This window comes from Mustela nigripes, chromosome 7 (assembly GCF_022355385.1).
Source record: "Mustela nigripes isolate SB6536 chromosome 7, MUSNIG.SB6536, whole genome shotgun sequence".
NCBI lineage: Eukaryota > Metazoa > Chordata > Mammalia > Carnivora > Mustelidae > Mustela > Mustela nigripes.
This window is the reverse complement of record NC_081563.1, coordinates 93726369-93789232: the sequence shown is the minus strand read 5'-3', so window position 1 is coordinate 93789232 and position 62864 is coordinate 93726369. Positions and strand designations below refer to the sequence as shown.

General features: G+C 40.8%; 1 pseudogene; it reads left to right on the top strand.

Annotated features, from left to right (window-relative positions):
* The first annotated feature begins 22566 nt into the window (after nucleotides 1-22566).
* Nucleotides 22567-24098, top strand: LOC132022398 (importin subunit alpha-1-like; annotated as a pseudogene).
* Nucleotides 24099-62864: the final 38766 nt, after the last annotated feature.

The following is a 62864-nucleotide window of genomic DNA, read 5'->3' as shown; positions in this document are numbered from 1 at the left end:
CAAATCAAAACCACAATGAGATATCACCTCACACCAATCAGAATGGCTAAAATTCACAAGTCAGGAAATGACAGATGCTGGCAAGGATGTGAAGAAAGGGGAATCCTCCTACACTGTTGGTGGGAATGCAAGCTGGTGCAACCACTCTGGAAAACAGCATGGAGGTTCCTCAAAATGTTGAAAATAGAACTACCCTATGACCCAGCAGTTGCACTACTGGGTATTTACCCTAAAGATACAAACGTAGTTTATTATATTATTGTATAAATTTATTTTTAAAATGTATTTTTTTAATCTTTTTTTTTTAAAGATTTTATTTATTTATTTAACAGACAGAGACCACAAGTAGGCAGAGAGGCAGGCAGAGAGAGAGAATGGAGGAAGCAGGTTCCCTGCTGAGCAGAGAGCCTGATGCGGGGCTTGATCTCAGGACCCTGGGATCATGACCTGAGTGGAAGGCTGAGGATTTAACCCACTGAGCCACCCAGGTGCCCTGATTTTTAATTGTATTTAAAACAGTATTTCTTTTTAAATCACCAGGTACTAGGTTAGAAGTGGGACTCAAGGGGCAGGTAACCAGAATTAGTGACTAATGAGTACAGGGAAGCCTACAGAATTATCAGAGTCAGAGGTGGGGGGAGGAGGGAAGAAGGACACTCCCTAGCAAAAAAAAAAAGCATGGGCAGAGGCCCAGAGGCTAGAAATAAATAGCTAAGAGAAAAGTTGGGGAACAGATCATGAAGATAATGAAAGGTAAAGTTGAGGGACTCAATCTTAGAGAAAAACAAGGCTCTGGTTATTTTTAGGGCACTTGATTTTTTTCAAATATTATGTAGAAAGGCTTTGCTGTGTTGTGTACATTCCTGCCTGCTGTATGAATGCTTTTTTTTTTTTTTTAAATCCTCCACCCTGAAAATTGAAATGCATTTTACAATTCTGGTCAGCCTGGCAGTAGTAAGAGCTTGTAGAATAAACGTATGAATGTCTTCAGCTTGGAAGAAGATATTGAAGGCAATAGTTGAACATCCTTTTAAGAAAGGCTGTGTCTTCAACGTTCTCAATGGTATTGGGGATGATATTATGTGGAAAACAAACAAACAAAACCCATAAGAACATCAAAGTCTCCAGGTTGAAAAGTGATCAAAAACTCAAATGAGCAAGTCTTAGAAAAACATTATCTTATTTATTTAACTGATGTTGCCTACTTTCTATACATTAAAGAATGATATACAATAAAAAAACTATGTGTAAAAAGTCTTTCAATAAAAATCTACGTGTAAAAAGTCTTTAAAATCTCATTAAATTAAATTAAACATAATTAAAATTAAAATACCAAGGAATAAGAAATACTTGTATCAAATTTAATTGATAATATTTTCCTTTGATGGAACATAAAATTACATTACTAATAATTATAGCATTTTATAGTCAATGAAATTATATATATACATACACACACGCATATTTTTTTCTTCTTTGTTAAAGTAGAATTATCTCTTTCCAAACTTGCATTTTTTTTTTATACTAAGTACTTGTTTGACTGAATCAAATTAACAACAGTTGTTCAAACAGAAGCAAAATGTTCCTGGCTAAATTCACTCGCAAGAATGCTCTTCTCTCCAGGACACTTTATTCCCTCATCCTCCACTTTCTCTATTGTGAGTTACTGTAAACCCTTCTCAAGTGGGGAGTCAGAGGAAAATTGACAAAACGGGTGTCTGAAGAATCTCATTACCTGTTAGCGCCTAGGAGTGTGTAGTGGGGGGTGAATATCCTATCCCAGCTTTCTGTGTGTGAAGTGATCCTGGGACTTTGCTCTCCTTCTACTTGCTTCCCAAACCAAACAAACCCCAAATAGCAGCCACTCCTGCTGGCTTAGTAGTAGACTGAGCATTCAGAGCTACTCCCTCCAGCAAGGGGAACATGAGGTTTGCCCTCAGAGCATGGGAACTTGCTGGAGGAATTCCCCACAGGTGGGGGCTTGTTAAAGCCCTAAGTACATCAACTGCCTGAGGCACATTAGGAAAATAAATGATTTTGGCGTCTTGGCTTTGAAATGTCACCCCCCCCCCATATCTGTTTTTGAAAGGCAGAGGGTTGCAGTAAAGCCAAGTGGGTAGGAACACTGGGCCCAGACTTCAAGTGTGTCTGCCCTTTTCACTTATGGACTATATGAGTTAGAGAGCTCAACTTCATTTTCTCTGAGACTCAGTTTCCCCATTCAGAGACAATAATGCCTCTTTTGCAGGATAAGATTGAAGAGTAAATGAGGTTCTGCACATGGGACACACACCGTAGTTCTCTGTGTGCACAGTGGCCCCCAAGTGGCTCCTGCTGTTTATCATCAGAAGGAGGGAAGCAAGGAAGCTGAGTAGCGATAGTAAAGGATTAATAATGAAGCATTATTGGGGTGCCTGGGTGGCTCAGTGGGTTAAGCCTTTGCCTTCAACTCAGGTCATGATCTCAGGGTCCTGGGATCGAGCCACGCATCGGGCTCTCTGCTGAGCGGGGAGTCTGCTTCCCCCTCTCTCTCTCTCTGCCTGCCTCTCTGCCTACTTGTGATCCCTCTCTGTGTCAAATAAATAAATAAATAAATCTAAAAAAAAAAATAATGAAGCGTTATTCCTTTTAGAGATTGAAAAGACCTGAGAAATAATAATCCAGTCCTCTCATTCTACAAACAAGGAAAGTGAAATGCTGAACCAGACTATGACTTTCATAAGACCCAAGGAAAAGTTCAGTGGCAAAGCTGGGCCGCCTTTTTACACTTGGGAGAAATTTCCAACAAGTAAATGGCAACTACATATGGACTTGGACCAGCTGAATTTTTAAATTTTCTTTTAATATCACAGATCAAAAGAATGTGGCTCAATCTTTTTGTGTTTCTGATATAGGCTATTTTAATCAAAGACACTTAAAATAAAAAAGCTTAAGCTTTCTTCTTTTTTAAAATTAGAATTTTATTTTTTTTTAAGATTTTATTTATTTATTTGACAGAGAGAAAGTGTGAGTGCCCACGAACAGGGCGAGCAGCTTTGGGAGAGAGAGAAGCAGGGAGGCCAACGCGGGGCTCAATCTCTAGACCCGGGGATAATAACCTGAGCTGGAGACAGATGCTTAGCTGACTGAGCCACCCAGGCACCTTTTAAATTAGAATTTTAAATACACAGCTCAGGTGAAGACAGAAATTCAATTTTAAAAGGCCAAGAGAAAGACTACCAAAGAACTAGAAGATAAACATTTTGTCTTTCACAGGAAAAGAATTCTTCATTCTGTTGTACAGCCAACCATCAGCCAACTGATGATATTTTCAGTGGCATGGTTTTCCAGTGACATGAAACCCAGACTCTGCGGGACAGGCTCTGGTGGAGAAGCCATGGTTTGCCTCTGGGGCTGAATCTATTGCATACTGTATTCTGAACCTTCACGGCTTCTCTTGTCCTCTCCCTACAACCTGCTCAGGTTTCTTTCCGAGAATTTTGGTTTTGAGGTCCTGGCTTCAGAGACAAACAAAAAAATGAACACCTAATAGGATTCAGCACCAAATAAGGACTTTCCCCTATGTAATCTCAACCTGAACTTTGTTTTCTTTTGACTGTATATCCAGAGTCACATATTTGATGGGTGCATCAATAAACAGACAAATGGATTACTTAGGAAATGACATTCTGAGGCAGGGGAGCCCCAGCCCACCTCATTTGCTGATTTCACTGGCAGGAACAAAGGCTGTCCCTGTGTTCGTTCCTGTTTGGACACATGGCTAAGGGGCCTCTGGGCTACACTGCACTAGACATTTTCCTGGACCTGCAACAGGTCCGAGATGCCCGCGGCACTCACTCTACCTGCTGAAGGTGGGGCTCCTCTCACCTGGGAGTCTCTGCCTTGAGGCTTTGTCCTGCCCACACAGCAAGCCACAAACAACCACAGGCTGAAAGTGTGTGGGTAAAAATCATTATTGAGGGTGCTCTACACCATCCCCTGCAGCTCCGCGGAGGGACTGAGAGGCACTGCCCTTGGTGCGTAAAACCAGGCCTATAACTTCCTTCCCACCTCACAACCCCTTACTCCTACAAGGGATTCTTGAGTTCACCTTACAACTAAACTTCTTGCACTTGAATCCTGGCTTCAGGATGTGCTCTTGGGGGAGCCCAGCTCAAGACATAGCTATGCGCACTCACCCATGCACACACACACACACACACACACACACAGGCATGCGTGCACACATGTGCACATGCTTGCTCTCTTGAGCACAGTCTTCATGCTTTCTCATGCCTGAGTCCCGTTATCCTGTCACTTGCTGTATTTGAAAGGGTGTCACGAGTGCTATGATCCACCACTCAAGATGCCTGTCTGTCTGGGATGTGTCCTCTTTTCTTCCGGCTTAAATGAAATAGTGCAGATGACAATGGTATAAACAGACCCTTGTGGTTAAAAAGAATCCAAATATTGGTGTCTATAAGCACAGTATGTAAATGGATCTAACTTGCCTTCCAAAACACCTGACGCTTTGCTTTAAATGTAATGTTAACCACTAGTTTCTGTCTCATTGATCTCTGCTCTAATCTTGATTATTTCCCTTCTTGTGCGTGGAGTTGCCTTCATTTGTTGTTGATTTTCCTGTTCTTTAAAGTGTAACAAGAGCTGGTGTATTCTGGATTGTTCAATTTTTTTGAGTGAGACTTGGATGGCTATGTATTTCCCCCTTAAGACCACTTTTGCCGTATCCCATAGGTTTTGGACTGATGTGTCTTCATTGGTTTCCATGACTTGTTTAAGTTCTTCCTTGATTTCCTGGTTGATCCAAACATTCTTGAGCAGGATGGTCTTTAGCTTCCAAATGTTTGAATTCCTTCCAAAATTTTACTGTGATTGGGTTCCAGTTTCAAAGCATTGTGGTCTGAAAATAGGCAATCTTTTGGTATAAGTTGAGACCTGATTTGTGACCCGGTCCTTGGTCTATTCTAGACAAAGTTCCATGTGCACTTGAGAAGAGTGAGTATTCTGTTGGTTTGGGATGGGATGTTCTGTATATATCAATGAGGTCCATCTGGTCCAATGTGTCATTCAAAGTGCTTGTTTCTTTGTTGGTTTTCTGCCTAGATGATCTGTCTGTTGCTGTGAGTGGCGTGTTAAGATCCCCTACAATTAAAGTATTCTTATAAATATGACTCTATTTTGATTAACGGTTGTCTTATGATTTTGAACTCAAAATATTTGCATCTTGCAGTTTCTATGCATAGTCTCTGAAACAGCTGATGGGGAACATTCCTCATTTAAGGTGGTGAAAGGTGGGGTAGGGAGTGCTGAGGTAAAAGACAGGAGGTGGAAGGAACAAAGGGGAAATCAATGGATATGAGAAACATCTCTTTTCATCTACTGTGACGGCTCCAGGGTGGGATCCAGGGAAAGAAAAATGGCAGATTGCAGACCACCCCCACCTCCCTAGAATGGCTCATCTTTGAACTATGATCTCAGAATGGCTGTTTGTAATAAAAAATATTACCAGGAGACATTGGATCCTCCTTGCCTGCTGGTATTAACAGCCATATCAGGATTCCAAAAGGCTGCTACATATCGCATTGGCTCTTCCCTATCTGAAACTGCTGAGCATTTACTGAGGGTTTACCATGCCAAGCTGTGGGAAAAAATCCTCTTAAAAGTCTGATTCGAATAATCCTCCTCAGAGCTCTCCAGGGGCTCTGCTAAGGTGATCCAATCTGGATGAGAAGGCTGAGGCTCAGAGAGGTGAGATAATTTGACCAAAGCCACCAGAGAAGCCTGGTGGAGATGGAATTTGAACTCAGTCTTTCCTGTTTAAGTCAGAATGCCAGCTGCTCCTTGCAAAACAACTCCATATCCCTCCCTGTCTGACCTGATGGCTATATGGGATACACAGTCTTGAAAGGACATCATGTCTCTTGAGAAGGGGTGCATGTGGATTAGGGGGTATGTGAAGCTACAGTTATAGACAGGGCACAATTTCTGGAAAACTTACCTAGTTGATAGTTGAAATGTCATTTTTTACATTAAAGCCAATGCACTGCAGTTGCCAATACCAGGACTCAAGACTTTTGACAGCATGTTGAGCTTGTGTTCAGGGCACATGTCCAGCAGGTGACCCAGCCTCCAGGTTCTACTCATCTGAGCCCCTCTTCCCTTCTCACTCCCCTCACCCCAACTCCAGTGTCACAAATTACCCACGAATAGTCACACCACCAGAAGCCCATGACCGTCCGTAACCCATTGTTGGTCATTTGGAAAGATGCACAGCTGCATGTCCACAGAGTGACTCAGCAACCTCTGGTATCAGGGACAGGGCTGCAACTTGATGCTGTCATTCCTTCAGTCAGTTCACACTGAAACCCCCACCTTGTGCCTGACACTTCACCAGCCCTAGAAGACTTAGCTCTGAACAAAGTGGACATGGCCCCTGATGCTTGGGCACGTTGACACACGTTGACAGAGATAGACATCAGCCAAAAGATTACATTTGTGAATAGAATACACAATTGCACATTCTGAGAATAGGAATGCAGGAATAGATTATGTTGAGAAACTGAAACTTAGAAATAGATTTGGCTTGGCAGACCTGCAAGGCTTCTTGGAGGAATTAACATTGAATAAGGGCCTAAAGGCTTGGTTGGTGAAGAATACACCAACTGAAGGCTGGGATATGTGGTTCTCAACCCTGGCTGCACATTTCAATCACCAGGAGGACATTAAAGACATATTCCTGCCCAGGTTGCACCCAAGACTGATTTAGATCAGAATCACTAGGAATGGATATGGGCATCTGTATTTTTAAGCTTCCCAGGTGACCCTGATGTTCAGTCAAGCTCAAGAGACTGCAGACTGGAGCAGGCTCAGGTGCAGAGGCTTAAGGCCAGCGTGTGTCTATAGGGTGCACGTGATGGTGGGGTGGAGAGGTGGGTAGAAGGGGTCAAATGAGCATGGGCAAACCAGGCAGGAGGCCATTCCAGTGTCCAGCCTCAGGACAAAAGTGGTGGCAGAATTAGAACTAAAGAGAACCCAACTCCATGGAGAAATAGTTCAGACGAGATCTATCCATCTAGGACTTCACATGCACTGGGTGAGAAGCTGAGGGAGTGATGGGCCAGTCACGACTCCTGCTAGATTCTCAGCATGAGTAACAGGCATGACTTGTGTTCTGTTTGCTAATTGATTTAGTCTCATCCATGATGAAGACCGAGAGGCTGTCAGCAGGAAGCTCACCTGCAGTGGCAATACATAGCCTTGCTCATGTTGGGTAGGCTCTCCGTGGGGCTGGCTGGGCAGCAGGGAAGAGGGCTTGCCTGTAATGACCTCCAATGTGGAAAGAAAAAAAACTTTCACATCCTGACTCTAAAACTCTCTCTTCGCCCCGTGAGTCAGTACATAAACTTTAATTCAGACGTTGGCAGTGCTGTCAACAGCTCGTATGTCATTAGCAGAGAGCTGCTGAGGCTCCATGTGCCAGGGAGCAGGCTTCTTCTGCTGCCTTCCCTGGAGGTTAGAACCTCCTTTATTTGTGGAGACCTCAAAGACAAGGTCTTTCTGGACTGTGGGAAAGAAGTTGAGATACAGAGCCGGTCTCTGTCCAGTGGCTGACCCATCCAGGCTGGAGCTCCCCCTCTCTGAGTGACACAGATGTTACTCCGCACACCTGGTGAATGTAACCACGGTGCTGGAGGCCTGGGATAGATCTCAGAGGGTCACCACTCATAGCCCAGGAGCTAAGCAGGTCATGCTGGGAGAAGGCAGAGTATTAGCTATGACAAGTGTGGGTACAGGTGCTACTCACAGTAACAGCACAGGTAGGAAAAGGAGCAATAGCCCCTCCTAATGTGGTTGTCCTCAAAAACTCTATTGGCTGACTCCTCAGAACTGCTGGAGGTAGGGGTTGGCAAACACCCCTGGGAAGAGCAAAGCCTGTTATCCGTAGGAGAAACTGAACTCTGACGCCCGATTCTACTTGATAGGGAAATTTTAAAGAAACCTCCAAAGCCCTTGACATGAAAATAAAGCTCAGCACAGGTTGTTAATGAATTGAACCCATGGCACACAGTACGAGTCTTTACAAAACTAATACCAAACCAGACAAGTCCCAACTTGTGCATGGGTGATGGGAGGGAGAGCATGAACTGTAAATTGTAACACTAACTGCATAACCTAGCTGAAGAAATCACCCAACAAACCACCCTGAAAGGTTTTTAAAGTAGAAGGTGGTGTAGCTATTGTAAAATGATGTTGAGGAAAACCAGAAGCATTTCGAAGGTTTTGAAGTCTCATTATTTTTGAAACAGCCTAGGTTTGCTGCTATATAGTTTATGAGCCTGAAAATGAAATTACAGGACATAAAATATAAAAAAAAACTAATCAATATCATATAACCAGGAAGCTTAGAAATTTAAAGGACTTCTCATGTGCTATAGTTGAGGCCCCAAATGCCAGAAGAGAGCATATGGAGAGGAAGTTGGAGGTCAGATTACACCCCCGTTACCTTGTCCAAGTGTAACGGTTCTTCCATCAGCTCGATTTTGAGGCTTAACATCCAAGACATGGATGACTTCAGCTGGTTCACCTCCCCATTCTCGTTTGTATTCTTTCTCATTGCAGGAGACTCAGTGTGAAATGATCAGTTACTTTATTATTCAGAACTTGTAAGGCTTCCTGATCTTACTTCCACATGAGTAATAAATTGTTAAGAGTTGTTCTCTGAAGACAAAGAGAGGATAATGTTTTCTCTTTCCTCCACCACAAGAGATGATTGAAGCTCTTCATACCTGCTCCCTTCCACCCTCCAAGGGTGCAGGACAGCTTTTCCAAGTTGGGGCTTTGGTGAAAAATGTTAGTAACAAATTACAGCTATCACAGTTTCTAGATGTGTAACCTGGGACAAGTCACTCCTCGAATCTTACTTTTCTCAACTAATAACAGAGATAGGTCTCTACTCAGATATTACCCCCTCAGAGACACCTGACTCAGCCACCTACCTGATCAATAATGGCCCCATCCCTCCATTTAAAAAAAGTACCCTTAACTTGTTTTATTATTTTTTAAAATTTTATTGTTATGTTAGTTACCATACAGTATATCAGTTTTTGATGTAGTGTTCCATGATTTATTGTTATTGTTTGTATATAACAACAATCAGTGCTCCATGTAGTACATGCCCTCCTTAACACCCAACCGGGCTAACCCATCCCCTCACCCACCTCCCCTCTAAAATCCTCAGTTTGTTTCTTGGAGTCCACAGTCTTTCATGGTTCATCTCCCTTTCTGATTCCCACTCCCTTCATTTTTCCCTTCCTTCTCCTAATGTCCTCCATGGTATTCCTTACATTCCACACATGAGTGAAACCATATGATAATTGTCTTTCTCTGATTGACTTATTTCACTTAGCATACCCCCCTCCAGTTCCATCCATGTCAATGCAAATGGTGGGTATTTGTCCCTTCTGATAACTGAGTACTGTTCTAATGTATATATGGACCACTTCTTTATTCACTCTTCTGTTGAAGGGCATCTTAGCTCCTTTTACAGTTTGTCTATTGTGGGCATTGCTGCTAACCTGTTTTATTTTTAATCACTGACATTTGACTGTATTTCTCTTTGTTGATGTGTTAATAATAGAAGGCAACCCCCCAGGTGCTGTATTCTTTCCCCTAGAACAAAGCCTCATCTTAGTAACAGCAAGTGTTATCATGAACAATAAGGTCAGGTAATAGATACATGTAGAGTAGGAAAGCTGTAGGATAAATGCAAGAAATGACAACAGGTATAGGAAGAGAAGGGGAACACAAAGCTCACAGTGAAGAAGTAAGAAGTATGGTCAGGGTGTTAGGAGGTAAGTCAGCAGAAGACGGTACCATGGAAGTAGGGTGGCTGAAGGAGGAGGGCAGTGGTAATGTGGCAGAGTCCAGACACCACAGATGTGGGAGGCCTATTCCAGTTCCTCAATGTCTAGTCGTGATATAGTAGCAAAGACATACATTGGTCTCTCTTCCTTGTTCTTTACTCAGAGCTCATAAAATCCTTGTATGCTCCTTGGTGATAGGAGTAGTTTTGTTCTCCAGGCAGGCTTTCAGATGGGGGCTGGTAACCAGAAAAATCAAGCGATGGCTGGAAAAGGGAGACAAGTTGGAAGTAGAGTTCATTATGGACTGTGCCAGCGCAATGAACCCTTTATTTAAAAAAAAAAAATAAGGAGTTTGGAAAACTGTATCAATGAACACATTCGTATCCTGGGAAAGTGGTGCACTCCAACTCCACAGACATAAGCTCCCTGCTCAGGACTCTTCCAGACCCCTGACTCCATGTACCTCTTCATGGGTGTTCATTCATTTCCTTCATTATGTACTTTATAATAAACCAGTAGATGTTCCCTGGATTCTGTGAGCCATTCTAGCAAATTACTAAACCCAGTGACAGGTTGTGGGAAACCTGATTTTAAACCGTAAGCACAGGTTTAAAGCACACCTGGACTTGTGACTGGCATCTAAAGTGGGGGACACAGTCTTGTGGGGCTAATGCCTTAACCTGTAGGGCCTGCACTAACTCTGGTTAGTATCAGAATTGAATTGAATTGTAGGACACTCGGATGATATCATGGGACTGCTTGGTGTGGTGTTATTCCACATCTGGTCACAGAAGTGTTCTGTATGAGTGTGTAAAGGACAACAAAACAGTGCGTTTTCTCAAGCATTATTCAACATCAATGAGTATTTGTGCATTGCTATTATGTGCAATACTGAGTACCGTGGAGCACATAGGAAGAATGGTTTCACTGTTTATCATCCAGGTAGGGAGAGGAGTAGACACTGCAGATGCCCCACCCTGTGCCCCTCCCACCCTCCCTTGAGTCCACAATCCCAGGCATATTTGTGGCTCCTTACCACAAGCATCCTCTTGTGTCCTTTGTCTGAGGGTTCGCCCTCACCAGTTTCTTCATAGCCACGTGTGACTTCACTGTTTATGAAAGTCAGTGCTCCTGGGAACAACAGGGTCTTCCCTCAAGGCAGATGGAGGTCACTGGGTCAAGGCTCTAGGCTCCCTGTCCTTCAGTGGACAACTCTGGGATGGTCTATGAAGTTCCTCAGAGGTTCCTGGGTGGACCTGAGCCCCAAGTGCCCATGCAGTACTAGCTTATGAACACACATATCATAGGGTTTTCTCCCTGTTCTGTCTTATTTTCCTCACTCCTCCCCAAATCACTGGTATCCCCTCCAGATAGACAACCTGCCCCCTAGTCTTTATCTCAGGACCTTCTTTCAGGGACACCCAAATTAAGCATGTACACAGTAGTTGATAACCTAGAATATGTGGCATAAAATTAAAAACAGAATTAATGTCGCTTAAAATAAGAAATTGACATTTCTGGGGAAGATGACAATAGTCTGGTCTATGACCATTAGTGGAAGAAAATTTTCTATGGCAGGACCTTGAAGGGTTGGTAGAATTTTTGTAGTAGAATAAGGTGGAGGAGGATGAGAAAGTATGGAACAATATGAGAAAGGAGAAAAGATGAGGGAATGTGGGCTTTGACAACAGAAAGCTGATATTGTGACGAACAAAGGTTGATGTATTAAATAGGAGAAAATCCCCAAAATATTGATTGGGGCTGGATTATAAAAGATCTTGGAGCTGTAACCATCAAGACAGTATAGTACTGACACAAATACAGACACATAGACTAATGGAACAAAACAGAGAACCCAGAAATGGACACTCAACTCTGGTCAACTAATCTTTGACAAAACAAGAAAAAATATCCAGTGAAAAAGACAATCTCCAACAAATGGTGCTGGGGGTTGGGGAAGTTGGACAGTCACATACAGATGAAGGAAAATGGACCACTTTTTTATACCATACACAAAAATAAATTCAAAATGGGTGAAATACTTAAATGTAAGTCAGGAATCCATCAAAATCCTAGAAGAGAACACAGGCAACAAATTCTTTGGCCTCAGCCACAGCAATTTCTTGCTAGACATGTCTCCAAATGTAAAAGAAACAAAAGCAAAAATAAACTATTGGGACTTGATCAGGGTAAAGACCTTTTGCACAGCAAAGGAAACAATGAAAAAAACTAAAGGGTAACCTACAGAATGGGAGAATATATTGACAAATGACATATCAGATAAAGGCCTAGTATCCAAAATCTATAAAGATTTTATGAAATTCACCCCCCAAGCCCCAAGAAATCTGTCAAGATATGAGGAGAAGACATACATATTGCCTCCAAAGAAGGCATACGAATGGCTAAGAGACACATGAAAAGATGCTCAACATCACTGATCATCAGGGAAATACAAATCAAAACCACAATGAGATACCACCTCACACCAGTCAGAATAGCTAAAATTAACAACTCAGGAAACAACAGATGTTGACAAGGATGTGGAGAAAGGGAAACCCTCTTATACTGTTGGTGGTAATGCAAGCTGCTGCAGTCCCTCTGGAAAACAGTATAGAGGGTCTTCAAAAAGTTAAAAAAAAAAAAAAAAGAGCTAGCTTATGACCCAGCAATTGCATTATTTGATATTTACTTCAAAGATAGAGATGTAGTGAAAAGAAAGGGCACACGTACCCCAATGTTCATAGAAGCAGTGTCTACAATAGCCAAAATATGGAAAGAGCCCAGATGTCCATTAGCAGATGAATGGATAAAGAAGATGTGGGGTGTGCGCGCACACACACACACACACACACACACGAATATTACTCAACCATCAAAAAGAATGAAATCGTTCCATTTGCAGTGATATGGATGGAACTAGAGGGTATCATGCTAAGCAAAATAAGTCAGTCAGAGAAAGACAAATACCACATGATTTCACTCATGTGTGGAATTTAAGACACAAAACAGATGGAAATAGGGGAAGGGAAGGAAAAATAAAATAACAGAGAGGGAGGCAAACCATGAGAGACTCTTAATTATAGAAAACATACTGAGGGTTGCTGGAGGGGAAGTGGGTAGGGGGATGGGGTCATTGATGATAGGCACTAAGGAGGGCATATATTGTAATGAGCAATGGGTATCGTATGCAACTGATAAATGACTAAATTCTACCCCTGAAACTAATAATACACTACCTGTTAAATAAATTGAATTCACATTAAAAAATAAAATGAAAACAAAAACAAAGGAACAAACAAAAGAGACCAAAAAAAAAAGCAAAACAAACAAACAAACAAACAAAAGATCTCAGAGTTTAACTTAGATTTAAAAAGTTGAATCCACAGGAAATTGGGAGCCATGAAGAGTTTTTGAACAGTGGTTTGACCACGATAACAGAAGAGATTTAGTATTTGACTGAGATGAAAGGATCCCGGTATAGAAGAGTGAAGAATCAGACCATAAGGACCTGCCTTAGGGTGGTCTTTCTGGAAAAGTATGGGAGGGATAAATGTGAGGGAATGTGTTGGGACCATAACATACCACCTTGTTAGAGATCTCATAGCTCCAGGTTCTGGGAATGCTGTGGACAGACATCTTACAGCTCTCAGTGGCTTCAGGGGGACCAAGAGAACCACCTCATTCAAAGGCACCTCTTTCAGTGGTTCATGCATAGTCTGGGAACATTAAAGACTGGTCACCTCAATCCAACTTGGATGAACTTTGATGGGCCATTTTCACTCCAGGGCTGCCCATCCCATTGACGAAGGGAGACATTGGGTGTGCACCACAGCTCAGCTTCTCCCTCTGCCCACTCCTCTTTCTTTCCCTCCTCCCACAGTTGTCAGTCCCAAAGGTATTTCTTAATAATAAACACCTTGAGTGCTAAAATACACCTCAAAATCTGCCTCTTGTGAACCCAACCTGCAACAGGAAGAATGCAAAGTGATGGGGGTAGTGAGGACAAAATTGGTGACTGCAAAGAAAACATAGGTTGGCTTCCTGAGTATTTGGTAACGAATGATACCATCAGCCAAACCCAAGCACTGAGTGTAAGGAATTGATTTCAAGAGGATTTGGTATGTTTGGTTTTAGATATGTTGAGTTTACCTGTAAGGGATTTAAAGAATCCGGGTGATTTAGTGTCCCCTAACATGGAGTCAATTGGTTTTACCCTACTTCCTGCAATAGTTCTGGCCCCAAGGCCCCAGACTGGGCCAGTCCTGGTTCCTAGCCCCAGGAATGGTCATCTGAGCCAATCAGAATCCTTCAGTAGGATTTCCTATTGAGAAGAAAGTGTCATTATCTCCTCTGGTCCTGAAGGTGTTGATTTAAGCCCCAGATAGCCAGGGGCCATTATGTCAGTTGTCACCAGGACAAGCTCTTTGTGGGAGTAAGAGTAAAGATGGGTAATTCTGGGACTGCATTACACTGTATAAGATTCCATCTTAGCAGGTTGAAAAGTCTTACGTTCACCTTAAAGAAACAAATGGCCATATTGTGGAGAGGGTCACTGGAAGGTGGCCTGGACATGGTCCTGGTGTACAACCATTGAGAAAACATGGACTTCAGTCCCTCTACCACATGGAACCAGATTATTCCAATGACCTGAATGAGACTAGAAAGAGGATGGGGAGTGGTAGATGAGAATGCAGCCTGGCTGATACATTGACATCAGTCTTGTGGGATCCTGAGCAGAGGACCCAGCAAGTTTTGCCCAGACTCCTGGTCCACAGACACTGTAAGTTAACCAAAGTATGTTTCCCTAAGCACTACGTTTATGATGTTTGTTATACAGTAGTAAAAAACTGTTATGCTATTCTTTCCACATCTATAACTGGGAAATCCCACTTTTTCTATTAAATTTATACAAGTCAGTTTTCTTCCTTTCCCACCAAGGGAGTTTGAGGGATGAGTGGATCATGGATGTGTACAAAACTAAGCCACCTAACAAAGAAGGGAGTTATGAACTCCAGGAAGACAGAATATTTGAGAATATATATATATATATATATATATATATCTCCAAATGGCCCAGGTATCTACAATATCCGGGCCAAAACAAACATAATCTTGTTATTATAAGCCATAAAACAATGCATATCTGTACTAATTGAGTGCATAGGGGAGATAACTCCATTCAATTACTATTTCTTGAACATAGACAGTGACAGGCACAGTGATGGGGTGAGGAGGCCATGGTGGGTGTGCTAAGCTTCTGTCTTGCTCACTTTATGGATTGAGCTCCTGCTGTCTTGGTATTAGATGCTCTCTGTGCAGCCACACTGGGCCTTTTGCTGCATATATGGCATAAGGGGTAGTCTGTGTCTCAGACAGTTTAGGCCCTATTCTTCAACAGCTGTTTTATGGAGCTATGCTTTATTATACTAATTTCTAACTTGGCTTAATAGACCCAATACAAAAGATGAGAAGAAAGTTTTAAACTATCTTGGGGGAAAACGTTAGGTGGGAAGGTATGGCACTTGTAAAATTCTTTATAGTACTGTAAGGAACTGGAGGTGAAGAGGACTGGGGGCAATAGGGGCTTTTCCTGACCTATTGCTTCTTATTTGGTCTTTGTTCTAAGAAGGAAAGAACATACTTCAGAGCATCTTTAGTGTGCCTCTCTACATTACCATACACCAGAACTTCTTGTGGATTTATTTAAAAATAATGATTATTATTTAATGAGTCAGGATAGAGTTTTAATTCTTACTGATATTTTTGAGAATCTCCTTATAACAAGACCTCTGGTCTTGCTCAAAGGATCCATCACAAGGCTGATCACATATTTGGAACCAGCTGCCAATTTGTTGGAAATTTGAGGAACACATTGGGGGGTGCAAACAGTAAGATCCAGACTGTGGAAACTCTTCAGATCAGACACACGGCTTCGTTGGTGGGTAAATTTAAAGGGGGAAAAAAAGGATGAAGAAAGATCTTATAAATCAAAAAGCATTTAAACTACGTTTCAAGTTTAAGAAATGCAGGGAAGGAGTTACTGTCAAAGAAGGTTGAAGTGGACCTTTAGAGGGGAGGTGGTGCTGCGGCTGGGATGGACACATGGAAGACTCTGGCCAAGTTCTTTTTTTTTTTTTTTTTTTTACCTGAGTAGCAGTTACAAGAACGTTCCTTAAATTATATGTGCTTTTTGTGTAATTTTCTGTATTTCTGTTTTATTTTATACTAACAAAGTAAAAAGGAAAAAAAAAAAAAACACGCATCAGGTGAGTTTGATTTAGAGGTAGGGATGACTTGACTTGCTATATTCCAGCCACCATACATACCACAGGATTAAAGTTGATTTTGGGTGGTATATTGGGTTATTTTCATTTTATATTTTAGGAAACTGAAACTCAGCAAATTTGCCTGATGTGTTATAATATAGTTAAATAGCCTTGAAAATTCCAGGTTTCTTCAGACTCTTAATTATAGAGAACAAACTGCTGGTTACCAGAGGGGATGTAGGTGGGGATGGGTAAAAATAGGTGATGGGGATTAAGGATGCACCTGTCATGATGAGCTCCAGGTGATTTACGGAAGTGTTAAATCACTAAATTATACACCTGAAACTAATATAACACTGTATCTTAACTAACTGGAATTAAAATAAGAATTTAAAAAAAAAAAAGGAAATTCCAGTTTTCTTGTGGGGACCAGATGAAGAAGCTCAGGTTAAACCCCTTCCTTTGGTTTCACAGAACTCTAAAACATAAGAACTGGAGGGCACATTACAGGTAGCATACCATAAACACCTTTGCGCTTTTCAATGAACATACACAAGTCCAGAGAGAAAAGATCCCACACCCGGCTAATTATTTAGAGGGCATGTGTCCAGGTTTTCAGAAGTGTGCCTCACACTTTACTGACATTAATTCATTTAACCCTCTGCCACTTTGCAGATGAGTAGTAACTGGAGATCAAGGAGGTGAAAGAACTTCTAGTCATGGCTTGGAAGTGACGAGTTTGGACTTGATCCATGATGGTGTTCCCAGGTCCAAGCACAGGATTCTTTATTTATTTATTTATTTATTTTTTATTTTTTATAAACATATATTTTTATCCCCAGGGGTACAGGTCTGTGAATCACCAGGTTTACACACTTCACAGCACTCACCAAAGCACAGGATTCTTAAGCATATTCCAAGAGGATGTATTCTGCCAATGACAACCTAGAAAACCACCTTGGTGAATGCGTTGGTCTATGCTGTGCTGATTATTCTCTCTTCCCCTTGCCGCTACCCCAAATCTCTTGTCTACTTCTCTACTCTGTCCAGGGTCTGACCAGACATCAGGTTTCCTTTGGGCTCTGGTCGCTACATGGGTTCAGTCATCAGGTTTCCTTTGGGCTCTGGTCGCTGCATGGGTTCAGCTGATGAGAGGCTCTGGCAAAAAACCAGAGGGTGGGAAAAGAATGGGTGGGGTATTTCTCTGCCTGCCATCCCCCTGCTTCCAATCAGGTTGTGTAGTAATGGCCAAGTCCTCTATCATGCAGTTCCCTCCCTCATGCCATCTTTCACAGGATCTTATGAACACCAAGCCGTCTCCTTGCCCCTTTTGGCCAGAGGTAGTAATGACTCCCTCACGCTGCTCATCTCTAGATGCCTCAAACTTCTTCTTGGTTCTCTTAATTGTGCACACAGTTTCACAAAGAATTTTAACATTAAATCTTCTTTATTTAAAACTTTCTGAGTAGAAGTCAGTTTCCCACCAAGACCGAGAGAACAACCACATGTAGGTGTGTGGTAAGCATGCATCTTAGTCCACAAACTTGGGCATGAAAATCATATCATGCTACTTTATTTTCTTATGTTCAGTTAAATTCAATCAGACTCCAGGATATCTGAGATTGGCGGGTAGAGCACCCGATGTAAGGCATCCCCAGGTATCTATGAAGATTGCAGGGGTCTCAAGTTCAGCAAAATATTCTGTAAGACCTCTCTATCTTCAGGATATGAAGGTCACCTCTGTGATTCCACTGTCCAGTGCACACAGTCCCTTGAAGTCTGGAGGTCCTGCTGTGCTGTGGCACAGCCATCCTGAGCCTCAGGGCCTAGGTGCAGCCTCCTCAGATGGGCCCACAATCATACTCTGGCCTCCAGTGGTCCTGGCACTCCTCAGGGCCCTGTGGAGCAGTGGACAAGCCCTTGGCATCCCTGAAACCTTGGGTGTCTTTCTGTTCTCAGTCTCAATTTGCACACCCAATTTTGGCCTAGCCTCCGCATGTCCTCTTTAATCAGGAATGATCAAAGATTTGGGCTGTCTCCTTGACCAGGAGAAGAGAGGAATATACAGAAAGGACAAAATACAAAGGTAATTGGAGATCAGTCTTGCAAAGCACCATAAAGACAACATAAAGTGTACTCCATCACTTCCTTAATAAGCTCTTATGGAACCAGACACTGTTCTTACTCTCTTGGAAACAAGTATTAAAGGAGAGCAATAGCTGATTAGCTCTACAAACCTGCCATGTGTCAGGGCTTGTGGGAATTTCCCTGCTTGTCTGCCTGATAGAAAGAAACCCAGGAGAGCTCATGAGCAAGCCAAAAATATTTCCCTCATTGTCTTCAAGAAAGGGTTAATTCAAGATATGATTTCAGAATCACTTAGTGGCACCAGCTGAAGATAAGCTTATTTTATTTAATTCCTCTTTTCTTTTTTGGGGAGGCTACTCAGTTTATTTCATGCTCCCCGAAGGGGAAAAATTAAGAAATGAATGATATTTCAAAAGTAAATATCTACTTTTTAAAGATACATGATGGGTATAAGTTTCTCCTCTTTTTTCTGGAGAAGGCAAAGCACAATTGAATTCTCATAAAAATCTTTGTTAAATACCATCATAAAGGAATTAGACAATATCTCTCTATTAGGTACCATTACTGAGAATTTTAATAAAATGTGAATAAATCCATGGACATAGTAAACATTGCATACATGTACATCTGAAGACTTTGTCATCTCAGGGAAGCTGTTGGTTAGACAAGCATAATTATGAGACTTGATCTACAAAGCTAAAGAAAGTTACCTGTTTAAAAACAAGTTTCTAAGGTAAAATAATAATTCAAAGCAAAGTTATATTGTTTCTAATGCCTATTATATTAATGTACTTTTTTGAATTGAAAAAAATCTGAATTTTTATTTGTTCTTCTGAACAAATAAATTCTTCTGAATATTTACTTGTTCTTCTAATGACACTGTATACACATATACATATATACACATATATGTATATATACACATATAAACATATGTGTATATGTTTATATGTGTATATACATTTATATGTGTATATATACATATATACATATGTATAAGTGTACATATACACACACATATATGTATATATACAAACATATGTATATATATACATATATACAGTGTCATTAGAAGAACAAATAAATATTCAGAAAGGATTTATCTGTTCAGAAGAAATAATAAAAATTCAGATTTCAATTCAAAAAAGTACATTAATGCTACATATATATGTGTGTATATATATGCGTTCTAATGACACTGTATATATATATGACACTGTATATATATATGACACTGTATATATATACAGTGTCATTAGAAGAACAAATAAAAATTCAGATTTGCATATATATTATTATATACTTATATATTTATATATAATTTATATATATTATTTAGTTATATAATAATATATATACATATATATGTATATGTATATAACTATATGTATGTATATAACTATATACGTATATATGTATAGATTCATGTATACATATATACATATATGTATATAACTATATATAATAATATATATAAATTATATATAAATATTTTATTTTATTTTATTATTATAAGTATTTATATTTATATTTTAAATATAATTTATATATATTATAAATATAATATATAATATATAATACATTATATATATAATGTGTGTGTATATATATAATTTTCTAGTGTTTGAAGAGTTTCTCAAGAGAACAGATCACAAACTTACAAGGGAAAGGCATAGAAGTTTCACACTGAATTTTCCTTCCTTGTTCTTGTCCCTTTGCTTGGGGCCAGTCCTATCTTTTGCCTTCGTGGAGAGCAATGTAGAACAGTCTGGGTAAGCCATTGCACTTCTCACTTGGCATCTGGTAGAGGAGGAACAGTGGCATGGAGAGTCTTGGGAATATTTTGAATTGATTTATTCCAGTTGGGTATGGAGGAAAATTAGCTTTAGAAGACCTAGCCCTGTGACTTTGGACAAGTCACTAAATTCTCTGAAACTTCATGTCCTCATCTTTAGTTTTAAAGACTTTTATGAATCTGCCTTTCAAAAAACATAAACATAGTGGAAAAGTTCAAAGGCTTTGAAGTCAGATAGGCTGTTCAAATCCTAAAGCCAGCTTTTTTTTTAAGATTTTATTTATTTATTTGACAGACAGAGATCACAAGTAGGCAGAGAGGCAGGCAGAGAGAGAGAAGGAAGCAGGCTCCCAACGCTGAGCAGAGAACCTGATATGGGGCTGGATCCTAAGACTGTGGGATCATGACTTGAGCCAAAGGCAGAGGCTTTAAATCACTGAGCCACCCAGGTGCCCCCTAAAGCCAGCTTTTGAGTGTTGTGTGACCTTGGATAAGCTACAGAACCTCTCTGTACCTCAGTGTCTTCACCTTTTAGATGAGAACAAATGCATTAAGATGATTGAGACAGTGCATGTAAAGACTTAGTACAGTGTCTGGCGTTTAGTAAGAGCACAGGTGAGTTTTCTTCTTATTATCATTATCATTAAAAGCAATAATGCTTTTAGTTGGGATGGGTTATTGGCTGCCAAATGAATTGTTAGACATAGACCCTGAAGATGAGATGTGGGAAAAGCAGATTCTCATGGTCAGCTATTTTATATTGCCTGTGGGGATGCAAGATTCATGACAGTCCTAAAAAGATCACCTCACCTGAATGATTCAGTGGTCTGAAATTACACCCCAGGATGTCCTTGAGTTAGTATTGTTCCGTTTCTCAACCTTAGAACTCCAAATGTTTAACCAGTTGAGTCATCCCCCAATAAGGTGAAATCAGGCATCTTCAGCAACGTTAAAAATCCAGTTTAACTCTTCAGCTAAGACTCAGAAGGCTGGAACCAAATCAGAATTAAGATACAAAAAAGAACATCTGAACAGAAAGCTGCAGTTGAAGCTATAGAAGACACATGATAGAAATGCCACTGGGGCGCCCCTGTGGCCCAGTATGCTGAGTGACTGGCTTTTTGTTTCAGCTCAGATCATGATCTCAGAGTTCTGGATTGAGCTCCATGTCAAGCTCCCCACTCAGTGGGGAGTTTGCTTGAGATTCTCTCTCTCCCTCTGCCCTTCCCCCACTCACATTATCCTTCCCACCACTGCTTGTATGTGGGCTCTCTCTCTAAAATAAATAAATAAATCTTAAAAGAGAGACAGAGAAATGCCATTTGAGCATGTGTGCTCTTGGTGGACATGGTCCCCCTGCCAATCACCTACACCTGTCACTAAGGAAGCTTTGGGGCAGAACTCACTCCCCCACTGGGAAGATAGAAGGAGAAAGGTTCTGGTAGTTTCACATGTATCTGTTGAGAAATAAATGGACAAGCTCACCTATGCATGAGCTTCCTATGCCCTTTGTAAGAGGGAGGTGATCCCTGAAGGCTGACTCTGAATATGACAACCTGAGCATGGACTGCCCTTGAGACAGTATCAGAATGGGTGATGGGTATCTTTCCCTGGGGATAGGATACCCTGATGTTATCCCCTCTGCTTTTGCTTGTTTGTTTGTTTCTTTGTTTGCTTGTTTCTTTACTTATTTCCAACTTTATTGAGATATAATTGACATACAGGATTATATAAGTTTAAGGTGTACAACACACGGGCCTGATGCACTTATAGACTGCAAAATCTGCTTCAGCCAAAGAGTGGCACTCTTAATAGGATAATTGCATCTTGGTGTGAATTTTTTATCTTATTTTCCCCTAGGTAGGACTCAGGTCCTTGAGTCCTGAGTCCCTCAGATCCCTGAGGTAGGACTCAGAGAAAGATACAGGTGAGGAGAGGGCATAAATCCTGGCCATCAGAGGACAGCTGTGTTGGGGTCCATCCTGTGGGTAACAGCCAGCTTCCCCCCAACTTTGATAAAACCCCTGACCAGATTCAAACTATTTATGGAAACCCAATCTCTGACTGGTTGCTCCAATTGTTTTCATACTGCAGTCTGTTACACATTTCTAATGGTCTTTGGTAGGTTGACCTGGTGCAGGTAAGCTCCACCTCCTTAAAGAAACCAGGCAAACAATTAGAATAAAAGCAGCATACCATCTTTGGGGTGTCCATGGTGGACGTTTTTTTTGTTTGTTTGTTTTGTTTTATTTGTTTTGTTTTGTTTTTTGTTTTTTATTTGTCAGAGAGAGAGAGCACACACAAGCAGACACAGTGGCAGGCAGAGGCAGCGAGAGAAGCAGGCTCCCTGCCTAGCAAGGAGCCCGATGTGGGACTCCATCCCAGGACCCTGGGATCATGGGCTGAAGGGATCATGAGCTGAAGGCAGCGGCTTAACCAACTGAGCCACCCAGGCGTCCCCATGGTGGACGTTTTAACGGCAGGCTCAGTGCCCCAGACCGCCTCCCTTGGAAGCCTGAACCGGCCAAACAGCTTTCTCCTTTTTCTCATAACCATGTCCACCAACGAGAATGCTAATTCACCAGCTACCTGCCTTAACAGATTTAAGAACAAGGGGGGAAACAGTACAGAAATGAAATGGCATCGAATAGAGGTTAATGTGGAGCTCAGGAAAGCTAAGAAGGATGACCAGATGATGAAAAGGAGAAACATAAGCTTGTTTCCTGATGACGCTATCTCTCCACTGAAAGAAAACCACAACATCAGGGCACCATAAATTGATTTGTTGATGACATTGTTAAAAACATAAATAGCAACAATTTGGAAAGCCAGCTCCAGGCTACCCAAACTGCTAGGAAACCAGGCCCCCATAGACAACATAATCTGGGCTGGTTTGATTCTAAAATTTGTGTCCTTCTTGGGCAGAACTGATTGTAGTCCCATTCAGTTTGAATCTGCTTGGGCTCTCACTAACACTGCTTTTCAGGGACATCAGAACAGACGAAGGTTGTGGTAGATGGAGGTGCTAGGCCAGCATTCATTTCTCTGTTGGCATCTTCCCATGCCCACATCAGCGAACAAGCTGTATGGGCTCTAGGAAACATTGCAGGTGATGCTTAAGTTTTTCAAGTCTTGGTTATCAAGTATGGTGCAGTTGATCCGCTGTTGGCTCTCCTTGCAGTTCCTGATATGTCATCTTTAGCATGTGGTTGCTTATGTAACCTTACTTAGACATTTTCAAACTTTGTCGCAACAAGAATCCCCGTTAGACACTGTTAAACAGATTCTTCCTACCTCAGCTCATCTCCTGCATTATGATGATCCAGAAGTCATGGCAGATACCGGCTGGGCCATCTTCTACCTTACTGATGGTCCAAATGAACAGATTGAAATGGTTGCGAAAGCAGGCATTGTGCCCCAGCTTGTGAAGCTAGGAGCTACAGTGAAATTGTCCACTGTGACTCCTGTACTAAGAGCTATAGGAAATATTGTCACTGGGACAGATGAACAGACTCAGGTTGTGATAGATGCAGGAGCACTTTCTGTCTTTCCCAGCCTGCTAACAAACCCCAAAATTAATATTCAGAAGGAAGCTACATGGAGAATGTCAAATATCACACCTGGACACCAGGACCAGATCCAACAAGTTGTGAGTCATGGATTAGTCCCATTCTTCATTGGTGTTCTCTCTAAGGCAGACTTTAAGACACCAAAGTCTGGGCTGTGACCAACTATACAAGTGTCAGGACAGCTGAACACATTTTGTACCTTGTTCATTGTGGCATGATAGAACCATTGATGAACCTCTTAACTGCAAAGGGTACCAGAATTATTCTGGGTATTCTGGATGGCATTTCAAACATCTTTCAGGCTGCTGAGAAACTAGGTGAAACTGAGAAACTTAGTATAATGATTGAAGTATGTGGAGGTTTGGACAAAATTGAAGCTCTACAAAACCATGAAAATGAGTCTGTGTACAAAGCTTCATTAAACTTGATTGAGAAGTATTTCTCTGTAGAGGAAGAGGAAGATCAGAATGTTGTCCAGAATGTTCCAAGTTCAGGATTGCACTCCTGGGACTTTTAACTTTCAGATGAACTGTTGAGGCAGGAAGTTGTTTGTTTTGTACTCTGCTTGGTAGAAGTTTGTCTTGCTGTTTCTCTACTGAGAACTCATTTTAAATGGGTTTTGTTATTGCAGGTCTTTTTACAACAAAACTCTACTTGACCAGTTCCAAACTGTACAAACTGCGTGAAGCTCCTCCTCTCAGTGGTTTTCTTATTTCTGTGTATTATCTTGTAGTGTCCTGTAAATAAAGATTAAATTCCTCTCTTTTCTAAAACAACAACAACAACAAAACCACACTAGAATAAAAGCAAATGGCAGAATATTTAACAAAACGACAGAGGAAAGACCACAGTAACTTTCTGTTTATATCAAAGTACAGAATGACCAATACTTTAAATTAGTGTCTAAATGAGGCAAAAATAGTCATCAGTTCTCTATGAATTATCAATCCATGGATGGCTTTCAAAGCACACAGGATTTGATAGAATGTTAGGTTTGATTTTTGGACCAATGAGTTAACATTTTTGGAAAGATCCCTTTATGTTAACTATAGATAATAGTAATAATAATAATAATAATTCACTTTTTAAAGAAGGTTTTATTTATTCATTTGACAAAGAGAGAGAGATCATAAGTAGGCAGAGCAGCAGGCGGGGGCGTGGGTGAGAGGGGAAGCAGGCTCCCTGCTGAACAGAGAGCTCAATGCTAGGCTAAATCCCAGGACCCTGAGATCATGACCTGAGATGAAGGCAGAGGCTTAACCCACTGAGCCACTCAGGTACCCCAACAATTCAGTTATATAAGGCAAATTTCAACTCTTACAGCAATACTAGTGATCTCAAGTTCAAGTAGCCATGCTTGAATTTTTCCTCCCAATGTCCATGCTTTTTGGTACTGCTATAGACCTCCCTCATCCAGCCCCAGTTCTTAATCCCCTCCATTCAGACATTTTCCTTGAAGTCACTCTAAACCTTGTGACTCTTTAGCCCTCTCTCTTGTCAGTAAGATGGATGATAGCTCACAAATGCTTCAAGATCTCACAAGAATGTATTTGGCAACTTCTCTCTTCTCTGACCTCTGGAAACCAAAATTGCTTTGATATGAAGCAAAAACCACTTCTGTACCCAGTGTGGCTCTTCATCATGTCTTGCCCTTTCTACCATTGCTTTGTGTACTTAGCATCTCTAAGCCCCCACCATTTAAATCCATGAAAGGGAACACTGGAGCCTTCTCTGTCCAGGGCATGATGCTGGAGACACTTAAGGACACTCTTGCTCTCACATGCCTAGCAATCCACAGGCTGGAAAATGCACTTCCAGCCAAGCTGATTCTCTGGAAAAATCAGGAATGATCTGTTTTTCCCTTGGCTCTTTGCTCTATCAACTATTAAAGGACCTGAGAGAGAGATCCACATGAAAGTATTTCCTTTTCTTTCACTCTTCAGAAAATAACATTCTGAATTCTAGAGAGGGAAGGTCTGGAGAGCAGAATTTGTAATGGCGGAAACCCAGACTGGTTAACAGGAGAAGGTAGAATGAAAATAAAGCAGATGATGAGAATGCTGAGGGCACGGCCTCCTGGCTGGTGAGTGGTGTGTGTCAGTAACATTTGGTGTATGCACTGTGGCCCATGCATGTGTGTTGCTGAGGCCAACTTCAGCCCTGTAGAGTTTTGTCCTTGGGAGGGGGGTGGCACAGGGCTCAACCCAGAGGTCAGGCAATGGACCCCCAAAGTACCTAGGTTCCTACACAGGACCAGGAGCTTTACTTCACCCCATATCATGCTGATAAACACTCTTTCCACTCATTGTAATTATTCTTGTATCCAGAAGGAAACCAGCCCCAGAAAGGTGATGTTCACTTCTGTTCCCATGTCACTCAGACAAAACTGAAATTTGAATTCACATTTGATTTCGTTTCAAAGGCTTCTCAACTCTTTCTGTCATGCTGGTGGTTCTCAAATTGTTCAGGTGTCAGAGAAATTGGAAGGTGTGTACTTTTTCTGTGTTGTATAGATCACTTTGGAAAGATTGATAGGTCAAACTTACCAGAGCTCAATAGGCTCAATGTGCAATTTCAGTGCCACCTCTTATAGATTCCAGCTCGCAAGTGATTAAATGATTATTTAATATTTACAGGAGAAAAACAGATTGGTATGATCCATCCTTCCTTCCTCCCTCCTTTCTCTCTCTTTCTCTCTTTCTTTCTTTTTTAACACAGGGCTTGAACTCTTGACCCTGCAATGAAGACCTGAGCTGAGATTAAGAGTTGGATGCTTAACTGACTGAGCCACTCAGGTGTCCTTCGATAGGTATGGTTTATATGTGACCCAGGAAAAAAGGTCACCACTGAAAATGAGAAATAATAGAAGCCCCATGACCAGCCTGGGGACCCCTAGTTCTTAAGGAGAGGAGTCTGGGAGACCATCCCCTTCAGACCTGGGTCTTGCTCACTGCTGGACAGAATCAAAGAGACAGAGAATCCCAACCACTATCCTTCAGTCCCCTACTGCTGGCCCCACACCCCATCACCACAGTGGTCTCACTGGCCCTGCTTTACATGCTCATCTGAGAAGCAGGTCTGTGCCTTTTGTTTTAGATTTTCTCATCACAATTTTTGTTAGAAATTTAGAAAACCCAGGTAAACAACAAAATATAAAGAAATAAGTTGTAAACATCCTCCACTCATATATCACCACAATAAACATTTGGTAATTTTCTGTGCATATACATTCTGTGGGGTTTTGTTTGCATTTCTGCCTTTCTCGGCCAATTAATACATCTGTGTTCCTCAAAGACAGGTTCCCACCATATGTGCAGCGAATTGCCAGAAGTATATTTTAAGAATGCATATTCCCAGACTTTTCATTCTACTGAATCAAAATCTTGCCCAGCATGGGAGCCAAGAATCTGTTTCTAACAGAATTTTGGAGTGATCGTTATACGCCCTACATGCTGACAGCCATCGTCTGCATCATGTCCCAGAGTACTCCAATTTATATGCCAGAGCTCGATTTATTTAGTCAGTGCCCTATTGATAGACACCTGATGATTTCAGATTTTTCCCAATGATCCAATCTACACCAATGCACACATATCTTTACACATTGCTTTCTTTAGACACATTCTGAAAGCGAGGTTGGTGGATCCTGGGGTTATAAGATACACTTTAGCTTCTTATGACTGTTGCCTGTGCCTGGAGCAGAAGTACTGATGCACAGTGTTCCATGCCCACTTCCACCCTGAAGGCACCACAATGTTTAAACCCCCATAATGCCCAGAAGAGAGCCTGCTGAAAGTTGGAGGCTGTAGAGCTGAGGACGTCGGTGTGTCAACAGCTGTGGATCCCAGACAGGAAACTCTGGCTATATCCTACTTTGCCTTAGACTGTGTCTTGCCCAGGAGCTGTCACTCCCCATGGCTCCTGCACCTGCTGCCCAGAGATGGCCCCAGGCTGACCACACCCATAGGTCATCTGATAAGCGCTGAATGAGTGTATCTCCAATGGGGGGACTTGGGGAGGGGGTCTGCACCCAATTCCAATGTGTGTGTCTTCCCCCACACCAGCAAGCAATTCTTGGGACACCAGATGGGTATCTTACAATTTAACTCAATTCTGACACTACCTACCTTGAGATAGCCACGGATTCCACAGGCTCAGGGTTTAGACCTATGAGACTTTGCCTCGCCCCCTCCAGACATCATCTGCAAGCAAGTTCAGGCTATCTATCCCATATGCTTCTGACCAACCAGTTATAAATCAGAGATTCCCAAGACTACTACCTCAGGTTTAATTAATTTTCTATAGCTACTCACAGAACTCAAAGAAACATCTTGCTTACTAGAGCATCCATTTATTATAAAAGGATTTAACTCAGAACAGCCAGGTGGGAGAGAAGCACAGGGAGAGATGTGGGGGAAGATGAGGAGCTTCCAAGCCATCTCTGAGTATGCCAAATCACCTATGTTCACCATGCCCAGAAGCTCTCCAAACCCAGCCCATTCTGTTTTGTTTTGTTTTTTTTTTTAATGAAGGTTTAATTACATAAGCATGGTTGATTAAATCATTGGTTTTTGGCTATTTGCTCTCTCTCTGTGGAGGTCAGATGTGGGACTAAAAGTTCTAACCGTGTAATCACCTGGCTGGGTCCCCTGGCAACCAGCCCCCATCCTTAGGTGGGGTCCAAAGGTCAACTCACTAGAATGACAAGAGTCACATTTATGTCTCTCATCACTTAGGAAATTCCAAGTGTTTTAGGAGTCCTGTGCCATAAATGAAGACAAAGATCAAATACACATTTCTTATTATAAATCACAATACCACAGGAGTCATGTGGAGAAGGAAAGTCACCCCCCCAGGAATTCCCTGGTGGGCTCACACTCCAGACCTGGCAACTGTACCTGCAGGACTTCTGCACACCTGCCTCCCATCCCTCCTTCTCTCAGCAGACATCATTATACTTCCTGCCTGTGTCCGCAGCCACAAAGGGGACTTATTCTTTGGCCTGGAGTTTCTTGCACTCTGGCTGAGAAGACAAATTAGAGAACAACCAGAATTCCGCATGAGTGGAGGCACAGCCAAAGTGTTGCTTATTATCCAGAGAATAGGAAGAAGCCGGGACCCCCTGTAAAGTCATCAGAGAGGTGACCATTTCTCTGATATATGAAAGGGAAAACTTCATTTTGAAAGGAATGTTCCCAAAAATATGAACCACATGAAAGCATAGAGCATATATATAATGAAATTGTACTTTACAGACTCTGGTAAAAACTGGTTTTCTCCCTCAACAGTATGGCATGGCCATCTCATGTCAATACATTTATGGCCTCCTTTTAAAATTGTTTTTATGGCTACTGAGTAGTCTATATTACAGGTAGTCCATGAGGTATTTAGGCTAGGGCTCACACCCTTGTTTCAGATCAGTATTGTATTACAGGTTTTATGGTTAGACTCCCCTCCTGCCTTATCAGATATTCCACCTGGAGCTGCCCTTTTGGACATAAGTTCCCTTATCAACACCGGTGTGTCTCCTAATGAAGACCTAGTATCTTAATAGACTGTTGGATTCCTGGATATATTTTCAAACCTGGAATGGAAATTCCGAGGAAATCAAACTTACCAATAGGTGAGGATACTAAAACCAAAGAAACATCTTTCTGAAGAATGTTCTAGACAAAAATATTGACCCAGTGGGAGCCGACTTTCAGGGTGCTGACTACTGCTGACCTCTAATGGCACAGTCAGGAACTACACCAAAAGACCGTTGGAAGGCTGTGAACTTGTTTGTGGTTGATGGAACTCCAGTTGTGAATTATGAAGGTCTTTGAATAGGTGCCAAATTTGCTCACCATTAGAAGGGGTTTAATAGAGTGGCATGGCATTGACCCAGTGATTCATGCTTCAAATGGGACCACTAATTTTTTGGCTGGATCAGATGATGATCATTGTCATAGATTTATAATGTTGCATATAGTATAAAATACACAACATTGAACTGTTTGCATTGACTCACTGACTAGCTATAGATAAGGTGTCATCTTCATCCTATGGCTTTAAAGTCCCACTGTTTTCTAGCACATTATCATCTGCAGTCCCGAAATGCATGTGACAATTCATCGTCTGTCCAATTAATTTTCCATTCTGGTGGAGATGTATGGCAGAGGCCATTAGGTCCCCAGCAAATGCTAAATTGACATCTCAGGCTAGACATCCTTGGTGCCATATACCAAGGTTCAAATGCTCAAGGAAACCTCATCTGATCAGGCAGTGTCCTTCTATTTGGAAGGAAACTGGTGACAAGGAGCTCATAGATGCCAAATGACAGCTGAAGTCAAAACCTGAACTTGGATGGAGCCAGAGGGCCTGCAAAGTCCTCAAAATGGGTGATTTGTCTGAAGATGCTGAGCAAGGGGATATAGGCAAACCTTAGAACTGCATCATCTTCAGTGGAAGGGAGGAGCAGAGGGCAGATCGGGAAATAAAACTGAGACCATCACAGAAGTACAGCCAGTAGGAAATGCTCAGGTGGGAAAAGGAGGCATGCAGAGTATATTTTCATAAAATGTGGTGGTGTTTTAAGAATGTAAGCACTCATCTTTTTAAATTAACATATAATGTATTATTTGTTTCAGGAGTACAAGTCTGTGATTCATCAGTCTTACACAATTCACAGTGCTCACCATAGCCACATACCCTCCCCAATGTCAATCCCCCAGCCATCCCAAACTTCCCACTCCCCTCCCCTCCAGCAACCTTCAGCTTGTTTCCTGAGATTAAGAGTCTCTTATGCTTTTGTCTCCCTCTCTGGTTTCATCTTGTTTCAGTTTTCCTTCTCCTCCCCTGTGATCCCCTCTTGTTTCTCAAATTCCTCATATCAGTGAGATCATATGATAATTGTCTTTCTCTGATTGACTTACGTGAGCACTCATTTGAGTGTTCTGCTCTCAAACTTCAGGGTGAGACTACCTGAATTTGTGTTCTGAGCTTTTGTATTCTTTATCATTAGTGGAGGGAAAGCACATGGATTTCACTAGGTAGCAGTTGTGTGCAACATTTGAACTCCAGAGAGATACTCTGGTTCTTTATGTGGCTGAATAAGGCTCTGACAAGGAGATCTTTTCCTCAACTTTGATGAGTTCCCTTCACCTTTTGGCACAAGGTCATGGCTCTGGTGTAATCAAATAATTAGGACTGATTTTTGAAATAAACAAATCCTTAATGGGTTGTGACTGCCATTTTTTTTCTATGTATTTTTAAATGACATATATGTGGGCTAGAATATATACTCACTGTAAAAAAACTAAGGACTACTTCCTAAAAATATAAAGGATTAATTAAACCACTCAATCCTACTCCATGAAAATGTTAACATCCAATATTTTGATATTTTGATGTATATTATTATAGTTATTTTTATTTGTTTAAGATTTATTTATCAGAGAGTGAGAGAGACTGAGCACAAGCAGGAGGGGCAGAGGGAGAGGAAGAGAGAATCTGAGGCAGATGAGCATGCAGCCTGATACAGGGCTCAATCTCATGACCCTGGAATCATAACCTGAGCTGAAACCAAGCCAGACGGTTAATTGACTGTACCACCCTGGTGCCCCTTACAGTTATTTTTTTTCTTTTTTTTATTTAATTTTTTATTTTTTATAAACATATATTTTTTTAATTAAGTCCAATTTATTAATCTTTTTTTAATATAATTTTTTATTTTTTATAAACATATATTTTTATCCCCAGGGGTACAGGTCTGTGAATCACCAGGTTTACACACTTCACAGCACTCACCAAAGCACATACCCTCCCCAATGTCCATAATACCACCCCCTTCTCCCAAACCCCCTCCCCCCAGCAACCCTCAGTTTGTTTTGTGAGATTAAGAGTCACTTATGGTTTGTCTCCCTCCCAATCCCATCTTGTTTCATTGATTCTTCTCCTACCCACTTAAGCCCCCATGTTGCATCACCACTTCCTCATATCAGGGAGATCATATGATAGTTGTCTTTCTCTGCTTGACTTATTTCGCTAAGCTTGATACACTCTAGTTCCATCCATGTTGTCGCAAATGGCAAGATTTCATTTCTTTTGATGGCTGCATAGTATTCCATTGTGTATATATACCACATCTTCTTGATCCATTCATCTGTTGATGGACATCTAAGTTCTTTCCATAGTTTGGCTATTGTGGACATTGCTGCTATAAACATTCGGGTGCACGTGCCCCTTTGGATCACTACGTTTGTATCTTTAGGGTAAATACCCAATAGTGCAGTTGCTGGGCCATAGGGCAGTTCTATTTTCAACATTTTGAGGAACCTCCATGCTGTTTTCCAGAGTGGCTGCACCAGCTTGCATTCCCACCAACAGTGTAGGAGGGTTCCCCTTTCTCCGCATCCTCGCCAGCATCTGTCATTTCCTGACTTGTTGATTTTAGCCATTCTGACTGGTGTGAGGTGATATCTCATTGTGGTTTTGATTTGTATTTTCCTGATGCCGAGTGATATGGAGCACTTTTTCATGTGTCTGTTGGCCATCTGGATGTCTTCTTTGCAGAAATGTCTGTTCATGTCCTCTGCCCATTCCTTACAGTTATTTTTAAGTTACCTATATCTATTTCCAAATTTCTATCTATTTCTTTATTCACACTTGTATCTATGGAATTGGGAATCAACAAACTATAGGGTTTTGTTAAACTGGTTTATTTTGGTAAATAAACTGCTTTTGATGTTTATTCTTTAATATGATTACATATGAATTTAAGGAATGTACAGTATTCCCTCATGAGCTTATAACAATTTACCTAGCATTCAGATATTTTCATCGTTCTATATTGAAAGGAATCCTGAGTTGAGCATCCAATAAGTCTTCCTATGCTCACTGGCTTTATACTTTATTAATAATTCAGAATCATTGAATAAACAAAAAATCGCAGGCGGCTTGATCTTCTCAATCAGTGGATAAAGATGTTTTCGTCAAAAGCAACGAGTGGTTTTCCTAAGGTGACATAGAAGAAGTCAGTCAGTGTTATCAAAAAAGTTGTTTCAAATGTAATCATGTAAGATGATCAATAAGAAGGTAAATGCCCTTCCACAGCTCATTTGCCTGGATCTGAACAAATATCCTTTGATTCTGGACCTGAATAAATACCCTCTGATTCTGAACCTGAGAGGAGTGTGTCCCATTGAAGGATGTGATGAAGTTCCAGGTGAATGGGGAGGGGCCCACATCATGGCTGGAGGCCATTCCATACTTCACTTCATCCTCACAGCACACCGTGGAGGCTGCTCTTGATTTTTTATTTCACAGTAAGGAGTCTGAGGACCGGTGGCAAAGAAAGAGTACTCAGGAACAGAACAGAAATGAGTACATGCATGTACATGCCTGACACTCAAAACCATGACATTATGAGAGGGCAGGACGTATTGGAGATCAGGATGCCTTTTCATTCATGCCCCTCTTTTTTTTTCCCCTAGGACCCAAGGACAAATAGCTAATCAGGCCCATAAATCCAAAAGCAGTGCTGACAACAGAGAAGGACCTAGTGAAAACTAAAAATTAGGTTTTCTCAAGGAGATTATCTTCCATATCTGGCTCATTTGAATTTGCAAATTATGTCCCCACTCTGTTTATTTTCTTTAATGCATCTTCCTCAACCTTGAATTTATTTATAAATGCAAATAAGCTAACTAGATATTAAAGATCTATTTAGACTAAAATGTGAATGACTACTCAAAACCATTGGGTATGCTCATTTAGAAAAATATAATTTCCCCATACTTTTAGAGAAAGACTATTTACCCAAGATAGTTGAAAAAGAACAGAGATAGTTGGGAACTATTCATTAATAGTGAGAATCTAACTATAACCAAAGGAGAAAAACTTAATAAGGACTGAAAAACCAATAGGTGTGAACCAATCATGAGTAGGAGAATAGAGCCAGATAGGGAAAGGATGGAGTTTCTAATATGGACCAAACTGATAGGTAGCCAGTTGGAAAGAATAGCTATTCAACAGGAAATTCAAAGCACTACAAGTTTATATTTGTCATTTACCAGTCAAAATTCTTTAAAAAATATTCCATGAAGTAGAGAGACAATAGGATTAAAATTTGCTTATAGGTTCTCCTAATGACAGAATTATCTTAATCACTGTGGTCCCAAATATCCAAATGTGACAGTCCTTATATTTATGACCTATGACAACATGCACTTTATATTACCAATAAATATTGTCAATAAATATTCTCTAAATTGAAACTCAGATTCAGGCCTCTGGAACACAAGATTAATTTCATTAAATATTAGGATTAAAAATTAAAAATTGAGATTATTTCATTAAAATGAATATATATGGCATATTTATATAAAATATGGCATAGTGAGAAAAATGCAGACTCTGAATTTAGATAGATTTGAGTTCAGCCTGAATCTAGAATTTATTAGCCAAATTACGCCACTGCCATTAATTTCCATCTTGGATTGTGCAATATGGAAATAATAACATCTACTTTCAGGACTACTGTAAAGTAATTGGTAGGTTGTGTGGACAGTATTACAATGTAGACCATTCATAAATTTGTAAGATATTATGGCTAAAAGGAGACAATTCATTTTCTTTCATTGAATCTGCAGGGATTTGGAAGTATAATTCAACCCCGTATGTCATGGTAGGTTTGAAAACACCCACATGGATAATCCAAAGTAGAATGGGTGAAGATCTGAGCATGGTAATTCTGGTAGCTCTGGAGCAACAATGGTCAGCTATAGGGTTTCTGTGCAAGCCTCTGACTCAAGGAGTAAGGGAAGGATGGCCACATTTCTGGCTAGCCTTGGTCCCTGAACACTCCAGATACTGCCATGGTGTTTCATTCATCATTTGTTGGAGCCAACTAATGGGACTAATGAAGTTGTGGTTCTTTGGCCATTGGTTCAAACAGAGACTTGTCTGTACTCATCAACCATTTCTCCTGGTGATGGAGGTGTATACAGTCCCAAGCCTCCTTTCGCCTGCCTAAAGTTCTTCAAGATTAAGAACCATTTGGAAGAGAAGATACCAAATCTTGTGAGATAGATATAGATATAGATATAGATTTTTTTTTAATGGAGAGTGAAGGTAAACATGCAAACAGATAAGATTCTGTCAGAAAATGAAACCAGACCCTTAGCCAATACAGTCAATACTGTCAACAACAGAAGTGAATCAGCAGCAGTTAGCAACACAATTTATCCTCACACTTAGTTTGTTTCATTTCCAATAGTGAATGTATGCGGTAAGATAACTGGGTTTTTCTTCAAGCATCTCAGAATGAGGCCAGGTTTATGGATTGTCATCTCATCTTCTAAGTGGAAAGAATAAGCCAGAAAAAAAAAAAAAAAGTCCACATTCACACCTGGGTCAGAACATTAGAACACACAACTACAAACATTCATCAAGATTTAATCAAAATACTGTGGAAAAACAAAATTCAACTGAGTAAATTTGAAGATTTAATTGGCTTTAGGAAGCGATTCACAAATCAAGTCTTATCCCAACCAACAAGTAGAGAGATGCTCTCTTTGTACAAAATGGAAGATTTTTATAAGGAGGTGGGAGGGGCAAGAAGTTACTGGCAAAGAAAAGAAAGGATTGTTTCAGGCCAGGGACTCTTTTAGGGGGAAGGGAAGGCAGGATTTTTTTTCATCATGCAGATGAACTCACTGGTGCTGATCAAGAATTTCAGTTACTAAAAGTTGACCTGCCTGGGATAGGTTGAAATCCTAATTAAGTCTTAGTTTGCTGTCCTGGAGGACAAATGACTCAAATTTGGGCTTGTTTCTTCTGGTTTTAACAATTCTATATAGTTGACTTAGTTAATCAATTAAAAACTGGGCAAAGTGACATAACTGCTCCATAAATAGACTTAACACATGCCTGACAATACATATTACGTTCAGTGAAAAATTACTCAATTTTGCTGTTCATTAGGGCTTGCTTGCTTTTTGAATTCTGCAAGTAGGATATGGAGCTTAATTTTCTGTTTACTATGTACCAGTTTCACTAAGACTCATGCAGTTATTAAGCATATGATTTTATATTTTATACCTTCTATTTCTTATTATCTAAAATATATACTATTTCCCCTTAGCCAAAATGATAATTTTCCACTGAATTCCAGCACGTGGTCTGTAAATGTATGAACAAAGTTACATCTTTTTCCTTGATAATGAAAAGAACTTTCATCCCCCCTCTTCCCCCCCCCCACACAAATGCCTACATGGCAAAAATGAGCTACAAACTGTTTGCAGTTTGTACAGAGCAAACCGTAAGCTGGTAAAAATTCTTCTAAAATTGTGAGTTAACAAACAGATTTTGCTTATTGGAAAAATCCAATTGTGCTTTCTGGTGTCATTGGAAGTTGTGACACCAGTGCCAGGCTTTGAGACAGCAAATAAACTTTGGTATGAAAAAAGTTTACTCCAATACAGGTGGTGGTGAGCTACAAAGCCTAAACTCTTCCTATCTTAGCACTGAATGTGGGGCTCTGCTTTGTAATAGCAAGTTGCAATAATCACAGGAAGTCTTTTTCTCCTTTCTCCCCCTGTCTGTCTCTGTCTTTTCTTCCTGCCTCCTTTCCTCCTTCTTTCCTCCTTCCCTTCTCCCTCTTTCCTCCTCCCTCCTCTCCTTCTTCCCTCCCTCCCTCTTCCTCTCTTTTTCTTTTCCCCCTCCCCCACCCTCTTCTCCTTTCCTCTCCTTTCCTTTCTCAACCATAACGTGCATGGCACTTCTCTACTCCTTGTAGTGAAAGCAAAGTTTTAGAGTCAAACGACACACTCCAGATCTTCTGCCACCTGGTTACAGTGGGAGCAGCCATATTCATGAAATGAGACCCTCCCTTCCCCCCACCCACACTGATTTGACCGAGGAGAACCATCTGACCCAAACTAGGCCCATGATCCTTTTGATTTGAAGTCAGCAGAATTGGGAGTGGGAGAGCACACTCTTGACTGGCTGCCCCTTGGCAGGACCCTGAGCTTGGAAGATTTTGCCAGTAAGACATTTCCAGGAATGTTTTTCTCATTGCAGAATGGTAAATCAAAGGCTTATCTGTAACAGATAGTAGAATCAGCAGTCACTGGGGGGAAGCCTGGCTGAGAGCCGAGAGAAAACATCCTGGGCTCCCATCAGCGTTCCTGATGGTGGTTTATTAGAGTCTGGAGACCCAGGGGCACCCTTGTCTATGAATCCAAGAGCTCCCATCCTCTGATAACCAATCCCCATCCTTTTATTCTCAAAGCTTCCTGCTGTTTTTTTCTACTATTGGTAATTAAGAGTTCTGGCTGGAAAACAAACAAACCTAAATCTACTTGTTTTAATTCGAAAGAGGTTAGAAAATGGGCATAAAGTCTAAAAATGAGTAGTTGTCCTGGGGTTGGAGGGGTAGAGACTACAATAGTATTTAAGCCAAGAGAAGATTTTTCCTTGAAGCAATTCAGCTCCAGTCCATCCACACTGTCATCCGATCCTTGTCATCACCCTCTGAAGGTGGATGTTGTTCAAAACGTGAGGCCATCACAAAATCATTTTTAGAACAAGCCACCTGAAATTGCCCTTAATTTCAACAATTCTCTTTTCCATATTATAGGAAAGGCAATTGTGAAACTCTGACCTCAGCCCTTACAGCCACTCCAAAATATGGGTATATCTTCTCTGATTTTGCAGATAGAGGAAAAGTGGCTTGGGAAATTCATTTGCCTCAAATCACACAGCTAGTTGGGGGCAAAGAAGAGGTTTAGACTCAATTCTTCCAGTGGTTAAGCAGAGCATTTTCCTTTCTGTCACATTGTCCTTGCTTCTGTTCATTAGACAAGAATATCAGTCCCATTCCATGTAAAGGCTATCAAAGTGTTTCATAAGTAATCTTATCAGGTTGAAGAAGTGTTGAGGAAGACTTTGTACAAGTGATTTTTATTCATATTTTTATGTTGCATGAAAATTTGCAGAAGACATAGAAGTAAAATATTTTGCCTTAATATCTTTGCAAAAACTCAATGCTCATAATGTTATTTTTTTTCTCCAGGACTGCATGGACTGTGGTGGTCTTCTTAACAAAACAGCTATGGTATCAGTTGTTAGGCATACCCACACATAGACACTATCATTAATGTAGTGGAAAGTTGATGGTTTCCATAGCTTAGCTATTATAAATAATGCTTCAATAAACAGGGTTGCTTGTATCCTCCAAATTAGTGTTTATCTGAAACCAATATGACATTGTGTGTCAACTATACTCATAAAACTTTTTTGAAAAAGAACAAATGTTATGTCTATACATATATATACATATATGGGATTTGCTACTGGATTGCATAATTAAAAAATCAAAAGCCAGTCACTACCATGTGTCAAAGTAGAGCCTGTGTTTTTTCCAATAGCAGGTTAATACAGCCATTATTGAGTTACTACTGTAAGAAAAAAAAAAAAAAAGCTTTGATGGAAAGCAATGCCACATGTTAGAAGCATATAATATTTATCCTACAGGGCACCTGGGTGGCTCAGTGGGTTAAGCTTCTGCCTTTGGCTCAAGTCGTGATCTCAGGGTCCTGGGATCGAGCCCCCCATCTGCTCTCTGCTCAGCAGTGAGCCTGCCTCCCCCTCTCTCTCTGCCTACTTGTGATCCCTCTCTCTTTCAAATAAATAAATAAAATCTTAAAAAAAAAGCATATAATATTTATCCTAGTGAATGGTTGAGATGGGCAGAAAGCTTGTTCAGGTGCTAACAGTCACACTTCTTGATTTGTTCAATGTTTTCCTCTCAAATGGGTAGTCCCCAAAGCAAAGAGAATAACTCAAAAATACTATAAATTTCCAGAACCCACACTTATGCAAAAAGTGTGACCGATTCAGTCACGCAACTGGTTAGAATGCAGAACAAACCCAAGGATGCCAATTATATGTTACCATGCAGATCATTCAAAAATATAGGCCACTATTGACTTTTCAGTTTGAATATTGTGATTTTGCAGACAGAAGAAAAAAATGAAGATTCTCCTGGGAACCTGTTCTGCTCCCTGCTCAAAACCTGTATAGTGGACAACCTAATAAAGCAGGGACACCCAGGAGGCTGCTACCTTTGAAATGGAGAAGCAGGATACCATGTTGCATCCTTATAATTGGGCAAGGCACAGTGAGAGGTGTGAGTTGGGTACAGAATCTCAGACTCATTACGGCATGACCAAAAAACATTACAGGGATGGAGCCTGTCCAAAAGTCCTGGATTTGGGTCCTAGATGGAAAGGTAGCAGAGGGCTTCATTTTAAAATGGCCTTCATAAAAACAAAACCAAACAAAAACAGCACTTTTTGAGTACATATGTAAAACATTCACCTGGGAGATGTTGCCTTTGAACGTTATGTTGGATGTTTTTGCTCCAAAGTACATACAGAAAGATTCTGCCACAAAATGGGGGCTGCCGCTGGTACAGTCGAAGGGTAGTACTGGAAATCAAGGGTCACGATGGAGCTTGACTGCCTTGCAAGGGCAATCACATCATTTCCCCAGAAAGGCAAACAATACCTACCCATAGTTTTTAATGCATGTGCATAATAATAAAATAACTTAGAATCAAACAAAGAAGGAAATATATGGAGATGGCTAAAAAAAAAAAAGGATCATATTTACATATATTGGTGCTATCATCATGGTTAATCTAATAGGGAACTGTTCCTTAAAGAATGTAGTTTTTTGGTCTCACAAAATTCTTAAACTGGTAGTATTTGTGAGCACTTCTAAAGGAAGTTTGGCTATATTCACTATTGAACTGGCTGACAGCTCTACTGCTTATTGGGGCCTTGGTTCCTCCCGTTAATGCATAGCCAGTCTAACAATAAAGAGAAAACTTCAATAATGGGAAGGAGTTTTACCCCAGATTGATGTTCAAATCCATCTGACCATGACTTTCTGGAGACAAAATATACGATGTGACGTGACAATTCTGTTCTTGAAATCAGGAAGCATGATGTACACCAGCCCACTCAAAGCTGCATGAGTGACTGGGTCATCTACATTTTAATTGGTTTATATGAAATGTTTCCTTGTTGCTTCCCCTAATTCGAGCTTCCAGCAGGGTGTTGACAGTTATGCAGGCATAGGTCCATGGGAAAGCAGATAGGTAGCACATCATGTGCAAAGCATTTGTATAAAGACCTTCCCTCTCTTCCCACTCTCTCTTCTTCCCTCTCTCCCTCCCCCCTACCCTCTCTCCCTCTCTCTCTCTCTCTTTCTTCTTTGACTGTTGGTGACCACCCATGCTTGAGCCGTGTTTTGGCTACTTTCCCACTGATGACTTTTCCAAACTCTGTCAGTGGTGGCTGGCCGTTAAATGTTCTGCCGCCAACATACAGAAAACACAAGTTGGATTGCCTTCTTTTTTCCTTCAAGCTTGCATGTTTATCCTTCTTCACCTTGATTCCTGGAAGAGTCAAACATCTGATCTTCAGGTCAAGCCTGAAGGAAATGGTTGTCCCAGCTGAAAATAGCCTAGATCCCAATTTGCTCTTGAATGCTTTTGCTCAAGATCAATGTTTTATATTTTCTTTGTGTGAGGCAGTGTCTCTTAAAAAAAAAAAAAAAAAAAAAAGAGGTGTTCGACCTGAACTTGAAAAGGTCCAGGCAGCACCGATGTTCAGTGGAGGGAATATTATTCCCTTTGCATGTGCCTGATGAAAGAAATAATTCTGACATTGAATATCTAAGCCTAGCTGAGACAGGAAGACAAGAGGAGAAATGAGGGATAAGTGAGCTGTTCACTCCAGCAAAACAACTCACCACTAGGCAGTTAATTCCAGATCATACCATGTTGCTCTCTCTCTCAGGAAAGATACTTTACATTATTTAATGAAGAAAGGTAGTTCTTTGAACTCCAGGAAAATCAAAACGTTACAGCCTTGAGGTTTTTATTTATTTATTTATTTTAGTGAATAAAGCTAGCTTTTTTTTTTTTTTTAAACTAAAAAGCAAAGTTGTCTCATCTTTTAAGAAAGCAAGTTCAAACATTTGGTACAGATGAAGGCTGGTCTAGCATTTAAGCAAATAATCTCACTGTCTAATGGTTATGTAATAAAAGGCATTTGATTCAAAACAGTATGCTGTGTTGGTCAGCAGTATATGCTTCCACTAAATAAGTGAAATACACAAATTGAAATAAAGTGAAATTCTTTTTCCAGAGTTAATGAAAGGTTCCTGTTTGTGAATTTTAGGCTTTGAAGTCCAGACCTTCCCGACAGCAGCAGGAATTTACTGGTGATTTATCGCTATTTGGACAAGTGGTGAACAGAGCGTTACTCTATGGAAAGCTGACATTCCCTACCTGTCAAGGCGGCTTTCCTAAAACCCTTGACACCAGCTCCCTTGGCTGCAGCTCCTCCTTGGGCCGTGCCCCAGGCGGGGCCCGAGTGGGCAGTGTGGTTGTGGTTTGGCCTGGTATCAGCTCTCCTCCAGGGTCCTCCCCTTTCACTGCTGTCACTCTGTCTGCGCACCCTAGGCCCTGGCAAAGTCTGCTTTCTCTGTGTCGTCTCCTCTGACCCTTTCTTTGTGATAGTAAATACAGGAACTAATTCTCAGGCTAGTTTTGCCTGCATAAATAAGAGAGGCTTTTTCAGACCCTTCTAGAATTTTCCCAGGTGGCCAGTAGTCTACTTCAGTTACATAAATAATGGCTAAGTTTCCTTCCCCATCTTTAAGCCTATGATGTCTGTCTGGGAGAGGACCATGCCCTGTATGTGTCCAGACTGCAGAAATTGATAGAGACCAAGGAGCTTGAGTGGGACAGGTGGTTTCTGGAAAAAGAGCATTCGATGTCCAGAGGACGTCCTGGGGCATTGACAGCCATTGTTAGGTGGGATCGGAGCCAGAGACTCAGGGTGGAGGTGAGGCTGTGTTTGGACACTCCTTGTGTTGTGGTGTCTGGGCAACTTTCTTCCCATATTCTACTATAGTGTGCTCATAAAAGAACGACAACAAAACTGATCCCAATACGTTCATCAAAGCTCAAGTGCGTTACTGGGTTTTCCTTTCTTATTTGATATTTGCCTGGAAGAAATACAATTTTAACAACCGTTAATATAAGTTAGTGCCAACAAGACATGGGATGATAAATTTTACTTTCCAATTTTTTGAGTCTCTTGTTTTTATCTACCCCCACATCACTTTTAACCTCAACTAGCTGACATTTCTGATAATTCCTGCACAAATCCTTTTAAGAGGTGACATCCTGGATGTAGAGAAAGCCCAAGACAAGAACCATCATCAAAGTCTCCAGGGTCAAGATGAAGATAAAGGAACGAGTTAAAGGAATCATGAATGATGTTGCTGTGGAGGAGAGAGGCACTGGAAGGAGGTGAAAAGCTGACTGTTGTTCAAGGACATCAGACCTTGGCTTTGTCCCTTACCAATTACATGGCCTTAACACACTGATTGATGTCTGCAACCTCTGAGCCCTGGTTTACATGTCTAAAAAGTGAAGATAATGTGGTACCTACTGCACAAGTTGCAGGGAACCTTGAAAGTGACGATTGTGCTGGGCTTAGCATTCTGTAAAACACATGGTAGGTGTTCACAGTCGTAATTGCTGGAGTATCCCAGAGTCATGCAGAAAAAGCTCACTCATGAGAAAGGTGTGATTTTAGTTAGGAAGAGAGAATGAGTACAATGTCTTCACCTGACTTCACGTCTCAAAATTACAACTTGTTTTCCAGGTCTTTTGGAAACATTTTGCTCACTAAGAAGGAAAAAAAAAGAGAGCATATTCATGGTTTTAGTGGAATATTTAAAATAAGAGGTACCATGCACAGATTTGTTGCATACAAAAAGCCTAAAAGAGAAGAAGAGGAGGGGCAGAAATATGTTGCTTGTTTAATTTGAATGGAGAGTGAAGGAAAGGGTGGTTGTCAAATAGTTTAGAGTCCTGTCCTTTGGCTGAAATTCATTTCCAAATAAAACTCTCTACAGCGTCCTTTAGGCCCTTTTTCCCCTCCCTTCCTGCCCTAACTCACTCTTCCCCAGAACGACCATCACCTTTCCCAAAGCACTGCCAAAGAAAAACTACACTTTTGTATTTCTAGCTGACTTCCTAACTAAAAACATATGAACCCTTAGAACTAAGCTCTGAGTGATGATTCCAAGCTCTAAGACATGTTCTGAAGGAACCAAACTCATCAATGACTTGTGAATGTGTTGATTATAACTCAACCATAGAATTAGATCAGGACCTTTGAATATGAAACTGGGACATTTAAATTTGAAATTTATGTTTCTGTGATGCCAAATTTTGGAAAGAAGGGCTTTTCTAGAAGAGATGTTTTTCATTCGTATTGGATGAGTTAGGAAAATTTTGAAGATTTCTTTAGATGTTGGTTGAGACAGTAGAGCAGACATTTGATTCTCCATGGAGATTTAAGCAAAGCAGAATGCATCTACAACATGGAACCCAACTGTGGCTCTTGAACAAATATTGTATATGGCTTCACTTTGAATGTTAATGATGAATGCTTCCAAGACTCTTAACACTAAATGCAATGGGCTAATGCCTCCAAATCACTGCTTACTCAGCTGCTTCTGCACAAGGTACCTGGAACTCTGAGCAGATTTTTTTTTTTATGTATCTATGTTGTCATTTTTATTGCCATTTCTGTGGATTATGCTAAGAGATAAAAAGTGTGGACATTTTGTGTCAAGGTACCTCAAGATACTCTTAATAGCTGTGCCAGCACCCAAGCCCAGCTTGATGAAAGGATAGAAGTTAACTCTGGGGTGGCATATTCCCCATCAGAGCATCCATCACGGGTGGCATTCCTATCCACTATTTTTCTCCCAGGATTCTGTTATTACTCATTAGGACAAGACTTCCCAGGAATGTGGCTTGAACATCTGGTAGGGCTACAGACCAGCTTCACTGCAGAAAAGTCTGTGCTGCTCTTGTAAAGAGATATGTTAAATTTAAGAAGACTGGAAAAGTGGAAATGATATTTTGTCAGTTAGAATAGAATTCCAGAAAGATTTGCATAGCTGATCTTTGATGCCATGACTGTGCATGAGGTCACCTAAAGAAGGAACAGGGAAAGAGAGAAGGTATTCAGGTAGAAAATACCAGAGTTGAAAAATTCTAAATTATCAGATATTGCACTACATTTGTAATGGATCAGTAGAATAAGAACACTAGAGAGACTCCAGCAAGTCCAACATCAGATACTACAGGGGGAAAAGTGGAGTTCAGGGAAAAATGTGAATTTAGATACCTGATGCCCATAACAGGTGTTGAGGTTAGTAATTTTCTGCTGCCCAGGGTAGAGTCTCTTCAATTTGTGCTTGGTCATCTCCAGAACACAACTTGAGAGTTTGAAGCCATGTTTCACTTCCTGAGGCGGCACACATTTCTAATCATCTTTAGGACCTCTTCAGAGTAGTCATTCAGAGCCTTTGGAGGTCAACAGCAGGAGGTTCATATCCCAGAAAATTCTAGCAGGTACATTCTCAGCCCTATTTAGTGCATTATCAAAAACACAAACCACAGTTTCTTCACCATGACAATTTCACATTCTGAGACCATGTTTGTCTATTAGACACCAGGTGTTTCTGAATCACAGTGGCCTTTTATTCTAGAACCATATACCAAAAAATTTTAAAAAGTTAAATAAATAAGTTTGCACAGATTAACTGAGAAATTCTTGCTAGTATCCAAACTTCATGATGTCCCAAAGACATTTTTGCTTTCATTTGTTCACAATTTGAACCCTATCACTTCTAAGGCATTGCCCTCTCAGTACCACTGCTGATAATTCAGTGTTGCACTCTTATGATTATAGGTGATCACTCACCTAGTCTATAAGCTTGGAAAACTATGCTGAAGCTGACAGCTGAAGCTGTCATTCCAGATGACACTCTGCTACTATTATCACTAAAGACTTCCATATTGACACAAATATTTAGCTACTTCTCTCTTAATGGTTAAATTGCAAAAGAAGTGACACATCATTCCATATAGGCCTCTGTCTTAGTGTGGAAGGAATAGTTAGCTAGTAGAGGGATTGCTAGGTGACTTCAGGTCTCACGCTGACATGTATCATCTGTTTTAAAAGATAAGGCAGTGGTGGCTAGGTGGCTCAGTTGGTTGGGTGACTGCCTCTGGCTCAGGTCATGATCCCAGGGTCCTGGGATCGAGTCCCGCATTGGGGTCCCAGTTCCATGGGGAGTCTGCTCCTCTCTGTGACCTTCTCCCCTCTCATGGTCTCTCCCTCTCTCTCAAATAAATAAATAAAATATCTAAAAGAAAAAAAAGATAAGGCAGTTGCATGTCTCTTTCCAAATCCAGCTTCTGTTTTCTACATCAGAGCTCAAGCAAAATATCTGGGAAGGCCTTCCTAGAAGAATTGTCTTCATTATTGATGCCTAAGCCTGGCTGTGTATCAGAATCACATGGAAAAGTTTGTTTAAAATTATGGAGCCTCTGGAGTTTCCAGTTCAAAACATCTAGCCTAAAGTCCGGGAATCTGTATTTTTAACTAACGTTATTTGTGCATGGCTCTGGAATCACACTGAATATGTAGGGTCTTCTAGTATATAGGATCAACCTAGAGGAAGAATGCCTGTAGACTCAAATACATGAGTCTTCTGTAAATGATGCAGAGTTCCATGTCCTGGTTGGAGTTGAACTGGTTGTTGCATTAGTGACTGTCCTTTGCAAAGTCACTGGTCACACATAATTTTCCAGATGTGATCATTACTATAACTATCTCAGTTACATAAGGATCATAAAAAGGGCCTCGGTACTTTTTTCATTATTCTTCACAGCCTTCAAATAAATGCTGACTAGAAAAACTAGAGCAAGTACCTATGAGAACCTGATGGGCTCAGTATTTATAATCAACTAGCCCTTCAAGATTGTTCATTTCTTAGGCCACCACTTTGGACTCAACAACTGAGTCCATCCTCTGGTCAGGTGATAACATCTTTGATGTCTCAAGGCTTGTTTTAATCAATGCTTCAAAACCGATGAGACCCAGAAGGATACTCTAAGTGTTGTCTTGGCCTGCTCTAATCATCCTTCTTCCCAATAGGATCTGTTGCCTTTGCTAGTGGACTTGACTCATCTGAGCCAATATCATGACATCTTTGACATGGGTGATCCAGGTGGGTTGGTTGATGTCACTGGGCCAATGTAGAAGAAGTGTGTTCTTTCCAGATTGTTTTTGATGACACCAAAACCATCAAGTGTGCGTCCTCCAAGAGAGGGTTTTTCAGAATGTGGCCCATGGACTTCTTTGCACTAGCATTCCCTGGGTGTTTGCTAAAAACCACTCCATTTTTGGATATCTATCCTGGCCCACTGAATCAGAATTTCTGTTGCTCTCTGAAGTTTGTATTTTTAAACAATTTTTCTGGGTAAGTCAAATATACAATAATGTTTTGGAACTAGAGCTCTAATTACAAAGTCACAGAGTGAAGGAAGTGGCCATCCGCCACCTTTCACCGCGTCCATCTCTGGAATAACACAGAGAAAGCCTTGGAAAGAAGTGTTCCACTCAAGTGTTTAACTATTAGCTTAAGGGTGCTATTGCCAAGTTCTAAACCTGCCACACCTTCCTGCTTAGTTGCCTCAGTAAAAGGCACTTCTACTCCTTACAGACCTCCTTAACTCTCACTCAGACCCAACGTCCAGAATTCACCCAGATATTCTGCCAGTTTTACCACCTTCTTCTGCCCTGGCTATTGCAATTGCCTCTGATGACCTTTAAAACAGCCAAAGTGATCAGGGAAATACAAATCAAAACCACAATGAGATATCACCTCACACCAGTCAGAATGGCTAAAATCAACAAGTCAGGAAATGACAGATGCTGGCGAGGATGCGGAGAAAGGGGAACCCTCCTACACTGTTGGTGGGAATGCAAGCTGGTGCAGCCACTCTGGAAAACAGCATGGAGGTTCCTCAAAATGTTGAAAATAGAACTGCCCTATGACCCAGCAATTGCACTATTGGGAATTTACCATAAAGATACAAACATAGTGATCCAAAGGGGCACGTGCATCCGAATGTTTATAGCAGCAATGTCCACAATAGCCAAACTATGGAAAGAACCTAGATGTCCATCAACAGATGAATGGATCAAGAAGATGTGGTATATATATACACAATGGAATACTATGCAGCCATCAAAAGAAACGAAATCTTTCCATTTGCGACAACATGGATGGAACTAGAGCGTATCAAGCTTAGCGAAATAAGTCAAGCAGAGAAAGACAACTATCATATGATCTCCCTGATATGAGGAAGTGGTGATGCAACATGGGGGCTTAAGTGGGTAGGAGAAGAATCAAAGAAACAAGATGGGATTGGGAGGGAGACAAACCATAAGTGACTCTTAATCTCAAAACAAACTGAGGGTTGCTGGGGGGAGGGGGTTGGGGATAAGGGGGTGGGATTATGGACATTGGGGAGGGTATGTGCTTTGGTGAGTGCTGTGAAGTGTGTAAACCTGGTGATTCACAGACCTGTACCCCTGGGGATAAAAATATATGTTTATAAAAAATTAAAACAAATTAAATAAAATAAAAAATAAAAAACAGCCAAAGTGTTCGTTTTCAAACACAAGTGGAGATATGTAGCTGCTCTGCCCAAACATTTCGATGATTCCCAGAATCACTATAGAATAAACTGTAAGATCCTTTCTGTGACCTCCAAGCTCCTACCTATTCTGGGCCACATCGACCACTCAGCCACAATCCCCTGCCTTTCCTGTTACTGCTGGAGTGCACTAAGCATGTTGCCATCAGGAACTTTGCAATTGTTCCCGCTGCTGTAATGTTCTGCCCCCTCATATCATCCTGGCTCAGTCCCTTGCTTCATTCTGGGCTCTGTTCAAAGGATATTGCGTGGCCTCATCCCTGTTGACCCATCTGAGGAAAATAAACCCTCCTTTCTCCTTACCTTGCTTTGCTTTCATTCATAGCAGTTGGTACTTTCTAACATGTAAATTTTATTTATCATCCTTTCTGTCATACTGGAGTGTAAAATCCATGGAAACAAGGAATTTTTCTATTTATGCCACTGTTTTTTCTCCTATGCCCCAAACAGTGACTAAAAGATTATTGAATAAATAAACAAATGAATGGGTGTTTGGGACACCATGTTTTGAAGTTGCATTGCTGGAGGACTTAATGAGGCAGGCACTGAGTTTGGTGTTGTGCCTCAATTACCTTGTTGATGTGTGGCTCTTATTACAGTCTCCATAAGACAAAGTAATTGTGACCAAATATTGCCCTGGAAACCTTCCCCTTCCCTTTTGCATTGGGAATGTTTCTGGAGTGGTGTGTAACAGTGATTGAGAGTTGAACCTGTCCACAGTGTATCACATAGCTCTAATCAGGGCCTGTTCACCTGAAGGCGTGCTCATCTTTCGCCAGACTTATTTCCATCAACACCACAAATGACATTTCAGAAGCTTGCTCCACTCCTAAACTCATTTCTATGACTCCTTTTCTCACACGCCTCATGCCTTCTGCTTCCCACTCTATTCCTGACACTTTACACACCATATCATGAGTTCCTTGGTCAAAGTCATTCATATTCCCTCTTCCCATTTGCTGGTCTCTTCTGTCGCTGGTCCTATTTCCACACACTTAGGCCCATTTGGTGAAGCGATTCCCCTACCATCTTTCCAGGAACTATTCTTTGCTAGGCTGGAGGTGCTCTGTGTCCACCTGCAAGGCCACCACTCACGAGCCATGAGCAGGAGCACTGGTTCTGGAGTGTGTAGCTTTACTGAAGATTAGCTTCTGGGAATGCATTTTAAATCCACTAACTTCAAGTGGCTTTGGGTGGCCGCAGGCATATTTTTCCACTTCTAACTCAACTCAATACTCTTTCTAGCACAAGTTTCTGTGCAGTCTCTGTCAATACACTTTGGGATATTTACACTGAATGTTTTATTAGGTTATGCGATTTGAACAAAAAAACAAGGAAGTGTGTGAAGTGGCTTCCTATAGTTCCATCTGCTCTGATTTGTCAAGAAATAGATAAGATCAGTTTCTTTTCCTCTGTTCCTGGTGTTTGGCCCATGTTCTACACTCTCAATATGAAACGCACTTTGTTCTGCCTGTAGGAACCCAGAACCATGCCAAACAAGAAACACGAATGTGGTTGTGATGCCTGAGGTCCTAGTCTGTGATCTTTCCCACAGCTGGCATGTTCCCTCTGAGGCTCTGAGACATTCCCCATTAGCTCAGCAATGGGGACTGAAAGGCATATCCAGTTAAAGAGAGGGATAAAAGTTCCTTGCTTATCCTTAAACTGAGTGCCAAAGAACAACCTTTGTACAGAGTGGGATGGGAACTTATGCCAGGAGCCAACACCAAGTTTCTAGGGGGCCACACCCGCTGAGGCAATGTGGCAGGCCCAGCAACTTCCCTGTCCCCTCAGCATACAGGATATCTAGGTTGGGTTTCCCAGCATGGTGACAGTAAGAAATCCAGAGCTAGAAGCATGAGGAGCAGAAAAAACTAGGTGGGGCTGGCAGTCATCTCCTATCCCCACTTACCTGCTATGCCATGGGGTGCATGGATGAATTTGCAATAATGTGGCTCTGAATGTGTCTGGTGACAGTCAGTGGTGGTGGGAGCAGAAGTGCTACCACTGTAATTTCAATCTTTTTATTTTGACTCAGACTAGCAGTGCAATGTTTAACTTTTGTTGGAGGGAGGATGGTAAATCAAATGAACATCAAGGCTTTCTGCTTTTTGAGAGTGAGGGCTGAACTGGTACTCTTTATCTACCTCTGCCTAGACAGCATCCACCCATCCATCCCTTGGGCAGCCGTTGATTCAGCATGTCTGTGTATGCATGTGTACATGTGTGTGTGCATACATGTATGTACACATACATGTGTTTATGTGTCCCTGTGCACCAGTGCACCTGTGTGCCCATATGTGTTATCTACTATGTAACAGGACATGTTGCTGCTGGGATCCACTTAAGTCTCCTGCCTATAAATGCCCATAACACATGCAGATTCAAAACTCATATACGTAATCCCCACCAACACAGATTTCTGCTGCCTCTAAATCCTCTTAATAGAGATTGTTTTGTTTTTGTCTTGTGTGTTGTTCCAAATTATTTTTTTAATTTATAATACATCTGTACTTCCTTTCATTTTATTTATGTTTTTTAGACTTATGATAAATGTCCCAATACCACAACACACAGAAGCAAGTATCTTGTGGCTTCTTGTGTTACGGTGTCCATTCGCAGCTTGATCTGGCCACAGAGAAAATTAGTTTGCCACATTTAAGGCTTATACACTGCTTTGACATCTACAAATATGAAGTTTGGCTGTCCTCATTATGCGATTCTAAGGGTCTGGCCTAGGGCTTTGGAGTCAGTGAGAAGGGAGACTAACTTCCTTATTATTCTTCATTAATTCATTCTTTGCACAAATATTTATTGCGTGCCTACTACATGTCAGGCACTGTGCTTCCAGTAAGAAGGAAAAGCAAGAAATACCTACATATTCCTGCCTCCAGCAACACTAAAGGAACCACTGTAGGGTTATTATGTATTCATCATCACTAACAGCCAATGAAATGAAAACCCCAATCTGAGGATATGCTTTTCACAATATCAAAGAGTTAAATATCAAGCAATGTTTTAGTTTAGTTTTTTTTTTTTAATCTTATACTGATGGCTTTTCTTTTCATTTCTTATCCCGTCTTTCATTCAACAAATGTTTATTGCACATTCACTATATGCTCAATTTACTACAGTACTGAACAAGTCACATATATATCTTCTATCCTTTGGAGTCCAGACCAATTTTTAAATGTTAAAACACCACACAAGCAAAATCAAGGCAAACACAAGAGCAAGTGTGGCCTATCTAGTGTTTAACATTTAGATCAGATTATTTGAGTGGGGGAGGGGGCCAAGATTGGGAAATACAAAAGTGAATAATATACAGTACAAACTGTCAGAAAGGCTGAGCCTCAAAATGTGTTAGGACAGAAAGATTAGGGGAATATAAGATGGGGGGAAAGTCATACGGCGGAAAGAATCCTGCTTTCTATCAAGGAGCATCATCTTCCATTGGTCAAGGAGAAGAATTAAGAAGAAAAATAAAGATCAAAGAATAAATGGTGATAATGAACAGATTATAGTCTTCAGGAGGAAAGAAAACCGAATTCAAAGGCAAAAGATTCTCTTTGACAAGGCAAGAGATTGTTGTTTCCTGAATGTGGCAAAGAAGGAAGGGGTCAGTAATGATAGAAATAATTTGAACTGGAAATAAGGAAATATGAGAAAATTCAAAATAAAAAAAAATAAATTCCAGCCTTTCCAGAAATAATAAGCTCACTTCTGTACAAAGGGGCTTAGAAATGGGGCCTTAAGGAGAAGGGAAAATCTGATCCATGGCAAACTTGTGAACTGATCTAATTAATGATCTCACAAAATACTGGGCATTTACAAATTTCATAAACTAAAATGTCCATGACTCTGAGTGTCATTCAGCTGGCCTTAGGAGCAGTTCACACGATGAAAAGACAGGCATGCCTAGAACAATCTGCAGAAATAAAGGCACAACATTGGGATGCCTGGATTGCTCACTGGGTTAAGCTTTGGCCTTCAGCTCAGGTTATGATCTCGGGTTTCTGAGATGTATTGGACTCTGCTCAGCGAGGAGCCTGCTCTCCCCTCTCTCTCTGCCTGCCTCTCTGCCTACTTGTGATCCCTCTTTCTCAGTCAAATAAATAAATAAAATCTTTTTTAAAAAAGAAATAAATGAACATTATAGAAACATGTACATCATGGCCAACACTCACATATGATTCAGGGGAGTTAGATAAGCTTCAGTGTCCCCTTATTTGCAGGGAACCAGAAGATCAGTGTAGTAGAGTTGAAATACCATGGGCTTGGACTCACTCAGACTGGATTAGCACCAGCTCAGCCATTTACCAACTGAATGACCCTGAGCAGAGGGCTTAGTAACTGCCCATCTCCTCAATGAATATCACAGTGCTTACCACGTGGGCTTGTGGAAAGGGTTAATGTAGAGGTGAAGCATTCAGCACCAAAAAAAGCACATTATATTACTTCTTTGTCTATGATTTTTCAGATTTGTTATAGAGCATAAAAAGGCTTTTAGGTTCAGATTTGTCACTGTTCACAGTAACCTTGTGGAGATGATACATTCACTAATAATCTATGCTATCCATGTCTTAGATATAGCTTCTGCAAGCTGCTCTGCCTCAACTTACATTTGTTTATTAGGGCCTATTTTATCTATTCTTTCTATCTATCATCTATCAATCCATCTATGTATCTTTTTATTATCTATTATCTGTTGAGGGGGGACTTGTTAATAGGGACTTGGATTTGGTTACTGTTATGCTCTATTCACTTCCACTTAAATAGCTCTTTTTCCCCAGTTCTCAGCAATTATGTGAATGAATTGTTAAGCATAGATAGTAAGCATGCATTTATGAGTTTATGTAATGGTTGTATTACCTGTAATTTACTATATAATGCTTGATTACAGAGAGAGAGAGAAAGACATGAAATCGTGTGCCTGTTACTTGGGTTGAGCTACAACTCGAGTACTCATGGTGCTCCAGCCAAACAGCCACACTTGTCTCCCATTAGAGATGTACTCAGTCTCCAGAGACAGTAATGGCAAGAGCTCCTATTATTTACATTGCAAACACTATCTGAAGCTTGGTTATTAGCATGTGCACTTTCAGTGAAGTTTGTAGCCCGTTAGTAAGTGGATACACATTGAAAATATGTTCATATTTGGTAAAACTGAAGGCAAACAAGGTATGTAGATAGGCAAAATATTGCAGAGACATTCTCCTGCATAAACAGGGACATGCAACCAGAGAATTGACAATTCTGAGGGTTGGTTTGATCTTTTCTTGTTCTACATGCAGCCAGGGATCCAGAGAGTTCTGTCTACCTGAATTCAGTCACATTATTAGCAAAAGCCTGTCTGTGAAACCGTGAATGGCCACCTTAAGCCAACATTCCAAGTGAGGCTGTGGTTGTAGTACCTACAAGGACAGAAAGTGAGAACATCATTGATCCATCAGAACAGCTCTTATGAACAGCTTCTGGGCTCACCTGACAATAACTGTTTAATTTTACAAGTCTGTATATGTGTCAGAATTTTATCTGAAACTTGTTACCATTGTGGCCTAGGAGCCAGGTTGTGGGAGGAGAAGGAAAAAAAAAAAACCCCAAAACAAAACAAACAACAACAACAAGAAGAAAACAAACACAAAACCCTGACTTCTGTATAATCAAACCACCTAAGATCAGCTGGCAATACTCATAAAGCTAAGTAATAATAACAAAAATAAACATGAAAGTACCGCTAATCCTATTCAGACAAAAGTCCCCCTTGAATTCCAGATAGGAATTTTTCTGATAAGATCAACATTTTGGCCAATGTTCTAGATCCTTTCACATTCAGGTGTCCATGACTGTTGAGTGATTTCAAATTGCTAAATTTGGTCATGTACATGCTACTTAAAATGTGCTTTTGCCTTTCCTTTCCAATCAGCTTTCAAGCTGGATGAAAACTGCCAGCTAAATGAGAGTCTTGGTTTGTTTTGATATTTGACATTCTCCATCCAAATCTCTGCTCCATAGATGTTGGTTTGAGTTCTGTGGGGGAAACACAATGACTCTTTTGTTCACTCAGAACCATAAATGGTGCTCAGCAAATATTGGTCAAATGAATGAAAGAAACAGTGAATGAGTGGGTATTTTTCTCCCCTTCTCTTCATGCTCTTGAGTGGTTGGCTAAACATCTGTTCCATGGGAGTCTGGGAGTAGGGAAGGGACTGGCAGATGGATATTGCAGCTGGATGCTGCAGGGATCCCATCTTGGGCAAGTCAGTGTTGATGAATCTTTTCTCCAGTTAGGGCTCCACAGGTTCTTGGACAGAATTTCCCTAAGACTTACCCAAGTCACAGATTTAATGACTTTAAAAAACGTGTGAAGTCTCTGAAAACAATGATGCACTACTTTAAGTGGGGAAAACTGAAATTGTGCAGATAAAGAGCTGCTTAAAATAAAAACAAATACAAGAAAATGCCTTATTCCACCAAACTTTGAAAGTCAAAGATCTTGTCCATATTAAACAAAGAACCAAGGTGTGATTTATCTTGTGGCTTCTTCAAGGAAGGTACAGCTTGAAATTATCCTCAGGATAGCTTATAATATCCCTTGGAGAGTACCGTCTCCTAAATAAGAGGTGGCAAATTAATGGCGCTTGGCTGAACACAGCTTGCTGCCTGCTTTTGTAAATAAAGTTTTATTGGCACACAACCATACCCATTTTACATTTTGCTGCTTTCCTGCTACAATGCATCATCAAGTAGTTGCAACAGAGACTGTCTGGCAGGTGAAGCCTAAAATATTTGCTATCTGGACCTTTAAAGAAGTTTGTTGACCTCATCCTAAATGTCTTCAAGATTTATCCTCTAGCCACAAGTAATGATGACCTTCTCTATATAATTAAAGTGACCAAAATAATGATAGAAGGTATACAATATGCTTAGAAGTACTGGGATTAATTATTTAGTTATGAAAAGGGCTGGATGCTTTATTGGTTTGTTTGTTTGTTTGTTTGTTTTTAAAGATTTTTATTTATTTATTTGAGAGAGAGAGTGAAAGAGAGAGAGCATAAGCCTGGGGAAAGGCAGGGGAGAAGTAGACTCCCTGTTGAACAGACAGCCCAATGCAGGGTCTGAACCCAGGACCCCAGGATCATGAACTGAGCTGAAGGCAGACACTTAACTATCTGAGCTACCCAGGCACTCCATTATTTTTTATTTAAACTTTGCCCCATTCTAAGAAGGATTTGAAGTGGTTCATGAAAACAAATACAATATCATTACCAAATTGAAGTGTTCATAAAACCCTAAACAGAGAAGATATAAACTAAAATAAGAGGTGAAAATAAAGTAGGAGTTTTGTTGTTTAGATTTTACCCTTTAATTCTGCACTATTTTATGTTAGTATTAAACCCATTGTTTTTTATTTGTTGTCTATCAGATCTTAGTTCTTTCAAGACCTTTTCAATTATCAAATATTTCAGTTTATTAATGAGTATCACAAGTACTCATGCACACATTACCCACATTTTTCAAAGTAGCATCAAATAATGTTGCCATATTTGCATAGACCTTCTTAAAGTAAGACATACAATGAACATTCATTGATACCATAAGTTGCCACTATCCCGTTGGCTTCTTTCACCAAAAAAACTACTAGTCTGAAGATGGTTCACATATCTCTGATCCATATCTTAAAATTCATTATATATATATATATATATATATATATCCATATGTATTTTATTTTTTAAATTTACATGAATGAGGTATTATTTGTATAAAATATTTCTGCAATGTGCTTTATTTCTCAATGTTAGGCTTTACAAAGTTATCTATGCTGAAATAAGTAGATGTGTAGTTTACTGATTTTAACAACTGTGCAGTAATTAAAATTCACCTCCAATTTAGTTCATTGCCAATGAAGAGATATTTAGATTATTTCAATTTTAGAGTACTAAAATACAAAAAGTACTTCTGTTGAATCATTATGGTGTATACCTGAAAGTAGTGTCACATTGTGTGTCAACTATACTCAAATTAAAAAAAAAAATCTAAGAAATCACAAAAAAGAAAACGAAAAAAAGAAAAGGAGGGGAAAAAAATAGTGCTTCAGTGAACACTCCTCCTTGTGCAACATGGGAGTTTCTTTAGGGTTTATGCTTGGGACAGAAATAAGTAGATCATAGCTAAATTTTCCTTTGAGCTGGTAATATGACTTTATACTTTGACTATTAGAGAAGCATCCCATTTCTCTATATTCTAAAGGACAAATCCTCAAAAAGAGGAAAGAAATGAACAGAAACAAAAAGTAAGAAATAAAAAAGGAAGATGTAGCCAGAGATGTGTAAAGAGCCCTACCCTGGAAGCTTTTCTGATACCCCTGAGAGTTCTAACTATACTGTGTAAGGAAAGAAAAGCCTTCAGAATCCCTGGTTTTGGCTTCTGACTCTGACTTACAAGTGAATATAATCTTTTCTTCTTTTCTTTTTTGAATCTTAAACACATTGCTAAAGCAGGAGTCTTGAAAACTGGCAATAGTCTCAACTATTTATTGATTCGATCTTGGGAATGTTAAGAGTCAGGTGTTTGTGGCCTCCTGCTGGCCTCAGTTACTAGGAGATAATTTGCTGAATATCCTCTTGCCTTCAACAGCTATCAGTAGGGAGTCCTAAAAGAAATACTACACATCCCACAAAAAATACTATGTATGTACCTTCTAGGTTCATGGAGAAGCCACAAAAGTAGACTAAAATCTGTTTTTAAAATGATGATCGTTCCAAGTTTGGATGCAGATGGGTTTGTCTAATCCAACACAATTCCTTGGTTTGGTATCTCTTGTCATCTTTTCTTTCTTTTTATCCCAAAGGTCTCTCACCATGCTGGACAAAGGCAGCTATAACCTTCTTCTGAAGTTGTGCTATTGTCCTTATCTTCTGACAGCCACCTAGAAGGATGGCAATTTGAACAAGGATGAAGTCACAACTCTTGGATACCTGAGCTGGTTCACCTTCCTTAGAGTGTTCTGGAGAAATGGACAAATCCACTTCTTTCTTCCAGTCTTCCTAGGTCAAATAGCGTCCACAGATAGAGCCAGAAGCAAAGCAATCTAGATCTGAGGGTGGCAATAAATGGCAAGTTATTACTCCAGGACCTCTGAGAAGGTGTGTGCTTACACACAGAGTACGGATTCTTTCATTTGGGAATTATTTCATTTTGGATTTCTACATTTTCAAATTAAAGAAAGACACATTAAAATAGGACAGGGGAAAAAAGAACCCCAAGCCTAAAGAAAGCAGTTGTAGAGTAGGAGCTGGAGTTGGCCCTAGGGGTGACCAAAGACTGGAACCCTGTCTCCTGTCCTTGTTCTCTTTGTGTGCTTGCCTCTTCATTCCTGACTGGTGGTCAGAGGAAGATGGAGTTAATGGTTTCTCTGGAATGGTGAGACTTGCCTCCTTGCAATGCTGGGACCATGGAGGAACCAGGACCCTCCAAATCAATTCCAGTTAAAGGAATTTTCATATACTTGGATTGATTCAGTTTAGGTAGTTCAGCCCACCAGTGCCCAGGATATCAGAGACTCATGACTGATAGTCTTAACAGATTCAATGGCTGAATGGGAGAAATACATATTTCACCTGAAAGAAAGTGCTAGAAAGACAGACACAATCATGATGCCTACTGCTTATGTACATCTTGATGGTGCCACAAGAACTTTATGCGAGAGCATGCCAGAATTTCCAGATTCAGATAGCTTTGCCTTGATCCATGCGGCATAGAAAATAATTTCCACTATGTTTTGGTCTACCAATTCTAATGATCAGCCCTTTTCTGTGTGTTTTGGTCATTTCTAATAACTGAATATGCTCTGGACTTTCTTCTTACCTAAAAGTCTCCTTAAGCAAAAATTTAATTCGGTTGTCACCCAAAGCATTAAGGTCCAAGGGCTTTGGTGAGGCCACAGTGCTTTGTCATCTCTTGTGGCCAATCAAACAAATTTTCAAGTGCTTCCTTGCTCTATAGTAATGAGGGCCATGCTGCATGACTCATAGCCAAACAAGATGGGGGGAAACACTGCAGGGACACTCTTAGATAGTCTATGCCATGCAGGGGATATGCTTTCCATAACAAATCCAACTTTACATCTGAATTCATGGCTGAGTTCATCCCATGTGGGTTTCACTAGCTGCTTCTTTCCTAGGCCAGATTTGGATTTTATGGTATTTCTTGGAAGGAAAAGGGAAGACTTCATCTTGAGAATATTTCTCATTTTATAGATGAGAAAACCATGGCCCAGAGATGTCATAAGACATGGACAGAGCCATTTGGCCCACGAAGAGTGGACCCAAGGTCTCCCGAGGAATCTCACAACAAGCAACATCTATTAGATACCTGCTATGTACATCGTCTGGGCCTTTGGGTAGGGGAAGGGAATTAAGGAAGGCTAAAGCATGGCCCTCTTTTCCTGTAAGATTCTATAGGGTCCCCACACACATGAAAACTCTGAGAATACAGATTTATGGTTCACATTTTTTCCTCTAATAGAGGACCTTACAATTAGTTAAATGAAATTCAACATGAAAATTATCACAGCCATTTATCCTATATGTAGAACCTATCACACAGATTAAATAAATTCTTTGCAACACAAAGACCCCTCATAATACTTCTCACATATTACCTGTTGTGCTTTGGTCATGGCTCTGCACATAGAACATTGAATAAATGCTGCTGACTACCTGACTTATGACCACCAGCCCCTCTTGACCACATATGGTGTCAGAGTTGGGAGCTGTGGTTTTCTAAGGGTTAACTGGGAAAGGAGTGTGGGATTCCAGGGCCTGCAGTTGATTTCCAAGGGTCCCTCCTTGCAGGGCGAATACCAGCACAACATCTGGTGTGCACCTGAATAAATCCAAGAAGTTTCCTTTTCAGTATTGTATAAATTCTGCACCTTGACTCATGGCTATTAAACCCACTGTGGTAAGATCTCCAGCAAGCATGGCAGTATTTCATTCATGAGGGAGGACCACTCCAAGAAGAGCAGCATGAAGCTATCTCTACCCACCCTGCACCCCAAGCCTATGGAGAAAGCTGTCATCTAGTCTCTTTATGCTAATAATTCCATTTAGCTCACTCATTTTTTAAGGCAATTTTTCCAATTAGAGATAAGTCCTCTGTTATGTTCTCCTGCCCCCAGAATCCTTCTCTCTCTCTCCTCCAGACAGTTTCCTTACAAAAGTGACAGCCATGAACACCCATCTAACACTTCTTCTGCATCCTGGTCAACTGAGACTCATCATTCAATGTGACTTAAATTAAAAGCAGGCCCTTGGGAGGAGTGCTAGCTATCTGTCCTCCTTCTTTCTGCTTTGCTCTTACCTTGTGCTGCTAAACAAAATTCTCTGAAGGGCTCTTGGCAGAGTTGGTAGTCCACAATCCTGGCCTCCAGTCACTTTTCCTGAGTGAGAGTTAAAACTGGAATCACAGAATATCAGGTTCTAGAAGGTTATTTAGTCTCCTTCCCCCATTGTGCAGATGAAATAGATGAGGTCTCCAGTAAGATCTTACTGCTTCCCAGGTCAGCAAGGGTTCTCATGCTTCATGGTCTTGTATCCTCTCTCTTCTATTTCCATGTACCTTTCTTATTGCTGCAACCATGTGGTGAACTCCAACTCACCATGTCTCACTAAGCTGTAGTGGCACCACTTCTGAGAAATATAATTTTCTCCTTCTGCCCCCCATCTTACCACTCTGCCCTGGAATTCGTTATTCTCTCTTTGGGCTTCCTAGTTTTGCATAACACATCCATTATAGCTTCTCACAGTACATGACAGATGCTGTCTACAGTGCATGACAGATGCTGTCTTACTTCCCCACCCCACATTACCCACCCCCCCCCAAAAAAAAAAAGGGAAAAAAAAAAACAGGCCCTGAGACAATGATTCTAATGCTCAACATTTGACTTGGGACAAAGCTTCAGGAGCCATTTAAAGAGATGGGAAGAAAGGAGGACCTGTAAAGGGTGAGGAATGGAGCAAGTTATGTCTGTGGTCAGTGTGGTTCATTTTAAGAACACACCTCAGAGAACTGTCCCACTAAAGAGTCAAGGAAGCTGGTCCATTGATCTACTGAACTAGGTACCTCAATTTTAGGAGGTTGTTTCTGAAATATGAACTTTCTGGCATGTTTAGCCCCCTTCAAACTTTGGGCAAAGCATACTCTCAACCAGAGGAAGTTCTTAGACACAAAGACCTAGAACTAAATACTGGGGATCTCGAGCATGGGCTAAGAGTCCAACAGTGTTTTCTGAGACACTTACTTGTTTGTGTGCCCAGAGGAGCAGAGCCTGGATATTATCTCAGCATCCCCAATATATGGCTCATAACAGACATGCTTCTTATTTTAGTTGAACTCGAAAATGAACTTATAACCTTACAGAATGAAGGGACAGATGGAGACCCTGAAGCTGGGCTCTTGGCTCAATATTTTTCAGGAAAAGTTTTCAGAATTTTCAGCCAAATAACCCTCTTCTAACATCAGAGGATTTGGATATATATTCCTGGGAGTCTTGGGGCACTTAATCCAAAGTAGCCTGTCACCACCAAAGAGCTTCTTTGGGGCTTTTTTAAAAATTTATTTTTAAAAATTATATTCTATTCTATAGCATATCCACATTTCTTTTAGCATTTTTAAAGCATTTAAATTACTGGTTAAGTTACTAGCTATTGTTTGTGCATTTTTGGTGAGAAGTTAATGGTCTAGTGTAATTTCCTTGGGCTTCATGTATCCCCCCAGCTCACGACATCCCCAAGGGTGAGGGTCACATTACTCTTTCATGGAGGAACTACATGTGATGACTGCCATGAACTCTGACACCTGGGACATTACCTGAGACATTACCAGGCCTCCTGCCCTCAGCCCTGGTCTCCACGCTGATAAGCGAAGTGCTGATTAACATATTGTGCTATCCCACTGTTCCACTTCATTTTGTATAAAAGCCTGGCCCCATAAATGTAGAACTACTGTCCAAGCAGTTGAGAATCTAGGTAGTGCCAAAGTGGGGAGAGGGAGGAGCAGGTATATAAGGAGTAAGATCTAAAATGTCTTCTCAGAGGGGTTGCCTCCATAAAAACTACCATTCCCAGATCTCCCTTTTGGGGAATGGAAGAACTAGACCACTTTTCAAGCATTTCTCCTTCCCTAACACAGTGTCAAGCTTTCCAACTTCTGTCTTCCCTGCCCCACTTTTTTACTCTGCTCCTTCCCCTCCCCCCCGCAGCAGTCTTGGGTTTCCCCATAGGCCTGGTCATATGTTGGTCACTACCCCGTTGGTGGTCACTTGCTCCTGTTAAACCTTAAGGGACCCTGTGATTACAAGTACTCAATGTCCTTAGAAAGAATTGGGGGTTATAAATATAAATGCTTCTTTTTCTCCATATAGTCCTTGTGATCAGAAACAGAGCCAGGAGAAGAAAACTCGAAATCCACTTTCATTTACCATAAAGCATCTGATATTTCATCTTTAGTTTGAATGTTTAATATCAGCTAAAATTAAAAATTAATAGATAGTGTTAATAGTTAAAGTCTTATTAGATGCACACACACACACACACATATCCACTCTCACACATATATGTATATGTACATCAATGCACATGTAAATATATATGCATTGTATAATACACACACACACACACACACACGTATTCTATAAATAAGATTTGCAGAGAGGAAGCTCATGGAGCTGATTCTCTGCTTTATGTGCCTTTATGTGCCTTTTCTCATCTTCAAAACCTTCAGTGATCATTCTTCCCTCAACTCTGATGTCACCACATCCAGAAAGTCTTCCTTGGAACTCCTGCTAAGTGGAATTCAGTGTTACCTCTTTGTTCTTTCTGTCTTTCCTTGGTGCCTGAATGATGGCAAATTAGAGGTAGATGCCATCTCAGATTGAATCCCCCCCCCCAAAAGAAATCATAAGACAAGGATTCGAGTGCAAGTAGTTTATTTGAGAAGAGAGTGACCCCAGGTAAGTTTGCTCAACACTGTCATACAAATTGTTCTGTTGCTTCAGTCCCTATGAGAAACAGACCCTAGGGCAGCTGTTCTACTTGCCAGCGCTTTGCTGCCCACAGGCCACTTCACCCAGCTTCACTGCCTCTAACCTGGGGTGTAGCAGGGAAAACTTGCTTTGCAAGTATGTTCCTTGGCCTGTATAGGACTGCAGGTCACTTGGTTCTGTGGATTTCTCTCAATATATTCTTATCTGCTCTTCATCTTTCAGAACTGTCTCAGTCCTGGTGTGCCCAAAGCCCCCTTTGCTGCATTCCAGAGCCAACATGGATTTTGTTGAGTGGACACTCCCTATGAATTAGGTAGGGGATCCTTTGCGTTTGGGGAAAAAATGTGTCAAGAATAGTCAGTAGAGGGGCGCCTGGGTGGCTCAGTGGGTTAAAGCCCCTGCCTTCAGCTCAGGTCATGGTCCCAGGGTGCTGGGATTGAGCTCTGCATTGGGCTCTCCGCTCAGCGGGGAGCCTGCTTCCCTTTCTCTCTCTCTGCCTGCCTCTGCTTACTTGTGATCTCTGTCTGTCAAATAAATAAAATCTTAAAAAAACAAAAACAAAAACAAAAACAAAAAACACCTTTTAACAAAAAAAAAAAAAAAAAGAATAGACAGTAGAGGGGCGCCTGGGTGGCTCAGTGGGTTAAAGCCTCTGCCTTCGGCTCAGGTCATGATTCCAGGGTCCTAGGATTGAGCCCCACATCGGGCTCTCTGTTCATCGAGGAGCCTGCTTCCTCCTCTTTCTCTGCCTGCTTGTGATTTCTCTCTGTCTGTCAAATAAATAAATAAAATAAAATCTTTTAAAAAAAGAATAGTCAGTAGAAAAATATACTAAGTTAGTAAATTTAAACAAGAGCACGCAGGTAATGCAGGCTTTGGGGATGACAATCACTACTTGGTGAAGAGGCTGGTAGACTTATCCATGGTTTCACCTTCTTACAACCCTTAAAGAACCCAGCACCCAGTACTTTACTGGGTAGAATTAAAGTTTTTTAAAGTTTTTAAAAATAAAATCACCACTGACTACACCACTAGTTACTCTGATACTCTGTCCCTGCATTATAATTAGAAAAAAAAAAAAAAAACAGGTAAAGAGTTAAGAGTCACTGGGCACAGAACAAAAGTTGTTCTTGCTTTAAGAGAAAGCTTTGTGCAAGAAGAAACATGAAAACGACAGATGCTGGCGAGGATGCGGAGAAAGGGGAACCCTCCTACACTGTTGGTGGGAATGCAAGCTGGTGCAGCCACTCTGGAGAACAGCATGGAGGTTCCTCAAAATGTTGAAAATAGAACTGCCCTATGACCCAGCAACTGCACTATTGGGTATTTACCCTAAAGATACAAACGTAGTGATCCAAAGGGGCACATGCACCTGAATGTTTATAGCAGCAATGTCCACAATAGCCAAACTATGGAAAGAACCTAGATGTCCATCAACAGATGAATGGATCAAGAAGATGTGGTATATATACACAATGGAATACTATGCAGCCATCAAAAGAAATGAAATCTTGCCATTTGCGACAACATGGATGGAACTAGAGCGTATCATGCTTAGCGAAATAAGTCAAGCAGAG